A 72,089-nucleotide genomic window follows, 5' to 3' on the forward strand; every position below is an offset into this window, starting at 1 on the left:
TGTTTGCTCAGCTTTCCCTCCAAGTTAGCAACAAACTGTTCCCACTCAGAGACACTAATCTGACATTAATTCTTCTAGCATTCATTTTGCCTTGGGGTTGCTGCTTTTATTAAATGTGAATATTTAGCTTAGAGCAGATGAGCCTGTGATCAGTCCAGCACTCTGCACCACACATTGCCTATCTGTCTCTTCTCCTTTCAATCACAGTCTAATAGATGCCAATGTTTGCTACAAGGGTGCATTTAGGAAGTTTTAATGTGTTTAGGTAAACAGAAGACAGTGTTTGTGATGAGAAGGTCATGAGATTCACAAGTCTTCAGTAGTAGGGGCCCATTACTGTTGCTATTTCCAACCCCAATCTTCCCAAGAACTCCCTGACATAACTGTAATCTGAACCTACTCTAGCATTAAAGTCACCCAGAATTTTAAGCTTGTTCTCTTTGGTACATTTGGTACTCCAGGCTGTCATAAAATTTTTCTTTAACTTCATCATAACTGATGAGGGTTACATGATGTTTTCCTGGAAGTGGCCATCTCATTGCCATGAGCCTATCATTCACTCCTTTTGGTAGGCATTCAAGAATGTTGGCTAGATTAGTTTTTTAAATTTTTTTAGGTTTTTGCAAGGCAATGGAGGTTAAGTGGCTTGCCCAAGGCCACACAGCTAGGTAATTATTAAGTGTCTGAGGCCAGATTTGAACCCAGGTACTCCTGACTCCAGGGCTGGTTCTCTATCCACTGAGCCACCTAGCCACCTAGCCACCCCTACATTAGTTTTGATTGCAAAATCTACTTTTACTTCACTGGGCCCCCCTTCACTGCAGCAACTCCAGAAAAATATGTATCTAGTTCTGACTTCAGGAAACTGGCTTTCATTTGTAAGCCTTGTTTTCCTCAGGGTAGCTACTTCAATATGATACTTGCTGAGTTCTCTTGCAACAAATAACTGCTCATCTTTCAGGTCTACTGGATCTTGTGTTGTCTATGAGCGTGTACATATTCCATGCACTGATGGTGATTGGAATCTTCTTTGAAGAAGCTTTTGTAGATTTTTTTTGTGTCATGACTGCACTATGGGTTTCCAAGCTGCTGTGATAATCAGGTCAGGGTTGGGTAAGCAGATAATTTTTAGGGGCCCTTTTCTATACTCTGTCTCATATTAGGAGGTGAGCAGTGAGTTTGACAATGAGGTTGACATATGCATTGTCAGAACTCGCTCAGTATTTGGGAGACTCTGATAGAAAGTGTGGGTGAGAAGAGATATTAGACTGACTACCAAACTGAAGGTCTACAGAGTTGTTTTGTTGACCTCATTGCTATATGTGAAAGCTGGTCAGTGTCATCTCAGGAAACTGAATCACTTCCATTTAAATTGTCTTATGAAAATTCTGAAGATCACCTGATAGAAGAATATACCAGCCACTGAGATCCTTTCTCAAGCTGAACTACTTAGCATTCCAACATTTCTAAGAGAGTGCAATTGCAATGGGTTGGATATGTTGTTAGAATACCAGATGTATGCTTGCTAAAAAAAAAAAAAAAAGCCATATTATGGAGAACTCACATAGGGCAAGTACTCAGAAGGGGGGGGTCAGAAGAAATGATTCTGAGACAACCTGAAGATCTCATTGAAGAATGTTAGAATTAATGTACATCATGGGAGACACTGGCACAGAGCCACCCAGTATGGCATGCCCTCATCAGTGAGGGTGCTGCATTCTATGAGAAAGGCAGAATTGAAACAACTCAAAGGAAATGTAACATATGTAAATGAAAACCCCAGGTGTTCACATGGACTATTTGTGCCTATCTGTGGTAGAGCATTCTGAGCTCATGTTGGTCTGATCAGTCACAGTTGAACACACTGTAATTTGTCTCAAACTTAGTGATGTCATTTTAGTCTTTTTTTGATAATGAAGGACAAGAACCAACTAACATACACTTTGTCATCACCAGACCTTGCAAGCAGACAATGGCTGGATACAAAAGTGAATAATAGAAAAAGAGCAGGCTGTACTGCACTTGGATATTGGTTGGCTTTTTAATGATTCAACCCTTGACCTTAATTACATAGATAGATAAATGAATAAATAAGCAAATGAATGAAAAAATGAATGACCCCCTTTTTAAATAACTCTCCTGGTAATGTTATATTGGGGAGAATCATAAGGAGGAAAATAGGTTTAGATAGGATGGTTTTTAAAGACCTTTCTCATTCCTAACATTTCTAACTTATGGTTTTGAAAACATAAAAAAAAAACCAATCCATTTCAGATCCCTCCAAAATGCCAATTTATTTTTCTTATTCATTTTAATTTTTTGTTATTTTTCCAATTACATGTAAAGATAGATTTCAATATTAAATTTTTGCAAGATTTTGAATTCCACATTTTTCTCTCTCCCCCATCTCCAAGATATGAAGTAATCAAATATAAACATATTTCCATATTATTCATAACGTGGAAGAAGAATCAGAACAAAAGAGGAAAGCTATTAGAAAGAAAAAAAAACAAACATTTAAAAAGTGAAAATAGTATGCTTTGATCTTTATTCAGATTTCAGATTTCTTTCTCTGGATGTAGATGACATATTCAAAACTTTGCAGGTCATTTGGAATTGTCTTTGATCTCTGTATTGTTGAGAAGAGTTAAATCTATCATTGTTGATAATCACACAACGTTGCTCTTAATGAGTACAAAGATTTCCTGGTTCTGCTAACTTCATTTATCAATTCTTATAATTACTTCAATTTTTTTTCTGAAATCCAAATGCTCATGATTTCTTTCAGAACAATAGTATTACATCATATTCATATACCACAACTTGTTCACCATTTCCCAATTGATGGGCATCTCCCTCAATTTCTAATTTTTTGTCAACACGTAAAGAACCACTGTAAAATTTTTGTGTATGTGGGTCCTTTCTCATTTTGATGATCTCTTTGTGATATATACCTAGTAGTGATATTGCTGGATCAAAGCAATAGTTTCTTAACCTTTTGGGAATAATTCCACATTGCTCTTCAGGATGGTTGTATCAATTCCTTTTTTTTCATATGACTATAGATTGCTTTAATTTCTACATTTGAAAATTGCCTTTACATATCCTTTGACCATTAATCCATTTATCCATATATTCCTATAAATTTAACTGTTTTTTATATAATTTAGAGATGAGCCACATATCAGAGACATTGTAAAAATTATTTTCCAGCATTTTGCATTCCTTCTAATCTATGTTGCACCAATATTAATTAGGCAAATTAGTCTAAACTTTTCTTTCTCTGTTTTGTCTCTTGCTGATTTAAGTAGCACCATATTTATAACATAAAATGAATTTGGAAGAACTGAATTGAACTGAATAAAGAGTTCTTTAAATGTTTGGTAGAATTCACTTGTTAATCTATCTAATCCTGGAAATTTTTTTTTTAGTTTTTTGCAAGGCAAATGGGGTTAAGTGGTTTACCCAAGGCCACACAGCTAGATAATTATTGAGTGTCTGAGGCCAGATTTGAACTCAGGTACTCCTGACTCCAGGGCTAGTGCTCTATCCACTGTGCCACCTAGTCACCCCAAAATTTTTTCTAAGAAATTAAAATGATGACTTGTTCAATTTTTTTTCTGAAATGGGGCTACTTAAGTATTTTATTTCCTTTCTATTAATCTGGGCAATTTATATATTTGTGAATATTTTCCCATTTTACCTAAATTGTGAGATTTATTGCCTATAGTTGGGCAAAATACCAAATTTTGGTTTTAATTTACTCTTCATTGGTGGTGAATTTACATTTTCATTTTTGATATTGATAATTTGATTTTCTTCTCTCATTTTTTAATCAAAATAGCCAAAAATTTATTTTATGTTTTTTAATAACTCAATCTTTTAGTTTTATTAGTTGAATAGTTTTCTAATTTTCTCCTTAGATTTTCAGAATTTAGTTTTTTTATTTAATTGGAGATTTTTCTACTTTTCTTTATAGTTACATGCCCAATTCATTGATCTCCTCCTCTTTCTCTATTTTATTCATCTATGCATAAAGAGACATAAAATTTCCCTTAAGAACTGTTTTGACTGTATCCCATAAATTTTGAACTGTTGTCTCATTATTGTCACTCTCTTGCACGAAGTTATTGATTCTTCCTATGGTTTTTCATATGCCACACTTATTATTTAAAATTAGGTCATTTAGATTCCCATTAATTTTTAGTCTGCCTTTCCATGGCTCTTGATTTAATGCAATATTTTATTGCATCACAATCTGAAAATGATGTGTTTAACATTTCTGACTTTCTGCATTTGATAGTGGGAATTTTATAACATAATACATAGTCAGTTTTTATGTATGTGCCATGTTTTGCTCATTATTGCTAAGAAAAACGTATTTTCCTTTCTAATCCCAATGAAATTTTCTCCAGAAGTTTATCATTTATAAACTCTAAAATTCTGTTTACCTTAAATTCCTTCTTATTTATTTTGTGGTTAGATTTATCTAATTCTGAGAGGGAAGTTGAAGTCCTTACCTAATATAGCTTTGCTCTCTATATCTTCCTATCAGCCATTTAATTTGGCCTCTAAGAATTTGGAACCTATACTATTTTGTACATATGTGTATAGATACACACCTATAAATATATGTGTGTATAATATACACATATAAATATATATGTATATTATACACATACATATACATACAAGCACATACACACATATACATATCTTGCATTGATATTGCTTCATTGTTTATGGTTCTTTTTTAGCAAGATGTATTTTCTTTCCTTACCTCTTTTGATTACATCTCATTTTGCTTTTGTTTTTCTTACCCCTGCTTTTTTTTTTGCTACAGCTGAAACATAATGTATTCTGCTCCAAACTTTTACCTTTACTCTTTTTATCTCTCTACTTCAAATATTTTTTCCTCAAATGTTTTTAATCTACTTTTCTATCTGCTTTTGTTTTACAAGAGTTCATCACACTCACATTCCTAATTATTATTATTACATTCTGTTTTCCCTCCTGTTTATGCTTTTCTCTCTCTTCTTGTATGCTTTCCCTTCTTACCTGTATTTTGCTACTGACCACCACTACCTCCCTCAATCTACATTCCTTTCTATCAGCCCCCTTCCTGTGTTTTCCCCTTTTCCCTTCCTAATTTCCTGTAGGGTAAGATAAATTTATAAATCTGAGTGTGGAGCTAAATCTAATGAGAGTAAGATTTAAGCAGTTCCCTCCTCTTCCTTTCTTTCCTCTATTGTAATAGGTCCAATGTTTCTCTTCTTGTGATATAATTTACCATATTCTTTCTTTCCCTTCCTTTTCCCCCTCCACTTTTGTTATGCCTTAATTTTTATATATCATCACATTAAATCAACTTTTGTCTATACTCTCTGAATAAGTATGATCCTTCCAAAAGAGATACAGTTCTTGTGAGTTATGTGTGTATCATCTTTCCATGAGGGATATAAAGAGTTAAAATTTGTTGAACGCCTTTTTTTTTTTCTCGTTTGCCTTTTTATGCATGTCCCGAGTCTTATATTTGGAAATCCTCCACAAAATGTAGAAGTAGATGAAGTTTGTCTTGGAAGTTACCTTTTCCTTTTTCCATCCTTGAATGTTGTTAGCAGCAACCTTTAAACTATGGCAAATTCTTTTCTCCTCTCCATTATTAAAATCAACCCTTAGGAAAAAATTTTATAAATGAAGATATAATATCTCTGTTTTTTTGCTCTTATTAAACGAGATTTTCAATATGGTTTAGGAACATGTCATCCACATCCAGAAGAAAAAACAAAACTATAGATTCCAGATGCAGAGTAAAGCAATCTATGTTTATTTTTTAGAAGCTTCTTTTATGTTTTTCCTTTCTTTCTCATGGTTCCCCCTCCTCCACCCCAGTTCTAATTCCTCTTTTACAACATGATTACTATGGAAATATGTTAAACACAACTTCTATCAAATTGTTTGCTACCATGGGTGGGTGGGGGAGGCAGGTGGGTAGAAAAATGTGGAACTCAGAAATTTGCAAATGAATGTTGAAAACTACTTTTGCATGAAATTAGAAAAATTAAATAAAAATTTCAACTAAAAAAAGAAAATTCCTTTTTACTACTATAAAAAATAAAGCAAGACTTTCAAATTTTGGGGAGGATTGGAGAGGGGAGGAAGTAAGTTTGATCCTGCCAATAATTCCCCTAGACTCTACTTTCTACTTTCTGACATTCCAGGGTGGTATAACCACATTTGGGGAAAAGGATTGCATACCTTAGAGGTTCTCTGGGTCACTTCTGGGATAGAATATATCCAGGAAAGCTGACTCACATCAAGAAGTTATCATACAGATTCTTTCCAAAAGTAATTATGGAATTTTAGAAAACAAATTTACAGGATAATTTATTTTTTTTTTAGAAAGCAAAAATGTGACTCAGTGTTTCAATTTTGATGAATGCCTCAGAAAATACATAGGCATTGGAATATTTCCCAGACAGCAAAATTCCAAAAGATTTTTAATGACTTTAAAAAAAATGTTATTTCAGCTCTTATAAAGCTGCCTTTCTTTATAAGCCAGGAGAATACATTTATATATTTGGTTTATAAAAACAAGCATTTCTTGATAATTCAGTGTCCTTATGCCAAGTAACAAAAGAATAGACAAAAAATGCAAGTCTGTTGAGTTTTTAATTTTAAATTAAAATTTTTGTTGCTATATTGTAGGTTTCTAGGCATGATACAGTTTTTTTGACTAAAATCTCTAGAACTTTTGGCATTTATCGATACTTTCCAATTAAATTTCTGAGGTATATAATATATATGTGTATATACATATGTATATACACATAAAAATATATACATTTATATAAAATATAAATATATACATACATAGGTAATTTATATATATACCTATACATGTATACATATTTGAGAATTTACAGCTAGAATATATGTACACAAAGACATATTATATATATATTTATATTTGTATCTATATAGGCAGATAAATATATAGAGAGAGATTTATATCTATCTATCTATCTGTCTACATGTGTTTATGTATACAACTGAGGAATGGGGGAAATAGAGATTAAGTTTGATCAGTGACTTCCTTATTAATCAAATATTCAATCCATTTGCTAAAATCTGAAAATTTCAAGCTTTCAGATTTCAAGTGGCAGCCTTGTTTGACAGGAGATATATATGGAGTTAGTAAAAGATAAAAAATGTTTAAGTGTGGCCCATTCAAAAGTTTTCTTCTCATTTAGACTGTGAATGACTCATTTACAAATAAATGTCATCTTTTTTTTTTACAATGAGTTTATCTGGGAGGTTTTGGGAAATAACCCTGGAATTAAACTGGATAGTTGAGTAAATAAAAACTTATTATGTTTCATATTCATTCGCCCAGAGATTCATAAGATAGCTATACATTACCTCCCTCCCCACATCTCATCCTTAATTTCTGTATTTGCTTTGGGAAAGGGAAACTAATTATTCCAGTCATTGCTTTTAAAAAAAAGACTTATTACATCACTTATCATTCTTTTCCAGGCCATCATTCCTTTTGTTATTTTGTCATTTTGTCATATCTTTTCTATCTAGCTTCCTTCCTTCCCTTCCTTCCTTCCTTCCTTCCTTCCTTCCTTCCTTCCTTCCTTCCCTCCTTTCTTCCTATCTTTCTCTCTTTCTCTTTTTTTGTCCTCACACACTAATATGGCACACATATTCACATTAACATATATTCTAAAGAAGAATAAAGACAATTTCTCCTTAACAACCACTCATTTCATTAATATCATTTATTCCTATATTATTATAAGTAAAATGTGATTAGTTATATTTAAGTAGTTTATTTAAAGAAATGGCCCCTTCCTATAGAACATTTGGTTTTAATTAATAATTGTGCTCTCCAGAATATTATTCTATATCCATCTTGCATTTTCATTTCAATCCCAGTATTTTTTTTAAACTTAGATTGTGTAACTGAGAGGAAGATAATAAAATTAAGTATGATGACAGATTATGAACATTGCTTATTAGGGAACATCATGTGACTTTGAACATCATAAAACTGTTCTATCAATATTTAAATTTTAGATATAACATTCTTAATCATTTTTACTCTCTGGAAAATCTACCAAAATATTATGGGATATTCATATTATAATCACATTGACAAGAGGGCATATGACCTCCCTCACAAATATACTTCTTTTATAATAGAGCATAATGAAAGAAACAGAACGGAAGAAGACTCCTTTCCTCATATTTCATATTAAGGAAATGCAACATATATCCTTTATATTTATATATGTATATATATATCATATCTAAAATGTATCAATAGTTAAAAGCTAAGGTGTCATTTTCAAGTTTATTCCTATTTACATGGGGCCACTGGGAGAAACAGGTTAATTATAAATTAGAAGACTGGAAACAAGAAGAATCAAACTGCATTGATGATAGAAACTACCTTAATTAAGTTGAAAAAGAATCAGCAGAAAATGGGCTTTCCATAATTTACGAATCCATAGAACCAATACTTTCCACATTAAAATATGAGTTCTTTGAGGACAGGGACTATAGTTTTGCTTTTCTTTGTAAACTTAGCCCTGGTACTGTGTAGACACTTCATAATACCTATAGATTTGACTTTTTAAATTCCAAGATTGTCATGAACACTCATCAAAAAAAAAGTCACTCCACTGAAAATTATCATGACAATTTACTTAAATTTCAAAATGTCATTTCACAAGATAGTCCAATAGTTTTACTTTTCTCAACTGACAACTTAGAACTTGTCATTTTACATAAGTTTTATAACTCTAAGTCATTACAAGCTCAGTTAAAAAATACCTACCCACACACCTGTGTATTGACTTCTAGAGCAGCAGAATTCTATTAATCAAAGTAAAAGTGTCTACTTTATATGATTTCACTATTATTATAATTTCTGCTAAATGTCTAGAATACATCTAGAGGGGGGAAATTTACTAAAGTTCTTAGCAGTAATTTTTATGATAAATAGTCATAAAATAGAGCAAATTCAGAAATGAACATTTAAGACAAAGAAGGGACTCTTTAACCATGTAACATCATTATGTATTTATGTAACTGGGGAGGTTTAAATAGAAGACAATGAATACATAATTACTATGTGTAGGTATTTAAGAAATTTCTTAAGGGAGAGGAAATAAATTTATTCTGAATTGCTTTAGGAAGTATTACTAACATAAGTAAGTGTAAATTATAGGGAGGGAGGTATAAGTTTTAAACTACAACTAATTAAAATTGATTTTTAGGTTCCTTTCCAACAAATCTGATTAAGGCAAGTTTGAATGGGATAGCACAAGGAGGACCCCTAAATATCTAGGATACATCATGGAAATGTTGATTATCTGAGTGAAGTTGTCATGTTAGAAGACTTGGATGTTGAGTAGGTGAGAGAGAAACTAAGATTTTGCCTAACTCATCATTCTTTCTGTAACGTCACTAACTAAATATATATATTAACTATTATTATCGTTATAATATAATTTTGAGTTATTTGACATTGACATTTGACATATCTCTTAATTGACTAGTTTGGCTAGTCAGTTGAGTTAAATCAATCATCTTATTAGAAAGGAATTGTTCTGTTCAATTCAGCAATCTTATTAATTATCTGATATGCACAAAGCCCTGTACTAGACCTAGACAAAAACAAAAGAGAGCCTTACTCTTAAAGCAGTTTATATTTTTCTAGCAGTTTTTCTAGGTAACTTCACAGAATTTTAAATGAATCAAGTATTCAATAGCTGTGTCATTTTGCTTCCTCTAGGCAATATTTCTATTGGAGACCATGCCTATGTTTAGGTAGAAAATAAAAATATCAAAATGACCAAAATAAACATGTGTGTGCACTGTATACATACATACATATATATATATATATGTATGTATGTATGTATGTATATATATGCATACATCCATTATACATTTGCATTTATTTATATGTGCATACAAATAAGTGTGAGGAGGATTATACATATTTATGGAACAACTTCACCTGTTTGGGTACCTTGAAGCTGTATGGCTGAATATAAATCAGAGGATATGACTCAGGACTGAAGGTACTGACTTGAAATCATTTATGAATGGAGAAGAGATTGACTTCAATTTTATAGGACATAATTCTGAAGGGACTTCATGAAGGGTCAAGAGACAAGTACAGCTTTAACTTTTGAATGTCAGACTGGAAACCCAGAAGCAAAGACTTCTTAGAAGAGCCAGTTCCACAATATTACTTAACTTCCAATGCCTCTGGCACTAGAAAATGCTGGAAATGGACTCCCCTTTCTAGGCATCATGTTCTTTTTCATAGTTTGAATTGAGATCTTATCTTGTGGCACCTAAAGAAGTAATTTACTCTTGTGTATATTCTAATATGTATAATAAAACACATATTTTAATATATAATATAAATAGATAACATGGTGTAGCAGATAAAAAGCCTCAATTATAAGGCCTACCTTTCATATTTCCTGGCAATGGGATTCTGGGCAAATCACTTAACCTTTCAGTGTCAAAGATAACTTTGTAATGTTATAAGCTGCACAGAAGGGATCAAGGTGCATTGGTTGAGAGAGTTGAAATCATTGACTTATTCCCTTTCTATATGTGCATACATGCATGCATACACAATACATACAATGCATATATGCAATATACCCACACACGCATGAATGTAAATATATGCACACATAAAATGCGTGGTGAACACTTGCACATATACATAGCATAATCATGTATATTTTGGTATATATTTATTTATTTATATAACAACTCACAAAGAAACAGAATGTCATGTATATATATAGCCATCATTAATCTATTAGGAAATATGATAATCAGCCAAAAAGTATTTGTTAAGTGATCACTGAACTAATAAAATGTGTTATATCTTTTTTCTCTATCGCTTTCATTTTTATTTCTGTGTTGGTTTTAATTTTATCATGTACAATTATAGAATGTTCCCACTTGTGAAAGTTCTCTGTTTTACTTAATTTTCCTTTGTTTTAAGAGAACTTTCACAAATACTTTGTGTGTGTGTGTGTGTGTGTGTGTGTGTGTATGTGTGAGAGATCCTGCATGATAAATCCATTATGACTATGCAGTGGATCCCAAATTTCATTAGTCGTATGGAATCATGAACTGTCATTTAAATTTGTTTTATTTTACAAAATCATTTTCATTATAAAAATTATTCTCCTAGTTCCATTGATTTAATTCTTTATTAGTCTTTAAAGTTTTGTACAATTATTCATTTATATAATATTGATGTTAAGTATAGATCATTCATCTGGTATTGTTGACCTTTTTGCATCCATTCATGGAAATATTTTAATTTTTCTTTGAAATCATACTATTTTATCTTTTCTTATATCACAATACCATTACATCAATAATCAGTTCTCAGTTTTTAGACATCTCCATTTACAGCTTTTTTGCTATTTAAAAAATTGTACACATATGGATGCACGTGTGTATATACAAATGCACATGTGCACACACATATCTTTACACAGATACACATCTTTACATACGTGTATCTTGTTAAATAAAGATGTTGAAACATATTGGTTAATCTGCATGTTATATATCTTTTAAAAAATGGCATGGTACCTATTTAGGAGTTGAGAAGTTAAAATACATTTAGTGGATAAAAATGAATTGTCATTTTTATTGCTTTCATGCTGGCCCAAATTGATGAAAAAATCACAACATCCGCCTAAGGCAGAAAGGTGAAGAATAGCATATATACTTTAGGAAGCAGGAAATTAAAAAAAAAAGAATTTGTTAATATCTCTAAAGATTTTATGTCTTTTAAAAATTCAAATTGAATAAATACATTAACATCAAAAATAAGGGAAAAGCAGATGGAATGATAAGAGGAGATTATTTTTGTTCTAATATGGTATCTTTACTTCAAAATGAATGAATATTATTCATCTATGTTTTCAAACCACCAAAAAAAAAACCCACTTAGGTTCAACACCCAGAAAGACTTCTTAGCAAGGAGTGTTACCTACAGCTCTTTTTTTTTTTTGGCCAAGGTCACACAGGTAATTATTAAGTGTCTGAGTCTGGATTTGAATTCAGGTCCTCCTAATTTCTTAGTCAGTGCTCTATATAACCTGTGCCACCTAGCTACCCCCTACCTACATCTCCTTTTGCCGAAAGGGAATACTCCACCATTAAAAACTAAGAGTATGCCTCAGGACAGGATTAGTTTATTTTTTAACTTCCTCTCTCTTGCATTAACTCAAAACTCTTGATCTGACACAGAAAATCATAATTTCTAAGAACTTAAACTATTGGTTATGAATGATGAATCTCTATCCACAAAATCTTTTTTGAATTCTCTTACCTTCCCAAACAAAACAAAACAGGATTTTTTTGTGGGATAATGTTTTTTCACTATCTAGGTCCTCTTTTATTGGAATGCAAATAAAGCTAGGAGAATAGTACTTCATGATTGGTGAAGTTGGAAAGGTTTTTTTCCCTGATTAATAGCCCTGATTTTATTATGAATAAATTTTGCTTTTTTATAATAGCAATGAAAACCTTGCTATACTGTATATCTGAGGCAACTTTTTTGCCCTGATCTCTTTGATCCATAATACTCTGAACTCAGTATTCTATGTGTTGACTTTCACAATTGAAACCTATTTCTAGATAAACTTCCTGTTTTTTAATAGTACTTCTATTTAGGTTTGATGATTTGGTTAAAAATAAAGCAATACAAACAAGTAACAATAATAGTAACAATGAACAATCCACTCTGGTTTCCTGATTTCCCCATAAAATATAATGTCCTGTTTTCTATGTGGCAACTAATACTCAGGATGGACATTTCCTCATTAAAGAGAACAATTCAATGATGAAAAGGAAATGTGATACTTCCTACTTTCCACAAGAAAAAAATTCTTCTTTCAATAAATTTAAGATGGCAAAATTTTGCTAATAAAATTTACTTTCAACTTAGGAAGTTTTTATTTTCTTTTTAATTAAGTTTACCATTTCAAAAAAAAGCACCCTTTTTAATGAAATTCAGAAAGATTTAGAATCTGTGAATAAATCAGAATGTGCTTGAATAGACTTTGGCAAGGGAAGAGATTCTAGAAAGTTTCAAATTGTTTTTGAGAGTTCTTGCAGCTATTCAATATATTTTTGGAGATCTTAGTATAGTTAGTGCAGTATTATTTCTTTTCTTTTTAAAATTTTCTGGGGTAAGAGCTTTAGACTTTATTCTTCATTAACTTTTATTCATCATAAAAATTAAAGAGCTTTGGAGATTTTTTTTGCTTGTTTTTTTTCCCCATAAGAATTTCTTTCCTTTTTTTTTATTTTGCCCATTTTTTTTTTTTGCTAGAATTTAACTTGACCTTAATATATTCATTTGTAAAACATCTTAGAATTTCCAGGTAAAACTAAACAAATAATTTCAAAAATATATTTCAAAAGATTTTAAAAATTAAGTGGGTTAACTGTAACTAATATTTTATTTTAATTCTACAATATTTTAAGTAACTATACTAGCAGCAAAATCAGATAAAATATTTTCTGTGTTTAACAAAGGTTTAGTTGCATATTTGTGGCATATTAACATCAATATAAAAGCTGGTACTTGAGAAGTTAGTTTAATGGAGACAGAATTCAAGACACAGAGAAGTCATTAGATTCTACTATCTCAGAAATGAGAATCATTTACATAATTAATATATTAAGAATTTGCCTCTTCCTTAGTTGTTAAATATTTGCTATATTAAATAAGTACCTAGCATAACAAATGATGTTATCAGTAATTAGCAACTTATATGAATTTTGGCTTTCTCACCTGTTAAAAGAGGATTTTGAATATGACTTTCTTTAACATTTATTGCAGAGATAATATTTAGATGAATATGATCAAAGAGGCAGAGTGACACAGTACAGAGAAGATACCTGGGTCAGGAAGACCATGCATGATTCAATATCACATTTGATGCATTATTATTCTTTTGTGATCTTAGGCAAGATTCTTAGGCCCCTAGTTAACGCTTGATGACTTCAAATAATGGATAACTTGCTTATTATTTTTCTATCTATTTATCATCCATTTACCTCTCTATCTCTATCTGTATAGATATAGATGAATAAATATGTCTGTCACATACATATGATATATAAATATACCACATGTAATGTATGTCACATGTATATAAATCAGATAGTTAAAATATACTCTTGTAATATATATATATGTGTGTGTGTGTGTGTGTGTGTGTGTATATGTATACATATATATATATTTCTTTATTCATATATTTATACAGAGTGCCCCAAAAGTCTTAGTCTGCTATGAGGACTTAGAATTAACTAAAAGTTTTGGGAGACCTTTGAGCTACACAGACACATAATACATACTATCTCTCTCACACATAAAATGCATATATAAACACACACATTTGTGTATGTATAATATACATATATGTATGTTGATACCGACACATACATGCATACAGGTATATATGTATAGACATTCATATACCTGCCATCAAAACATTCATTTTTGCAAACAAACTGGCAGAAACTATTGCATTTTTCTAAAGAATCCGCAATAAACAAACGCTGAGTTAAACAAAGTTTAGGATGAAGAAGAAAATACATTCACTTACTTTTACTAGCTATAAGACTCAGGATAGGACAGAATGGGATAGGATTACTTTCTACCTTAGCTTCCTCATCTCTAAAATAGGGATAATGCTAGGACCAACTTCTCAGGATTGTTGAGAGAATGAGATGATTTAAGTAAAGCATTTGATACACCTCAACTTTGAAATTCTAGCTATTCTTATTAGTTAATTCAACAAACAGCATTTATTAAGTACAAAGTATAAGACAATGTTATAGGACAAATAAAATCAACAGATGTGAATTAATCATAGTTTTATATATTTGGTTCACAATGATAGCTTAATGATTCTCTCCACTTCTTGGGTACTCTAAATTTTACTGATATTTATTATCAAATTATTTTCAGTGCTCAAAAAACTTTGCTTTTTTCTGCCATTATCTATTATCAAGTTAAGCAATGAAAAACATAATTGGAAAGTATCTTTTCTTTTGATCCAGAAAGTCTAAGCTTGAATTTCACTTCTTTTTTTGTTTTTTAGGTTTTTTGTTTTTGTTTTGCAAAGCAAATGGGGTTAAGTGGCTTGCCCAAGGCCACACAGCTAGGTAATTATTAAATGTCTGAGGTCTGAATCTCACTTCTAATAGCTCCTGGATGACTCTGGGCAAATTACTCAACTTATCTGAAGCATAGTTTGCCTCTATGCAAAATGGATCTCAAAGAATTGTTAGGAGAAATATTCTGTAAAACTAGCTGAAATATAGGGTTATGTAGGTTGGTTTACTATTCTTCTCAACTTTCCTGTTTATGATGTCAAGAGATCCCATTAAAAAAATAAAAGCTAAAACCCTACTAAGATTTGTTTTTATCTTCAAGTTACCAAATTACAAATCTAATTGATTTCTTCTACTTCTTATGTTATTCCCATTGATCTAACTGGTGACTTTGGAGTTCTAGGTTGTCACAGGAAAATCATTTTCATTTTATGTAGGAAATGGTCATCAAAGGTTTTCTGTATTTAATCCAGAAGCAGCTGATAATTACTACTTGCCTATTTAAATAGAAAATAGAAAAAGAAAACACAAATGTACTTTTATCATAATCTTACAATGTAGGTGAATTTCATGGGTCAAATAATAGCTAGATTGTTCTTTTCTAATGTCACACTCTTCACTCTTTGCAGCCACTGCCTAAATAACATGACAGTCAATCTATGCATTCTGAGGATGATACATTCAGGTCCCACATTTGCACTTAACTTTGGAAAAAAACCTTCACAGCTGGTAATGCATTTCCCCCCATTCCTTTCAATGTCTGTACCATATCTTTGTTATTCTCTTCATTCATGTTGATGAATTTTGGAAGAACAAAATAAAATATAAGACTCCTGGAGAGCTCTTGTTTTCTGTGAGTTATTTTACCCATTTTGTCACTTTATAAATTTCTAAAAAGGCAGTATCTACATAAATATATGTTCATAAAGATGAATACTCTGAAATTAACTAAAACATGTATACATGTATATACACACATGTATCTGTACATGTATATGTATATACACATTTATGCGTATTTATGAGTTTTTATGTCCATGCATATATAAACACACAAAAATCTATATACACGTGCATTCACACATACATACATAAAATCACCTAGTTATTTTGATCATGTTCTGCTGAAATCTAGCATTATTGCTCTATTTCACAACTTATGTTTTAGCATTATAAATATAATCATGTGTGTCTAATCTAATTAATATACAGTTCTGAGTAACTTAAATACACATATTAATGATTTCAAGGGTTGATTATTCTTGAGATATAATCATCTCAAATACAGAACCCTGAACACATTTAAATATATACTTTATTTTGGGGTTTTCTTTTAAAGTCATTAAATTTAAAAGGAATCACAAGACCATGGATTTAGAGCTAGATGGATTTTTAGAGGTCATGAAGTTCCACCCTTGATTTTAAAGATAGAGAAATTGAGCCTCCAAGTTGTAATGTTATTTGACCAAGATCACATGTTGGAATTCCAATCCAAGATCCTCTGCTTTCAAATTCAATGTTCTTGCCTTCTAGTTTTTATATCATATAATGCATATTTCTTTTTGTTTTCTTTTGTTTTTTTGTAGGGTAATGGGGTTAAATGACTTGGCCAAGGCCATACAGCTAGGTCATTATTAAGTGTCTAAGGCCAGATTTGAACTCAGGTCATCCTGATTCCAGGGCCGGTGCTCTATCCACTATGCTATCTAACTTCCCCAATAATGCATATTTATGATGGAGAAAACTTTAAAAAAATTTTAATCATAGAACAGTAATTTTTTGTTCAGTATTATATATAGGACTTTTCAATGTTAAAAATCTCTTAATTTCTCATAGGAATAAATAATCCAATTTCTTTCACAGGAAAAGATATTACCTACTTGATCAACGATGCTGTCCTTTCATCTTTTGCATCTTTGAAAAAAAATCATATGTGTTTATATATGTATATGTATGCATACATGTTTCTGTCCAGACTCCAATAAGAAGTAGTCAGTATAAAAAATGTCAGATGATCCTTTTACTTCTTTCACATTTCACTCTTATAAATTGACTTCTAATTAAATAAACTCGTACTCTCAAATATTCACATGCTTATAGACACCACATGTATTCATTCATAATCATATTTACAAGCATAAAGAAAAATTTGTCCCTGATGAATGTAATTTTTAATATTTATAGTTACAAAAAAGGTCTGGGCAAAGTGACAGATAACCCTGGTGACTATAAGGCTGAAGTAATCAAACAGCAGGCTTCAGCAATATGATCTACAAAGATGCTAGTGAGGTGCAAAGGAAAGGGACTGATAAATCTGTTTGTGTGAAATATCTCAGCCTCAGAAAACTCTTGGGCCTAGTGTCACAGTTTTCTAGTTCCCTTTTTTGTAGGAAAAAGGAAAAAAAAAAGAGGTCTTGCAGTCATGGAATTCGATTCTGCTCTTCTTTGAAAATGAAATTTTACATATGCTCAGTATTGGATATCTTCTTTTGCAATTAGGTTGATAAAGAGAGTCTTGATTCATCACTTTTTAGTAGTAAGAATACCTGTGGCACAAAATATATCTGCAAAGTTGTATTCATAAGCACATATTTTATCATGATTTAAAGATTGTGATGAAAAATATATTGAATATAGATTTAGATTTGAGATCAGGAAGACCTGGATTTGAATTTCATCTCTAACATTTAACTAAGCTGTGTGATCATGATGAAAGTCATTACAACACTGAGTCTTAGGTTCTTCTCATGTAAAAATGACATCAATAACAGTTAAAAATACCTACCTTTTACAATTATGAGATTCAAATGAGTTAAAGAAGAAAAGCATTTTTACAGCCTTTTATTAGTAAAGATAGGGTTCTAATTCTGTGATTCTGAAAGAAACTTTTTTACAGAAAGCAATTTGAATATTGTATCCTCAATAGATAATACGGTCAAATTAAGTTATCCTTTTTTAGGGGCAGCTAGGTGGCGCAGTGGATAGAGCACTGGCCCTAGAGTCATGAGCATGGGAGCTTGAATTCAGCCTCAACATTTGACAGTACTAGCTTTGTGACCTTGGACAAGTCACTTAACCCTGACTGCTTCACATCCAGAGCTAGCTCCAGTCATCCTGATTCATATCTCTGGACCCAGATGATTCTGGAAGAGAAAATGAGGCTTAGTGACTTAGCACTGTACCCCCTTATTCTAATCCAATTCACACACATGTCATGGCCTCACCTACCTGATGTCATGGGCTTCTTTGGGAACAAAAGACAAACATCATCATCCTTTCTTAAACATTGTCTACACATTGTTTACCTCCATTGTTTCTCCTGTTGTTTACTTCTCAGCCCCTTGCAATCTGGTTTGCGATCTCATCATTCAGTAAAATTTTTACTCCAAATCTACTAATGATTAATCTTGCCTCTTTGGCTATTCTAATTCCTTCTATTTCTTTTTCTTCTCTTTTAGCTAAAACTCACACTTCTAATATAATACTAAATAATAATGGGGATAATAGATATCTTTGTTTCACCCCGATCTTATTGGGAATGTTTCTAAATTACCCCCCCCCCCCCATTACATATAATGCTTGCTGATGGTTTTAGATTAGATACTACTTATTTTAAGGAAAACCCCATTTATTCCTAAGGGTGTTTTATTTTGTCAAAAACTTTTCCAGCATCTATTGACATAATCATATGATTTCTGTTAGTTTTGTTACTGGTATGTTCAATTATGCTGTTAATTTCCCTGATTTTGAACCAACACAGCATTCCTGGTATAAATCTAACCTGATCCTAGAGTATTATCCTGGTGATAACTTGCAATAATCTCTTTGATCATATATATTTTTTTTAGTTTTTGCAAGGCATTGGGGTTAAGTGGCTTGCCCAAGGCCACATAGCTAGGTAATTATTAAGTGTCTGAGGCTGGATTTGAACTCAGGTACTCCTGACTCCAGGGCTGATGCTCTATCCACTGCGCCACCTAGCCACCCCTTCTTTGATAATATTTTATTTAAAATTTTTGCATCAATATTCATTAGGGATATTGGTCTGTAATTTTCTTTGTCAGCTCTTTGGTTTTCATATCAGTAGCATGTTGGTATCATAAAAGGAATTTGGTAATACACCGATTTTTAATGATTAAACTAAATTAATATTTTTCCTCCTTAACTGTTCTTTTTGACTTAATGTCAAATTACTACTCTATGACATTTGTCACACTTCTCTGTCTCCTCCTGGAAACTATCCCCTCAGTTTTCATGAAAATATTATCTCTTTAATCTCCTTTTGCCTTCTTGATTACTCCTCTTTATTTCCTGGATTCTTATGTTTCTGATTACCTAACTGGGACCCCACCCAAAGGTTTTGTCTTGAACCTAGTTTGACTTTCTCTCAAGACTTTCTTTTTCCTGGGTGTAAATATTTATTAGGGAAGACCCCATATCACACATTTACCATACTCACCCCAAATTTGGTTTAAAAATGGCAGAGAAGTTTTGGATTGCCTAGAATGAAAGGGCAGGAGACACAAGTACTCTCACTTGAGTAGGGGGAATTGGCTTAAGAAATAAAAGAAAAAGACGTCTGCATCCCTACACAACACCTCAGAAAGTCTGAGGCCAAAATACACTCCCATTCCATACACACACACGGCCAGCTCCCAATGGGCAACCTTTGTTCTTAGTAGGGTGACACATTAGAGGGTTGTCTTTGGTGAGGAAGAAGAGTGTCTTATTCTCTCTTGCTGCTCCTCTGATTCTCTTTGCTGTTGCTGACAGGGTTGGAGGAGGTGCCTGCTAGGCCAGCAGGTGTATGGCTAGGCTGACTTCGAGTAATCCAAGCGCTGATGGGGAGAGGGGGAGCAGAGGGTGCATGGGAGCTACTGCGGGTTCCGGGAGGGTTGGTTAGGCCGTTTCCATTTTGAATTTCAGAAGCTGAAGATATGGCAGGAGGGCCAGTAGGAGCCTGGAAGTGGCAGAGGTACAGTCACTCTATACCATTTTGTTGGGGAGTTGCTGGGCACTGAACTGAAGTTGGGGACTTCAGAATAAACTAGACAGAATTCTCCGGTCTTCTGAAGATCTCCACCATGACCAGTATAGATCATCAAACAGCTTTTAAATACTGAAGCATACCCCTTGGTGAATCAAATAATGTCCCCAGGCTGGCAGGTTGCCAACATCATCCCAGACATACTGATGCTGCCTGTTTTGTCTGCCACTTTGCAGGTCTTCACCTAGTGTCATCTTTTGTCTTGGTCACTCACTCTGTCTCTAGCACAATGAAGATGAGGTTCAGATTCCTGAACCCTAGCTTGATGTCTTTCACAAAGGTCTCTGTTATCATGCTGGCCTGCTGGTGGGAAAAAAGGGGTGATGAGGGGGGAATGTCCAGTTCTTCCAGAACATTCATCAGCCTCCCAACATTGTGAAACTACTGTTGCTGATTTTGACACTTTCCCTGGCCCCCCCAGGAGCAAGGGTCCCAGAGCGTCTGCCCCCCACCCCAGCATAGAGGCTGGGTGCCCAGGGACCTGGTCTGGGACTGGAGCTGAGTGTGGGGAAGGGGGAGGGGGTTCAAGGGCCTTCCCATTCCAAGGATGCAGAGGAATCTCAAGACTTTTACCCTTGGTGATCTGATTAGTTCCCATGGGATAATGTGTCATCTCTTATGTGCATGAATATTAGATCTATGAATTCAACCCTGATTTCTCTCTAAACTAGTCTTATAGCTTCATTCCCAATTGCCTGATATTTTATCCTTGATATCCTATAGATATCTTTAATTTAACATGTCAAAAAAGCCATAACTAACCTTTTCCTCTTAATAATTTCACTATTTTTATAGGGAACATCACCATCCTACTAGTGACAAAGTTCACAACTTTGATATCATTAGACCCCCACTCATCTCTCTTCTCTTAAGCAATAAGTCAAGAAATCTATTTGTTTCTATTTCCATGATATCTTTCAAACCAGTTTTCTCTCCATTCACATGAGAATCACTCTAATACAGGCTCTTATCATTATTCACTCAAGACTATTGCAATAACCTTCTAATTATTTTCTCCTATCTCCTGAACCCAACCTCCCCACAGTAAAGTTCTCAGCAAGCATTCTTTAAGTGATTATTTTCCCAATTAAGCTATTTTTTCATTTCTTGCATTAATATGCTTGGCTAAATATTGGTGAGACAAAGAATGTAATAAAAAAATATCCAACAATAACAATAGCAACAAATAAAATCCAAAAACCAAAAAGAAGAGTGTCCATCTGAAGAGTTAACTTTTAAAAGGAGGAATCAAAATGTAAACTGCTATTCAAAAATCCAGATAAGACATTGGTCAGAAACCTCAATATAATGGACAGTGTGCCCCCAAGATAAATGTTTTTATTTTTGATTCTGTTGTATCTGAATTTCACTTCAGAAACTAATTTTTGTTTATTTGTTAATGATTCTGAGACTAATGACTAGTGAATGATATCGATAACACATGCCAACAACACTGAAAAATTATCCCATCTTCCAAGGTTACACCCTAGAATTCCAACTGGAATTCCTTGCTAGCCTTCCTCTGGGAATGTGAGCTTCTAGGTCAAATATGAACCAGGACAGTAAAAGCCTTATTGCATATACTTAAATCTATGGAGAACCCCCAGAAGACAGATGCTGTATACAACTTTAGTATCTAGCACAATTCCAATAATATAGCATACACTTAAGAAATGCATCTTTCTAGATTGATGCTGATGACCCCTCTCTTTGGAACTATTTGGTAAGCTGTATCTTTTCTCTCCTTTGGCAGTTACATAATCTATGTATGCAAGTGAAAGAGATCTGTTAAGCTCTGTATTCAATATTGTAATACTTTAGATGTTTAAGGGTCATAACATCAAAAGTTTAGAGTTCAAAGGGACCTTATAAATGATGACCTACAAGTCACAGATGAGAAAGTTGAATCTCAGATAAATACATTTATTTGCTAACAGACATCAGATGGTAAATAGCCAAACTAGGATTTGAGCAAAGTCTTTGATTTTAGATGCAACTTTTATTCGTGCTGGTCTTAGGTATACTATCTGTTTAGTACTGATTTTACCCCCTTAGAACTCAGTGGGCATTTTGATGTTTTGACAATCTAATACACTTATGGTGCAGTGGATAGAAAATTAAACTTAGAATCAGAAGGACTCATCTTCATGAGTTAAAATTCAGCCTCAGACACTTAACTAGCTGTGTGACCACGGGCAAATCACTTAAACCTTGCTTAGTCCAGTTATTAATTTATAAAATGAGCTCAAAAAGAAAATGGGAAGTCACTCCTGTATCTTTTCCCAAGAAAACCCCAAAAGAGATCATGTAGAGTAAAACAGAGCTGAAATAAGTGAACAAGAATGCATTTGCTTTGTGCTATTGTCTGATTCTATGTATTTGCATCTTTTTCACAACAAGACTAGGCATCTAGACATTTCTGGCTTTTCATAATTCATGTTATTTTTCTAAATTTATTTGCATTTCTTTTGCATATATTGTGTATTTTTTATTTTTATACAAGGTCTTCTGTCCCTCCCATAATGCATATATTTTAAAAATATGTAAATAGAAATATATAGATGAGTATGATAGAAGGGTTTATATGTACAATGCAAAATAAATACAAAGAACACATACACATGTGCTCTAAGAGCAAGGCAGAATTGAAGTTTCTCAAAGGAAACATAAAATATGTAAGCTTAGAGTATCCACCACAGTATTTATATGGACTATTTGTGCCTGAGCCAGCTACAATTATAAATAATTTAGCTGGTCTCTAGCATAGTGATGTTGCTTTGGTCTTCTTCAATAATGAAGAACCAGAACATAATATGTGTATACAAACTCATGTGCATACATATGCCTACTTGTGCATACATGCATAGACTTGTTACATTTATTTTTTACTCTTTACAAGCCTTTCTGCCTGAATGCTGTCCTGTTATTTCCTGAAATTTCTTTTGGTTCTTCTTCTGCTTTGACAGATGTAGATAAATGTAGATACAGAGAAACATAGGCATAGATATAGATTGCACAGATATAGATATGATATACACATGCATTATATACATATATACATGCATGTGCTTACTATGTTAAATATACATGCATGCATAAGTGGATATAATTGAATATTATACCTAGAAGACACCTAAAGGTCATTTAATGTTAACTTGCTCTTTCTCTTAAAAGTAGAATAAAATCTGACTTTTTCTTGACATTATCTACCGCCCCCTTCTTATAAAAGACTTAAAACAAATCATAAATTATGGGTTCCAAAGGGAAATTTGACACTTTAAAAATTCACTTAAATAAGGCAATTTTATCTTCTCCTTTTTCTTTGTTTTATGTTTTGTGATAATTTCTCCTTCCCTTACCCATACTCCTCCTCATTCTGCTCCCACACTCTAAAGATTAGATGGATCAATTATTTTGGCAAATAAAATAAGCCTAGGGCTAATATGAGATTCAAATATTCCTATCTTGATAGTTGGTAGGAAGGAAAAATGGAATATAAAGCAGGAACTCAAGACATTTTATATACATATACATACACTTACAAAGATGAAGACTCTCCCTCTCTGTGTATGTGTGTATACTATGCATGTCTAGACACATACATGTATGCACATATATACATACTTACATAAACATAGATGTTTGTGTGTATTTCCCCCTTGTGACTAGGAACTTTGAGACCCCTGAGAGCTCAAAGTTGGTTTATTCTAGACTTCTGGGTCCTTGAGTCATATCTTAAATTCTAGTTCCTTAGGAAAATCATAACTCCCATCTATAATCTTTACATATGGTTTGTTTTCCTCTGTGAATTTTAATATTTTTTTAAAGTTTATTAAGGTTTTTGATTAGTGTGTTGTAGTAGAAAAGGTCAGTATTTGGGTCAGAAGATCTGACTGTGAGTATTTTTAACATTTAACTGAGTGACTCTGGGAAAATAAGAATCTCTCAGTTTCAATATCTTCAATATCCTGATAATGTATTTTATGCTACTTATAGGACTATTGTGAAAAAAGCAAGTTACAAAGTGTAAAATCATATCTAAAATTAGTAAATGAAAGGATGTTTTGTTTACAAGAATTACAGAATATGAAAATCAGAATGAACTTCAACAGCTGTCAGATTCAATATACACCCCAAAGAAATCCTCACTAGAATAACATATCCAAAAATTGGTCATCTAGTCACTGATTGAAAAACTATGCAGATGGCAAACCCACCTTATCTCAAGGCAGCTGCTTATTTCACTTTTAGGTCTAATTTTTCAGATACTTTTTCTCCCTTGACATCAAACCTAGAATTATATCTCTTTAGATATTTTATCCATTGCTCCTGATTCTGTCATCTAGGAGCAAACAAAAAGTCTATCTAAATCCTGGACAGTCCACTAAATGCTTGAAACCACCTATCATATTTTCCTGAGTCTTCTTTTCTATATGCTATATGCTTTTCTATATCCTAAACCCTTAGGATTTTCATTTGATTTTTCTATTCTCACATGGTAACTTTTTTTTTTACTGTAGAGATAACTCTGGATCAGACTTGGATTCCTGTCTTTCCCTGGGTGACTTTGGTTAAGTGATTTAATTTTTCTTTTCTCAGTTTTTTCATCTGTAAAAAATAAAAGGGAGTGGACTAGACCTTATAAAGTTTCTTCTAGCTTAAATAATTTCAAAGGACAGAATTTTAGGTTTATTAGAGAATATGGAGACATCTTGGTGGCAACTACATCTCCCCCTTTTTCCAAAAACAGATGGTCATTATGTGATTTCTCATTTCATGGCAATTAGGGTCAGAGCCATTTGATGAAGAAGGAAAGGAAAACATTAGTGTCAGCTTGAATCTGAGACAAGATCTGGGTTATCACAAGGGTAGGAAAATTGGTCGATATCAGGAGACATATATTTGGGTTTAAGGTCTGAGGTGGCTAATGTGCAAGCTTTCTTGTTCTTGTCTTACCTGCTTACTCTCAGTTAATGTTAACTAATGAACTTATACTTCATAACCTTAAGGATTTATAATTTCTTCAATATGGATGCAATTTTCATTGAGTGGTGCAGGAAAAGTCTTTGGATTTGGAGTCAGAATCCAAATCTGGATTCAGGTCCTGCCTCTGATAGTAATTTTTGACCTGGGGAAGTCATTGAGCCTCAGTCCCTGAACCTCAGTGTACTCATTTGCAGAACTTGATGATATATATGTATATATATATATATATATATATATATATATATATATATATATATATATATACATATACATATTATAGATATTGGATGTCCAACCTCTTTTGGACTACATTGCCCAACAAAAACGTCAAGGGCTGCATAAAGAATATAACCCACATTACCAATGAGTATAATAATAATAATATGTAATAATGATGTATAAATGGACTTTGAGGGTTACATACAGCCCATAAGAGGGTCACACCTGACCAGGCTTTCAGTTCTAAACCTATAACTTTATGATTGACCATGGACAAGAAGTGTCAGAGATGACAGTCAAAAACTGAATAATATTCAAAACATAATTTAAATCCTCTGTAAACAGTACTGATGGCAGCTAACTTTGTTTGCCTTAGTTTTCTGAATTGTAAAAATGGGGATAATAGTAGTACTTACCTCATAGAGTTATGGTGAAGCTCAAAAGAAGCAATATTTGGAAGGTACCTTGCATAGTATCTGAGTCATAACTTGTTTTCTTCTCATTTGAAGAAAATATTTTAACTAAATATGAAAACATAAGTCTCTAGCATGGGACTAGGTTTCACAGTTCTCTAAGAGTATAAGGAGGCAAGAAACAATATCCACTGTTTTCAGGTGGAAGAAAAATTTTTGCTTATAAGACCACTGAATATTATATTTGGAAGAAATCTTAGAGGTAATTTAGTGCAAAGCTCACCTTTCACAGGTGAGAAAGTTTGAGTTACTTGGTCACTCTCAAGGAGCTAATTAAAGTTCAGGTCTCCAAAAGACCAAACAAGGATTTCCTTCCCATATTCCTCTTTGATACTGATTTTCTTCCCATCCATAAACAAATTAAAAGGCTTTTGAATGGCATAGTGGTCCTTTGTTTGTGTGTGTGTGTGTGTGTGTGTGTGTGTGTGTGTGTGTGTGTGTCTGTGTGTAGGGGTGTGTGCATGCACAGTCACTTGGATGAGTAGTATTTGTGGGGTTACCATTTTTTAATAATTACCCTCTTTAATAAGTATGAATTATAAATTGTTTTAATCTTTTGATAGATTCTAGTGAAATATGCTACCTTTCATTTACCTTAACTTTCCCATATCCAGGTTGCTAAATACCCTCTAGCAGGATGGGATAGTTAGAACTATACCAATTTTGTCATTTGTTTTGCTTGCATGAAAATTTTAATCAAAGGTCTAATGGAAAGAACAAATGAACTCTATTTCAATGGATTCTAAAATCTGCAACTATAAATTTAAAAATGATAACATTCCTTCACAATGTTGAACAAAATGAGAATAAAGGCATTTTAAAAATGGACATAATTATCTATGTTATTCTAGAAGGACAAAAGAATGAGGGAGCCAAATCATTAATCTTTTCCCAACTATGAGAATATTTCTTTTTTTTTTGTTTGTTTTTTGGCAAAGCAAACTGGGTTAAGTGGTTTGCCCAAGGCCACAGGGCTAGGTAATTATTAAGTGTCTGAGACCAGATTTGAACCCAGGTACTACTGACTCCAGGGCCGGTGCTTTATCCACTACACCACCTAACCACCCCTATGAGATTATTTCTAGACTTGGTGTTAACTAGACATGAAGAAATGGAAAGTTTATTGGATATAGATCCAAATGCTGGACCTGATACATGTGAGATATGTATCCACAGGAAAGATACTTAAACTTTCAGGGTCTCAATTTTCCCATCTTCAAAACTGGAATTATATTATTTTATGGAATTGATAACTCATATGATTACTGCCCTTTGAAGTGTCAGATAAATGCAGCTATCATCCTGCAAGAATCAACTTTTATGAGAAACAATAACTGGTCTAAGATTTTTAGAATCTTATATATATATATATATATATATATATATATATATATATATATATGTATTTGGTTTAGTTCTTGGAGGTTTAGTTTTTTAATTACCTTTTGATTTGTTCTTAAAGTCTCACTATGAATTAGATTTCATAGACTCTGTCCTGAATATATAAATATATATCTATATGCATAATATATTTTTTCATTGCTCATCTTTCTCAGTATCAATTGTAGAAATTCAGATCTTGACTTTCTTTACATAAATAAATTATTTTATGTAGCTCAAACTAACTTTGTTTTAAAAAATCAGATAACCAGAACCAAGATACATGAGCTGTGGTTTCCCCTCCAAAATTTATCTGACTTTAAAATTTTAATGGTTACAAAACAAATATTCAAGAATTTTTATGCTTGATCTCTTTTATTTTCCCCCTACTTTTACTTATTTCAATGTCACACTATAGTAAACAGCTGACTTCAGACTCTCAAAGGTTAAACCATAGGGTGTTCCTCCCTTGGAAATTCTAGCTCTAATGCTACTTACCTTTTGATCTAAAACAAATCACTGGAAAACAAATCACTATTTCTTCATCTCTGAAACTAGGATAATAACACTGTTTCTATCTTACCTCCAAGGGCTATGGTAGAGATGAAAGGAAAATAGATATAAAATGTTTAATTAATCTTAAAGTGATTTAAAATTGAGACATTTTATGATTATTGTGAACTATTTAGAGGACTTTTGAGTGTATGCCTGGTGACATATAGTTTTTGTCTATCTACTCCCTCAACTCATCATCACATGAGTGCTCTTCAACTGATCATAATTTAATAATAATCATTATTATTATTATTATTATTATTATTATTATTATTATTATTATTACTAGCTCTGGCAACTCACATGGTCTTTATACTAAGTCAAATGAGTTACTGTCCATGGTTGGAGAATTTCCATACTGATGGAAACATATCCCAAAAGTACTGATATAAATAGTACAAAATCCAGTTATAATATAATTGCACATTCTTATTACTTACACTTGAATTGGCAAGTGAAGAAGGGACAGAGAGCAAATGAAGAGTCAAGTTAACTATTAAAGTGACAAGTATATGGCAAATTGATGTCAGTCTCAGCTTCCTGGCTTGGATTATTTTTGGGGGGTGACCCCACTACCCTGGGGGAATATATCAGAATCAAAATTATGTGGAAAGAAAGAGCAGATTCCTTAAAAGGCAGAGCAGACTGAGTGGTTGGGTGACGCAATGGATAGAGCACTGACCCTGGAGTCAGGAGTACCTAAGTTCAAATCTGGCCTCAGTCACTTAATAATTATCTAGCTATGTGGTCTTGGGCAAGCCACTTAACCCCATTGCCTTGCAAAAATCTTTAAAAATAAAAAAAAGGCAGAGCAGAAGACTCCTAAAAAGTATGTAATAATTTTCATCCATGACATTTTTTACTAATAATCTAAAAGTTTATATTCAGCCGAACATTTATGTAAATGCTTCCCAGCAGCCTCTCCTCTGATGGAAAACTGCCAGAGGAAGAATTCTTCTCCATGAGGCACCATAATATGTGGAAATCAGGGTGCACAGGTTCCGAACAAGTTCTGTAATATTTAATGTAATCTCAGTAGCTGTGCAATGTCGTGCAAGTCATATTACCACTCTGGAATTCTGTTTCCTTATCTGCAAAATTCTGTTCTGCTTCTACTATACTAACAATTTGTTTATTTTGTAATTTACAAGTAATAATAATAATAGCATTTATATAGCACTTCAAGGTATCTAAATTTTTTTAGTATGTTATCTCAGTTGAACACAGAAAGAAAAAAGATAGTGTTTCAACAATTCATGCTTAGGTATGTGAATAAATGTTGGAGAATTTAGTAGGAGCAAGAGAAGGATAATGTACTTGTTTTGAAGACATAACATAGTCTTACTTTTCTATGAAGAAATAGGAAATATTTTTCAGATTCCTAAATCTGTTCACACACACACACACACACACACACACACACACACACACACACATATATACATACACACATATATACATACATATATTTATAAATTTATCAGCATCATTACTTTTTTTCTTTTTCTTCTACAGTGACAAAAATGTCTCATTCTTAAGATTCCTTGTTCATTTATGTAACTATTAACAGTAAGAAATAGTTTCCTCTTTCCTCTGCACCTTTTACTTGTCATTCTTATCTTCATGTGAAGTGGATGCCAGCTGAGAGCCTTCTTTTTCCCCTTTCAGATTCAACATTATAAATCCTGGCCAATGAAAGAAAGCTTCAAATTCTGTCAAAGAGCAGAAATGTTTCTGGCAACAACGTAACAATTTTACATATGCCTAATCATAATACAGAGTTAGATAAAAATCTTACTTTGGAGTAAATTTTTTCAAGATCAATTCAATGACTGTTTAACCTGGTTAAAAAATAATTTTTACTTAGTTTGACATTTTCTTGGGCAAATTTTTAGAAAAGTAGAGAATCATCTCCTGTTCACTTTTTCTCTAATCAAAGAAAAACTTCACTCAAGTTAAGTTGATCTGGAATGCAACATATCAACAGTTTTATCACTCTGGAGGCACATTTTGACATAATAACAAATGACTAAGAAAAACCACTTTTATCTAGGTCAGAAGTGTTGCAAGGTTTGGGAGAAACCACAGATTTAAACATCAGGAAAGGGACTACAATCTGTACAGAGATTCTCATCAAAGTCTTGACATTGCCTAATGGTTTCATCCAGTACACTGTAATTACTCCACCAGCATATTATAATGGTACAATATCCTGACTTCAAATCCTACAAAAATAAAATGAACCATATTTCATGACAAGTACATTTGTAATAAAATGCACATGGCAAAAGAAACAGATGTTCCTGACATCATCTCCAATTTCATTTGCACATCTGGAGACATTTACGTTATGTACACATGTTCAAAAAATTCTGAGTAAGATAAGTTAGGCAGTTTTGAAATGATCTTTCTCTTAGAAAGACACACTGGCAAAATATCACTGTGTATCAAAGGGAAAAAACAATTATTATGAATCAAATTACTCATGTTCTATCAACCCACAAAATTTGATTCTAAATCTAAATTAGACTCATGCAAAAATGGCCATTGAAAGACAAAATGATAGTATTTCAAATTAGTGTTAATTATCTGGATCCATGGAATCAGAGAAGGATGGAAGGATATAACAAGGAATGTTTATGACTTTCAGGAGGCAAAGAAAATTACAAGGGTATTTTGATTCAATAGCTATTTTAAAAAGTAACAATCAGAAGGTCAGTCATCATATATATTGTTCAAATGTTAATGATTCCTTATTAATTTAGGAATAAAGAAGTCTAAGGGAACATTTCTGGTGACTACTTTCACATCTTTCCAAAACATGTTATTTTGTACCTTTATACTACTTGGGAATAACATCTAATCAAATCTAATATTAGCTTTCACTACCTCCCTACTCATTAAATCTTAAGAGGGAGTAAGAGAAAAGTAAGCTCTATTGTGTATTATAAACACATTGGGGGCCTTTTGAAAGAAGGTGAGAATATATTTTTTTCCTAGCCCATCTTGAAAGTAAGTAAAGTTTGGGTAAAGCAGCAATAACAAGGATTCTAGGAGTTTCTGAGGCCCAGGCTTAGAGGGGACTCTATTAGAACTGAAGAAATTCTTTTGAATCCTCCCATTTTCCTCTGCCCTAGCATTGCCCTACCCCTAACCCAATCACCCCTTCAAAACAAAACACATCATTTTTTTTTTAAAGAAACATTTAGCTGGTCAAGTTCCTGACAGAAAGGCAGCAAAAGTTGTTTTAAAGTAAAAATAAATCCTGTGAGGCCAAATATGGTATTTGTTTTTAAAATAATCTCTTTGTGCAAGTAAAAGACTACACACACACATACACACATACATACACACACATTTTACAAGAATAAACAAATTCTTCCAATTCTTATCCACAAATTGGGTTGGAAATCATTAGTGCAAATGACTGCCGACCTGCAGCATTCAGTCCGTAAACTTTGGATATCCTAGAAGATCCATTACTGTCCAGCAGATGTCCTCAATCAGCTTAATTTCTCCAGTAGGCATGTTTTGTTTCCAAACATTAATATTAATTGGTGATATTTCCCCTTCATAAGGAAGATAGAAAAGATTTGTGGAAGTAGCAAACAATATTTGGTTTAAACTAGCAGGAGATAAAGGAACACCAAGAAAGCCAAAAATCCTTTCAGTTGTCTTCTGTGGAAAATTCACAATATCTTCAAACCTGACCAGCTGATAGTTTGTCGTCAGCAAATTCTTATTTATTCTCAGTGCTGCTGCTGTGTTTGCTAGCCATAGATGAGCCAGTAAGGACACTGGACTTGATCTGGGATCTGATAACTCTTTCCTCAATGACTCATATTCAAAAGCATAGCCTGAATTCAAGTTGCATTTATCTTTATGTCTTTGTACCTTAAATAGCATAGCTAAGTGTTCAGGTACATTCTTTAAGGAATAAAGGCTTGGTTTGCTATTGTACAGCATTGAATGGATCCATGCCCGAGGGTCTCTCACAATATACAGTGCCCTCATGGAAGGCCCTATAACTTCTTGAAAGAATTGAAGCTTTAATGTCCAGCTTCCACTGCTTAAACTGAGTACAGGACGTGCACTTGGGTAAAAGACAAGGTGTCTCCTCAGATCTCTAATGTATTCAGCATCTCTGTCTAAAGTGCCTTTGATTCTACTTCTTTGTTCCAGCAAAGACTCTCTCTTTTTTAATTTTCTCTTTTTATCTTTGTTAGCTGTGGAATATTGAGTGAGTTTACTCCTACTGGGTTCATGAAGATGAATGTTTTGCAAATGAAGTTTTGTGTCCTGGACTAAAGATTGCAGCCAGCCTCTGAGCAAACGGAAACGACCACCTTGGATATCTGACACCCTCCATTCACAGGCATCTACAAAGGAGTCTATTTCAAATTCAGTTTCAGGGATATCAAGGTATGTTGTAGGAACTCTAATGTACAGAAAGTCAGTGCTGTTGAAAAAGAGCTGTTTTAGGATTTCAGCTCCTGAACTGGGGAGTGAGGTAATGACAACATCTGGCAGAGCAACGGGGTGTCCTTCAGAGTGCTTGGCTCTTATACTTGTCTTGGTCTCTGTGCTCATCATGTCACTGCTCCATTTGGCACAGATAGGCTGTGTACAAGTACTCCACACATCCAACAATTCGATGAACCACAATGTTATAACCATGATCAGGATCCAACGCATTAGTTTGCTAAACGAAAGGTAAAATCTCCACTGAAAAGCCAAAATCATCAAACCCACACCCAAAATCAACCCCACTATCATATTGATTTTAAAACCAAAGGGGAAAGCAACACTATTATTCTTTACCGGTTTTTCTCTGATCTCAGTACCTAAACCAAAATGGGTAATTTGGTTTCGATCTGCTACATTAGCAAAGCCCCCAAATCCCAGGTAATTGAACCGGGTCTTGAGATTTCGGTAATCTGTTACAATGGAAATAACATGGTCACTGTTATTGACATTTAGTGAAATCTGAAGCCCAGATTTAGAATTATCAATAAATCTACAGTTAGAAACATTGACATAGGGTCCATGAAACATATAAGCAATTCTGCTTACAGTAGTTTCCATCTGAAATGTCACATTCACATACTGAGTCCACCGTTTCTTGAACTCAGCAGCTTGTTCAGCTTCCTGTATTGTCGCTATGGGGCTATTGCCATGATCATCAAACCAAAACATTTTATAATGGGCATCCCAGACATCCATCATGGCTCCATTATACTGGTTCATAAACTTGTATGGAACATATTTAAAATCAATATCCAGATTGTGAAAAAAGGCACTGACGGAATTAATTGGAGAGTCCTCGTCCTTCTCAATGTGATCCACAACGAGTAAGGTTTGAGAATTTAAGAGAAGCAAAGCACGGTACACACTTTTCAGTTTCATTGCAGAAGAATAAGCAGTCACAGCTTCCCCACTCACAAACATCATTTCCCCTTGCTGGGAAGCTGTTATAATTTCTCCAGCAGCATCACCAACCTCATCACCTGCCCACCTGAGCCACTGGGCACATTCCCCAAGTTGGCCCTCCCAAGGCTGATTGCACTGGCTTGAGGGTGAAGGGGCAAACACAAGAACATTATTGAGGTGGCTTAACTTGGGCCCATAGAGGGCTTCAGAAACAAACACCTGCCCATTTGGAGCAAATGTAAAAGAGTTTTGGTCAGGGTGTTCATGACCTGGGTTGAAGCTTCGCCAGCCATCAATCCAGGAATATGGCTGAAAGTGAACTATGTCATAGACTGCTCGGCCACCCAATTTCCCAGATTTAAAAGACACAAAAGTGTTGGTTTGTGTGTTTGGCAAGCCAGCCCCATAAGTGACAACACCCCAGTTTGGGAACACATGCAATTTAGCAGTATCATAATCAGCAGGAGGTTGTGGAGTGAGATCTGGATCATACCAGATATATTCAGTGTGAAGAGTACTCCACCGCTGGGCAGTAGAAGGCACCATTGGACCATCCTTGGGTCGGTGCTTTCTAATCTGCTGAGCTAGCCAATTGCCAGCTCCACTCTTTAACACAAACTTATCCAAGAACACCAGCTGACTCTCTGGCCCATAAAACCAGTTATAGTTGGAATCTGCTATACCCACTGTTCTTTGAAAACCTGGTAAGAGTGTAGCAAAATAAAACCAAAAGTGCATTTTTAACCAATTGTTCTCAAGGTTATTGATATTAAAGTGACGCTGGGCCAGGAAAACATACTGTGTGACAGACTTGGCAGTGTAACTTCCATAAGCAACTCCTTCATCCAAAGAGCCATCCACAATATGATTGAGCAGAAACATGGTCTTTTCCATCACATCCACTACCACCTGTTTCCATATATTTGTTTGAGATCCTTTATCCACTCCAGTCACCAGGGCACCAGTGAGTAATGCCAACATATTTGTGGCTTGGTGGTTGTGGAGAAGTTGTTTTCCCCATGCACGAACCTTAGAATATTCATACATTTCCTCAGTGACAGCCCATATCTTGTCCAGGTACTTTTGTCTCCTGTGATTATCAATTAAATTGTATAAGAAGTCAAAGGCAGTGGCAAAACCTGTTAAGGAGTGCCCAAGCGGCACTTCATCCCCTGGAGCGTTCTCAACTAGCCAGTCCTTGTAGCCAGCCATCCTATCCATATATTCTAAGACAAATTCAAAGGCAGCTTTGTCATCTGGGCACAACAAACAATAAAATGCTAAGGGAGGGAGATTATTACCATAAATTTCATTCCACTTTGCAGCAAAATCGGCATGCTTGGGTGGAGGTAGGTAGTATGTTGGGTTAGACAGCATCACTGTAACTGCACTTCTGATAACTCTAAAAAGATGCAAATGGCTTGTGTGAGACTTTTGTCTCAGTGCTTGGATGTCTCTAGCATCAAAATATAAACTTGGATGGAAACTCCCTTTTTTCAGTTTTTGGTTGTGGTTGAAATCTTGAACTTGTTGTGTCTTATATTGATCAATATCATCTGCAAAATCAGCCCATTCAGAATAATTGCTTATAGATTCTTCAAAACTGGAGTGAACAAACATCACTAATACTAACAGAAATAAGAAATGTCTTGTAAACATTAGCGCCATGATCCATTAGGCAGTTCCTTTCCTTTAGGCATACATGTCAAACATATTGCTCATTACATCTACTCATCTGCTGACTTTAAAAAAAATGTACATTTAAGGCCTTGATAAAAAAAAAAGTAAAACTTCTATTGTGAGATTCAACAGATGTACAACTCATTCAAAATCAGTGGTCAGGAAAAATGAGAACTTACATCCTCTGTGTGTCCAACAAACTTATACCACCTCTAAAACTCAAGGAACCTTAAAGCCAATAAATTTTGTTACACACCATATGTAAAGAATTAATTGTTTCCTCTATACCACAAAAATTGAGTTTTTATCATTTGCTGAAAGCCCACTTCTTTGAAGAAGAAAATAATAAAAGTGTTTCAAAATACAATTATGAAGTCATTTTTACACTAGTGATGAGGCCACCACACATGCTAATTGAAATTTTTCCCCCTTTTTCACAGATTCAAGTAAAATATTGAATTTTCCACAGTAAACTTGGTGGTTAGAACTACAGCTCATTTCCCTCCTTTGAAATTTATCTTCTTTCACTTTTGGAGAAACAAACAGCACTGAACAATTTTCACAAGTCCTTCTTAGTTGGCATAACTGCAGGTTTTCAAGCCTCTGTTGACTGCTGCCTGAAGGTTTGTTGTCATCAATATATTATGACAAATATCATGCATTTTTCATGTCTTCTTTTAATAAAGTCATCGGTATTAGTGCATTACAACCTGTGAAACCTGACATTTTTTTTTCTCTTCAGTCACCTGGGTATGTCTCCTCTGCCCATCATGAAGCCAACCAGCCAAATGAGAAAGAAAAACTCTCTTTCAACAAGGTAGTTATTTTTCTTTTCTTTCTGTTCTCTTCCTTGTACATGGCAATCCTTTCTGGGGGAAGAAACAAAACAAAAATATTTTCTGCAGCTACAGATACATTGAAAATATGCTTAATTTTATTTTGAAAAAAATTACAATTTTCAGTGAATTCATTTTAGGGAATAGCTTCAGAGAAATTTAAGAGTAATTTTAACATGTCTGCTTTAAATCGTTTCTAATGTAATTTCCAACACTATCCCCCTTTTCATTGTAATTCATCAGCCTATAAAAACCCTCTAACCACACACACACACACACACACACATACACAAAAGGTGTGCAGTAATTGTTAACTGATATCAAATCTGATCTAGATTAATATTGTAATTGAATTTGTCAATTTCCTTTGTCATTTGTTCTTCTTTAAACTCTCAGGGGTACAAAACTCCCAACACAATGCTCAAATGGATTAGGTTCTCAAGTACTAGATACTTGCTAAAATGTGTATCAAATTAAGTAGAAAGTAAAATAAAAGTTTTATCAGGCCACTAAATATTGGCCTCTTTTTTTGGCCCCAAACAATTCCAAAGCTGCCCTGTTTACTTGAATAGCACTACCATACAATTATTTTTTTTTCTCTCAAAAGAAACAATACAGCAAGCCGAGACAGAGGAACATTCCAGTCCCCTCACCTGTAGGCATACCATGTATACTTCTGTACGACCGCGAGAGGGTACTACAAACCAGTGTGAAAAAGAATCATCTGTTTTTTTGCCTTTCTTTAGGGCTGGAGAACTTAACCAAGTTTCAGTCGCAAACAAGTCTCTACATTGCAAAAGTCATTTACAGGAGGAGTTTCCCGAACCATCCCTGTCTCTTGCATTTAAAAATTCTTCCCGGGAAAAATAAGGTTCTTTTGTTATCTTTTCCGGGGATGGGAGTGGAGATAGGGAGGGGTGATTCTTCCTCCAAGTCATCTTACCTTTGGCAGGTCAGGATGGGAGTGTCCCAGGCTGCACGGAGTTCCTGGGGGTTGGGGGAAGGGAAGTCAAAGCAAACTCATTCCAGAGGAACTGAAGGGCATCATCAATTTTCCCAGACTTTCCCCAGGGGGCTGGAGTGACCAGTCCAGCCTTCGGCGCCACAGATGCGAAGAGGGTTCGGGAGACTGGGACCAGGACGCCCCACTAGGCTTTTTTCCAACCGGCTGGGCTTCTTTTCTGTCCCATACGTCATGCTATCCCTTCCCCCTTAGCCCATACGGATGCTAAAACTGCTTCCAGAGAGAGGGTGGGAAAGACGGCAAGAAGCCAGGACAACTCCAAATAGAGACCCTCAGAAGACAGCCGTCGCACTCTGGAGAAATCCAACAAATCCCTTGCGTTCCGCTCCGGTATTTGGAGAAGGCAGGTCCTGGGAGATGCCCCCTGGCCGCCGCCGCCGCCGCCGTCGCTTGGCAGCTCCTCCTGACTCTTGGCTCCAGATCGCGGTTTCCAGCCCAGGGAACGAGGTTTTCCCCGAAGGCAAGCGCTGCCCTCCACGCCGCTCGCTTTGGCCGCCACCGTCTCTCCGGCTCAGCCTGTGGCTCACTCGGCCGAGCTCAGAGCAGAGGGAAGGAAAGAAAGGCTGGGAGGGAAGGCTAGAGGGACTGGGAAAAGGGGCGAGGGCGACTGAAGAGAAAGCACCGGCGCTGCCAAGGCGGACCGAGGGGCGGGGCCGGCCAGGCTGCTCCCCGGGATCCTAAAGCTCCGAGGCTTCTCTCGGCTCCAGCTGTCGCCCAGCTGCTGCTCCCCTCACAGGACGCTTTCCCGCGGGGAATCGCAGGCTGCCACCGCAGCAGCGCTTCTTCTGGGCGGAGTGGAAAAGGAGGAGGGAAGTTTGGTTGGGAGAGAATATTTGGGGAGTGTCATCCTCCGGAGAGGCGGTCGGGAGAAGCGGACCAGGGGTTACAGCACCGAAAATCCCCTGCATTCCTAAGTTCGTCCTCACCGAATTTTGTTCTTATTTTATGGAGAAAGAGCGTCATTTATAAAGGAAAGGGGGGGGGGTGTAAAAAAGGGGAGGCTGTCTCTGGGCTGGGGGGAGGGGAGGCGTTCTGGGCAGTTATAAAATAGGAAAGGAGAGAAAACAGGAAAAACTGATGTTATGGGAGGGAAAGAGGGTTAGAACGGGGAGGGATTTTAGGGTTATGACTAAAAGGAGGAAGAAATTTCTTAGCAAGGTTAGACCTTAGGGATCTGCTTTGCAGCAAATAGTGCTTGAACTGTTCTTTCTTAGGGGTCAGCGGTCGTTGCCCCCCAAAGCTGAGTCATTAGAAGAGCATGAGATGTTCAGGTTTTTATCCTCCTTTTTAATTATTTTCCCTTTAGAAATCATAGATCTAGAGGCCAGTATGTCTGTGTATGTCTGTGTAGGTGTGGGTGTGGGTGTGGGTATGTGTGTAAAGATTTTGCCAGCTAAAACTGATGAAAAATATTTTCCAAGCTGGGATTAAAAATAAAAATATGGAGTGAATACAGTCCCTCAACCTCAACCTTTCCTCCCCCTAATTTTTTTTTGGGGGGGAAAAAAGGTATTCCAAAATTAGAAAAAAAATAATTTGCTTCATCTGTTGAGGCTTATACATCAAACTGAGGAGGGAAATGGGGGGTTGGGGGGTGGAATGAGCAAACAGTATGATACTGATTCTGTTAAAGGTCCATAGAAAAAGTAAAGAAATCTCTGAGTCCACTGAAGGTCCTGGTGGATTCCTCCTCCCTTAGATCTCTTGGAATATTATACCATTCACAGCAGGAGCTGTTAAGGATGAACTGCCTTTTAAATGAATTAAAGGTCACTTTCCTAACTGGTAATTTATTCAATAGTGAATGTATTGAATTATGATAGAATGATGACACTAAAGCATATGGCTTCACTAAGACACATCTCTTAAATAAGTATTTTGTAATTGCACTTTATTTAAAGGTAAATGTCTTTTATGTCATCCAAGTAGGAATAACATGCAGGTATTCATTAACATAGGAATTGCTTGCAATAGTCTCCTAACTGCTCTCCTAACTATAATCTATCCTCCATGTGTGAGCCAAGATGAACATCCTAAAATATACCATTCAATCATTGGGCAAACATTCATTAAGACTTCTTATGTGAAATGTGCTTTGATCATGTTAAAGTCTCCAGTAGCTCCCCAGTGCTTATAAAATAAAATTCAGGCAAAATATTCTATTATGTTAGTTCCTCTATAATGCATGTCCTTTTCTCTATCCTTATCTCTTATTATAATTTTTATTATTGTAATTATAATAAGATATATCATGTCTTATGATTATTCTATCTCTATCTCTTATTAATTAATTCCCTGTACAAATTTTCCACTCAGATTTAATCTAATCTACTCATTGTCTCCCTGGACACACTTTAAGCTTTCTATCTTTTTGCCTGCCTGTGCATTTTCCTCCTCCAGGATTACAGGATTCAAGACCAGAAAGAACCTTAAAGATCATTCCAGTCCAAGCCTAACATTTTGCACTTAGACAGAAGTTCTGGAAAAAAAATCTGAGTTTTTGAGGACTACAAAATCAATATGAGAAGTGTGATGTGGCAACCCCAAAAAGCTAATGTGATCTTCCAGAAACAAGGGAATGATAGTCCCACTGTCTTCTTTCAGACCTGATATAAATTTTCTATTCAGCATGATTACTAGGGTAGCTAGAGAATACCTAGAGATAGGATGAAAAAGAGACTTGAATTCTTGTCACATGAGGTACAGTGGAAAGAAATGGGAATGTTTAGCTTAGAGAAGAATAGATGGGGTAGGATGGGAATGCAAGATGACTGCTATGTTCAGATATTTGAAGGACTGTTCTATGGGCAATGTATTAAATTTATTCTTTCTGACTTCAAATTACATCAATCAGCAATTTATTAAGGACTTACTGTGTGCCTATCACACCACTGGAACAACAAGAAAGAAAACACAAAACAAAAATATAAAATTTAAGCAATCCTTGCTTTCAAGGAGCTCAAAGTTTAATATGGGAAGACAATATGCAACTATGTATAAGCTAAATATATGTATTCTGTCTTGGGAGATAACCTCTGAGAGAAGGCATTTGTAATGAAGGAGCATGGGAAAAGACTTTTTGTATAAGTTTGTTCTTTAGTTGATAACTTGAAGGAAGTCAGGAACATCTGGAAGCAGAGAGGAGGAAGAGAGAGCCAGGAAAATACTTGGAGTTAAGGATAGAGTGATTTGTGTAAGAAGACCACTGTTACTGTATTGAAGTCTACAAGAAAATGAATAAAGTTTAGGAAGATTAAAAAAAATGAGAAAACTTCAGACTATGATGAGCTTTAATAGTCCAAGAGAAGATTTTATATTTGATCCTGGGGATGATAGGAAGCCACTGTAGAAAGATGCCATAGACTGATGGTATAGGAAAACTGATTTTACATCTATTTAGAAGACTGCTATTGGAAGAGTTGAGATACAGAGACTGATGAGCAGGCTATTAGATACATAGGTTCAATATTGAAGGTATATACCAGGAAGGTGGCAGGAGGGATCATATGTTAGAAATGTTATGAAGATAGAAATGACAATACCAGACCAATGATTGAATATATGAAAGAATGAGATAGATAAGTATTGGTTTCAAGGTAGTAACTCCAACAGAATTGGGAGGTAATGTTAATGAGTTCAATTTTGATCATGTTAATTTTAAAAGATCCATATGACATTCAGTTTGAAATGTTCAGTAGGTAGTTTGAAATGTGAGACTGGAAGTCAAGAAGTAGGTTGGGACTGAAGAAATGCATCTGAGCATAATCTCCAGAAAAGAAAATTAAATACATGGGAACTAATTAAATCACCAGGTGAAATAGTATGGAAGAAGATGAGAAGACCAAGGTCAGATTCTATGGGAAACAGAAAATTAGCAGTTATGACCAGAGTAAAGATACAGAAAAAGAAGGTTAATGGTCAGATAGGTAAAACAAGGACCAGCAACGATGTCATGCAATAGAGAGAAGAGAGTATCAAAGAGAACAAGACTGTTAAACTTGCCAAAGGTTGGAGAGGTCAAGAAGAATGAAGATGTAGCATAGGCCAATTTTGAATTTTCAGACTTATTGATAATTTTGGAAAGAATAGTTTTAATTGAATGATGAGGACAGAAGCCAAAAATGCTGAAAGCCGAAAGAAGAATAAGAGAAGTGGAAGCACCTATTCTAGATGACCTCCTTAAGGAGTTTAGCAACAAAAGAGAGGAGAGATATAGGATAATTGCAAGGAGTGATGGATGAATAGACTAAGCATTTTTGAGGCTAAAGGAGATATGAGCATATCTTTAGAGGCAGTATGGAAACAGTAGATAGGAATGATCAAAGATAAGAAAATGATAACAAAGGGGACAATCTATTGGAGAATATAGAATGAAGTAGGATAACTTGTTCACAACTTGCTTTAGCAAGGGGAAGGACCAGCTTTTCATGTGAAAAAAATAATAAAGAAGGATATAGTAGCAGAAGGCATCTGAATGATATGAAATGATGAAGGTGAAAGAGGGACCTTTCACTGAATAAAATGGTTTTTTTTTTCAGTGAAATATAAACCAAGGTTCTCAGCTGAAAGTTTGGGGTGCATTAAGAGGGGGTATTGTGAAAGTTTTGAGTTAGTTGTATAAACTTTTGTACTGAGCTGGTTGTAAATCTAATATGAAGTATGGAAAAATTGTCTTGCTGCAGTGAGGGCCCAGTTGAGATTATATTATATAAATTTGTAGTGGGTCTAGAAAAACTCTTAGGTTCCTTTTTTGTCTAGCTGGTTTTGAATAGTCATTGTCTTATGAGAAATATCGACATTATTATATCATCATAAGTTTCTAGATGAAAGTCTTGGAGAAAGTGAGTCAATAGTGGAGATGCAACTGTATAACCAAAATCTTGTTGTCATTATCCAAGACTTTTCCAAGATAATGGACTTTGAACCAGCATCTATGCAAGTTTGAGGAGTATTGAGGCAAGTTAGCCTATATATTAAACCATAACTTAGAAAGTTAGCTATTGATAGAAAACAAAAAAAATTATATTGAAATGTGTAGAACAAAGGAATTATTCTTTCATGTGTGTTTCTCAAAGTATTCTCAACTCCAATTATTCCTTCCTGCTCTCACCTGGAAAAAAAAACTGTAAACAAAAACTATAGTTAGTTAATTATAAATTATGCATCCAACCATAAAAGTGATGATCTATGTGCCAAGTTTGTGGGCATGAAAAATCTTTATGTGGGGGAGAAAGAGAACATATATAGTAATCTAGAAATAGAAGGCTATTTTACTGTAAGGTGTTTTACCAATATAATCTATGACTGAGGATTTCTCTATATAAAAATAAAAAGATCTTAAATCTATATAGTACTTTTCTTTCTATGAATTTAAAACACTTTACAAAGCCTCTTTCATATATCTTCACAGTATCCTTCTAACATAAGGGAGAAACAAACATTATCCCATTTTATTGTTGAAGAAACCAAGTTATGAAGAAGTAAAGTAATTTGCTAAAAGGTCACAGTGCTACAACTCTCCTGAATAGAGACCGAAAGAAATCCTTTTATTTTAACCATGCCACCAGAGAAAACGTTACCAGCCATTCCAGAGGTGGAGATATATCTAGGAGAAAAGTTAATCCCAATGACATCCAGGGCTGGGATGCTTGCCAAAAACAGAATTTAAAGGAGTTTCTGCAACAAGTTTGTGTCTTAAATTAATTAAATTTTAGTTCTAAGCCTTGGAGCATAAGGTAAGTACCCTAGTACTTTATACCAAGACAAAATGCCAGCAATAAAACATGTTCTGACAATATATAAAGTCACTGGACTGAGATCTTACTTTCTGGTAATCTATTATTATGATGGATTCTTAATGAATTTACCAACTATTGCAGATGCTGAGTCAATGAACAGTTCTGATGTGAGCACTTACCCCAACAGGACAACATACTTTTTTGCTTCTAAATCTTGGAATTTTTGTTGTTGTTCAGTTTTTTTTCAGTCATCTCTGACTCTTTGTGATCCCATTGGAAGTTTTCTTGGAAAAGATACTAGAGTGGTTTTCCATTTCTTTTTCTCTCTCATTTTGCAGATGAAGAGGTTAAATGATTTTTCCAGAATGACAAAGTCAGTAAGTGTGTGAGACCAGGTTTGAATTCAGGAAGCACTGTGCCTAACCATCTCTAAATCTGGTAATGGGTTCTGTTATTCTCTCCTCAAGCAAATACTAAAGGGACTTTGGAAGGAAGGAGAACTAACATATGAATGAACTGAACTGTTTTCCAAGGCCAGATTAATTATATAGTGATTCACTCAATAGCACAGTCAGAATTAATGTTTGAAAGAGATTTTAGGAATATTGCAGATAGAAAAAAAAAGTTGCAAAGCTTAAGGTGCATTTCTTTTTTTCACAATTTAATGACATGGAAGTGTCATTAAGATGATAACAAAGCAGGGAGTGGATTCCGGAAATATTCCTTTTCATGCTATTTATTTGAATTTAACACCTCTCATCATGACAAGAATATTGCCTGCAGGGTTTTTAATGAAAATTTTGGCAGATTGCTTTCCTTAATTTGTTTATCCAGATGTAGAAGAGAAGGTGTAACAGGTAGAGAACTTGAGAAATTTTAACCATTCCACTGACAAACCCTTTAGGATGTCTGTGTCTTTATAAGATAAATAAATAACATTTTCAAACAGTGAATAGAAATCCTTATTTGTGCTATTTTGAATAAAAAATAAATCTTTGAATAAAATGCAACATGCAACAATATATGGATGACTTCTTAAAATCCTATCTAGTTTTGTGAACATGGGAAAATCATTTAACTTCCATCTTCTGAGGAAAATCCTTAAGGTTTAGAGTTTTCCTTAGCACATGGCAGAGATTGGGGTAACCCCCCCCACTCCCATAAAAATTTTTGACCCTTCTTCCATATCACTGGAGAAATCTGAATTAGTATGCTATTAAAAGATAAAATATGTTGATAATACATAGTACAATATGTCTGTTTTATGCATTTCTGAATTTCTAAACTTTTTCTGGGTCATTTGCAAATCTTTGAAAGTTGTATGCAACTTCTGCAAAACTCCCCCAAAATTTCCATTTAAATTCTAATGCCAACCTTCAGTATATCAAAACAGCAATGGAGAAAGTTGTGATGTGGAAGGGATAACTGTATTTACTAGGTTACAAACAATTTGAGATCTGCTGAGAAAATCATAGATATCTCCAGTAACATAGTGGTCTTGATTCAGTTCTTTGTTTCTTAGATGTCTCTCTAGCTAGTGTCAGAGCCTCTTTATTTACTTAATTTGTTCTTTCTCTGGCTTCCTGTCTAGACACTTCAGTTCAAGGTTAATTTTCTGTGTCTGCTCACCATGCTCCTTGAAGCAGTTTCCTCACTTCTCAGCAAGGCTCAGAAATTTTATTGAAACTGGACCAGCAATAGCCAATAAAAGTCAAGTGATATGTATGTCATAGATATAAATCATGTTTTGGAATTGGGATGAATTGTAGAGGTCATCAAGTCTAATCTCATTTTGTGTGGAAGGGGAGATAGACACTCTTATGATAACAATGAGATTTGACCTCCCCCTCCCCCAAATGAATTTGATGTAATTACAACATCTGATATTCTGTTAATCTTTTGTCTAATAGAAAATTCTGAGTCAAATCTATTGCTGTTACAAGATGTGGAGTCATAGTGTGGAAGTACTTAATAAAAAAACTACAAATGATAGGCAGATTGAGGATCAGCTTTCCCTCCCAATGAAAAAAACAGCTGTTATATGCTCTGAGGACTTTTTTTCTGTGACTTTTCCTTTGACCTTACAAAGTACTGTTAGGAGAGGGGAAGTAATTTACTTTCATCCACCTATTCTCAAGAAACAATAAAGTTAATTTACCAAGAAGAAAAAAAAAAGAAAAAATATGCCCAGTAGAAGACAAATATTTTACTTGCTTGAATATTAAGGACAAGATCATTAGTGTGATGCTGAAATATAGTGTTCTACCCAAGATTGAAGAATTCCTAGGAAATACAGCTTTATGAATTGCTCCATAAGTAATTCCAGATTCTGAAATCATGAAATTCTATTCAAGAATTCAGAGATTTTTCTGATACATTTAGCTCCTTTTAGAGAGAAAAGAACATTTTAACAGTCTGTATGATACCTGGATTACTCTATTTGGAGAGCAAAGCCAATGTATTCCTGGACTAAATTCAGATGGTTGCAAAGAAGTGAAAGAACAAAAATTGACTCTTGTGTTTAGGCTTACAGGATTGGAAACTATGATCTCATAGCTTTTGAAAAGCCTTGAGCCATAAGCAAACAATTTAGAACCATAGAGATTAAATAACTTGTCCCATTTGTACTATTAGAACTAAGAATGGAACCTAGGTTATCAGGAGACACTTCTGTTCTCCATCTTTAAAAGTCTCTCACACACACACTGACACACACAAATGCATGCATAAACAGATATCCCTTTCCCACTAATTTTGGTAATTCTAGCATAGGCGGTTATTCCTTTACTTCAAGGCTTTGAATCCTTTTAAAATATGTTTTCCAACAAGAAGATTCTCTAAGTTCTCCAAACCAATTTAAAGTAAAAAGTGAAAGAGTTTTAGTTTATAAACCCATTGCTGTAGACTGGACATGTTGATTGCTGGGAAATCTGAGGACTTTTACTGGTAGATCACTTAAGTTTAGGACTTCTGATCTGATGGAAGGCAAAAACCAAGCAGATGTCCACACTAAATCTGGCATCAATATGGCAATCCCTTGTAAGCAGATGACCATCAGGTTTCCTATGGAGGGGGGAAATCTGCCCAGGCTAGAAAAATAAAGCAGGCCAGATATTCTATTCTTCTATGTGAATTAATGTTGGGCTTCATCATGTGAGTGGTCATTATGCTTCCAAACAGTCTTAAAATGATAATAATCATTATGATGATGGTGGTGGTAATCATAGAGGCAGAGCTGAATAATCCTTTGGAATTTTTAAATCAAGTTTTCCTTTTCTATAGGAGCACTGCTTGCAAGATACCAGGAGTTTGGAGATAAGGCTGGAGATGGATAATTGCTAGTTGGGATAAAACAATTTCAGCATTCCCTGATCCAGCGACTGCATGAATACATGAAGACCAGAGGGGAAAAGGCACAGAGATAAATAATTGACAGTAGAGTTGATCTCAAGTGCTAAGACTAAATTGACTATTCATTCTTCAGAGTTTAGAGTATGTTTTGCTTAGGACACATCTCAAAGATATTCTGCCTGTAAGAAAGCACATAACCAAGGAAAAGAAAAGGCTGTCTCATGAGGGAAGGTGAGGAAGCCAAGACAAATGTGTCTAAATAGTAATTATGTCTAAACTTGACCATGATCCCAAGAAACTGACTTTATTAGATAAGTATAAATCTAGGTTTTCTATCATTATTTATTTCTTTTATATACTTTCTATTAGAATTAAAAGTGAAATATTATTTTCTGTGGTATATTATTAACTAACTACCATTATTGTCCTTATATATTAAAATAATTACATGGGTATAGATGGTCTCTTCCAATGGATCTAAAGCTCCTTGAGAATAGATGAGATTTCATTTTTTGTATTTACACCACCAATGCTTGGCACAATGCTTGCTGCATAGTATTGTTAGTTAGTCATTGAAGTCTAACACTTCATGGAAGAGGTTTGCCATTCTCCTTCTCCAGCTCATTGTTCAACCTGATGCAGAAAGTTGAGTGACTTGTCCAAAGTTACACAGCTAATAAGTGTGTGAGGCATGTGTGAATTCAGGTCCTCTTGACTCAAGAGCCAGTGCTGTATCCACTGTGCCTGGTACATAGTAGATGCTTAATAAATGTTTGTTAATTACTTAGTTATGGTAGAAATAACCTTCATTTATAGCACATCACAGTTGTTCAACACATATTTGTTGAATTATTTCTTATTTCTTTTTATTTTAGGCAATAGGGTTTAGTGACTTGCCCAAGGTCACACAGCTATGCAATTATTAAGTGTCTGAGGCTGGATTTGAACTCAGGTCCTCCTGACTCCAAGACTGGTGCTCTAACCACTGTGCCACCTAGCTGCCCCAAATTATTATATTTCTTGAGCAATTTATGTTATTAGTTCCTTATTTTGGATATTAATCTATTGACTCTATTGAAATGATTTTTACATTTAAAAATTTTTTTTTTATTAAGGCAAAAGGGTTGAGTGACCTGCCCAGGGTTGCACAGCTAGGCAATTATTAAGTATCTGAGATCAAATTTGAACTCAGGTCCTCCTGACTTCAGGGCCAATGCTCTATCCACAGTGCCACATTAGCTGCTCTATTAAAATTATTTTAATTAATTGTTATGTACTATATTATTTTTATAACTGATTTCTTTAACAAAAGTCATCAGTGCTTATCAGGACTTTTTAAAAATCATCAATTGGCTGATGAAATTTAAAATACTTATTTGCACTAGATTACTAAAATCTTTCTGTTTTTATTCTACCATTCCTCATCTCTCTGTCTTTGCACCAATTTCTATGCCTGCTACAGACTTCACCTCCTTCAAAATCTTTCCCTTTACCAACTATTTCAGGCAACACTTGTGCAATGAATTGTTCCACAACCGGGCCTATAGAATTAATCCCTCCCTCTTTGAATTTCTCAGTATGTTCTGACCTCCTCTATGGGTGCCCTTAATTATCTTCTAGGTTACATTATATTTATCTGTGAGCATGATTCATTTACTAAATTTCTCAGATTAGATTCATAATTTAAAGATATTGAAAATAATAGCTGGAGGATTTCTTTAGTATTTATGTTCAGAAACTTAAGTCTGAGTGACAATCATAACAGAGCAAAACTCACCAAAAATTTCCTGTGTTTATAAGAAAGAAACATTGAGATAAAATATGAATTTTGTTCCTCTTCTGGGTCTCCCAGCAGAGTGCAAACTCCCTGAGGATAAAGAAGTTTGTTGTTTGTCTTTGTATTCCTAGTACAGAACACATTGTATGGCACATATTTTTATTAGAAAAGAACTGTGTGACTACCACAAAAGCAATTAAAAAAATCTAATGTCTAGCTTTCTTTCCTGTTTCCAGCATTTTTTTTGTACTATGAATTAGAAGTCCTATCTATATGCACAGTAGAAAATTGAAAAATGAAGAAATCTATAGTTCTGCTACTATAAATAGGCAATGTTTAGTAACCACTAATGTAATGAATCTGAATAGTTTCACAATGAGATTCTAGAGTATTCAAGATTGAGCACTGTTGGAATTAGTACAATATAATGTAGTTCATGTAGGGTCAGGATATGTGAGTTCAAATTCTATTTCATATGCTCCCTGTGAGATCATGTGCAAATTGCTTAATGTCTCAGTTTTCTTATCAGTAAAATGGGAATAGTTATACTTTAACAATCTCAAAAGATTTGTGCAGAAAGTACACTGTAAGGGGCAGCTAGGTGGCAGCTAGGTGGTGCAATGGATAGAGTACTTGCCTTGGAGCCAGGAGGACCTGAGTTCAAACCTGACCTCAAACACTTAGTGATTGCCTAACTATGTGACCTTGGGCTAGTCACTTAACCCTATTGCCTTAAATAAATAAAATTAAAAGAAAAGAATACACTGCAAACCTTAAGCTTGGTGTGAATATAAAATGTTAATATTTTTTCATATATATGTGTTTTATTATTCTCTCATATAAATTAATACCTTCCTTTTGCCATGGAACAAATTCTTTGAGAGGATGATTTTCCTAGTCTTCAGTTTTGCTTCTATAAATCAAATCTATTTTCCATATTTGTAAATTAGTCTAACTTTTAGAAATAATCATTTCATTGCTACCTAACAATTTATAATAATGATAACAAATTTGTTTATTAATTTTAATGAATTAACTTTTCCAAATACAAATACATACTCATAAGGACCAAGAAATAATAGAAAAGGTATTATTATTATCTGCATTTTATAACCAGTAGCTCATATTTGCATAGGACTTACCAATTTATAAAACATTTTCCTTACAGCTTATAGTGGGAAGTAAAGTATAGCCATCATTATTATTTTAATTTCTCAGATGAAAAAAATGAGTCTCAGAAAAGTTAGTGCATGTTGGAGTAAGAAGAAGTCAAATATTCCAGCTAGAAGTATTTTTCATTCTACTCTTCAGTGTCAGTTAGCAGATGATACAAGATAACAAATACCAACATTACAATTTTTCACAAACTATTCTTTCTTATACACCCCATCTTCAATGTATTTCTTCTGCTGTGTGAAAATAATTGGTTAGAGACAGAAAGGCATGGCAGTCCCTGATTTCAAGAAGTTCATATTCTAATAGGGGTAATAAAACACAGAAAGTTTCATCTACAACTCAAATGTCAAAGTCCTTCTTGGGATGCAAGGACAAAGTAGGTGAGAACTTATCTTCTTTAATGTAATTTCTATTGATAAAATCAAACCTTTTTCTAATGAACCATTTGACAATTCCAAGCATTTTAATGTTGAGATTTTTTTTCTCTCAGGTCTTTACTTAAAGAAATATTTTTTAAAATGTAGATTGAATTTTATTTATCTTAAGAGGTAGTTTTCTGATGCCAGTAACTGAAGATTGGAGTTGTTATTTAATCATTTATTTAATCTTCAGGTAGAGACAGTCTTAGATATTCCTCGGTGCTTAACATTGTGCAATGTCCTATTGTGTACACAATAGGCGATTAAAGCTTTGTTGAATTGACTTTGGTGATGAATAATCAGTTTTATTAATAACCAATTAATTATTTTAGAAGAGCAATATAAAAAGGATTGATTCCTCCCCAGTGTTATACCTGACTATTACAAAATCATTCTCAATGATTTTATTTTTCTTGATTATCTGACAGCATTCAGATTTTCTGGATATAACAACTTTTTCTGATATAAAAAGAATTTGCATTCAAGTAGTTACTAAACTCCTTTAAATGGAATTTATAAAACATCTTAAGGACAGATGTCATGTCTTAATGGGTATTTTTTTATTTGTTTATGTCAACATTATAATGCTTGACAGAAAACAACTAACTTAGCCTTGTGAGTCAACCTCTGAGTTAAGAAGAGCTGGATTCAAGTCCTACCTCTAGCATGTAACCATTATATGACCTTTCAATTCTCCAGGCAATTCTCAATCACTATAAGCTGCTAAGAAAGACTATATTGTTTTTGGTAGGATAATTCTTACTTGAGGGTTCATATTCCAATGGAATCACAAGCTTGGTGAACACATACTTGAGCTATAAAGAAGGACTGCATATAATAGGTGACCATAAAATGCTTGTTTAATCAAATTCAAAAGCTAAATACAACAACCATATGATTAGTGTCCTTTATATACAAAAAAATTATGCTAAACTCTGGTAACCTAAAGACCAAAAATAGTCACTTTTTCAATAAACTTTATCTAATTGCCCAAGGTCACATAGCTAGGCAATTATTAAGTGTCTGAGGCTGGAATTGAACTCAGGTACTTCTTACTCCAGGGCCAGTGCTCTATCCACTGTACCACCTAGCTGCCCCTAACCAACTATTTTTGAGATTAGATACTTCTATCTCCCTCAGGCTGAAAGTATAGCCCTCATGGGACTAATCCCTATACTGATCAGAGAAGAAAATTAACCTATTGAATTAATTTTTGACCCAGGATAGGTTGACCAAGATGATAATAGCTTCCTGGGATGTAGAATTTGAAAATAAATGTAAAATGTATACAAATGGATGTCAAGTGGAAAAGAGAGATAACATGTAGGTGATAATCTGGGAATAATTTCAGAAGAATTGACAGTAAGATTAATGAAAACTGGAAATGACTTCTTGCAGAAGGTAGGACTTGAAGGAAATATTGAATCTTCAAGATAAAGGTAAGGTTAAAAAGCAATCCAGTTCAGAATAGTCAGTGAAAATATTCTAATTCAGAACATGCTGTGTCCTGTACCAAAAAACATCAAGGAAGCTGTTATCATTGAATCACAAAATACCTGCAAGTTATAAGAAGAATGTAAGGTAGGGGATGGGAACCAGGTTGAAGGGCTTAAAATCCAAACAGTGGATTTTGTATTTGATCTAGGAGATAGGAGGAGCCCTCTGAATTTATTAAAATAGAAATGGTGATAAGATCAGATGGGTTTTAATAACAATTTGATGGTGAATTGGAGAATAAACTGGAATGAGGAAAGAACTGAGGGAGATAAACCAGCAATTTAATGGTACAGGTGTGAGATAAGGAAGGCACATAATAGGGAATAGTAGTGTCAGAGAAGAGAAAGATACATATATAAAAATATTTTGAAGGCTAAAACAACATGACTTGACAAGTTGTACAGAGGAGATCAGAGGGACTGATGAACCAAGGTAGATAAGCCTGACTGACAGAAATAAAAGTTAACAAGTGAGGCAAGGGTTAGGGGTAAAAACAGTGAGTTAAAAATGTTGATTTTAGCAAGTCTATGGAACATTTTGTTGGGTATGTCTAAAAAAAAGGAGTTGGAGATATAAGACTGGAAGTATGGATAATGGTTAGTACTGAGGTCAAGTAGATCTGAGAGATCTCTATGTAAAATTAACAATTGAAACCATAGAACTGATGAGGGAGAAGAGAAGGCCCAGGATGGGCTTTTAGCAACTCAATTAGTAGTAGGTATGAGCTGGCTGAAAATATGGCAAAGGAGAAAGAAAAAGAGTAGTCAGATGAATCAGGATACCACACTTATGAACATTTAAAGAAAACAGACTATTAAGAAGAGGTTGAGTGACAGAGTTGAAAAATTGCAGGAGATCAAAAATGATTAGTTTTTAGAAAAAAAATAATTTGACTAGGTAAATAAGAAAGCATTAGTAACATTGGAAAGAGCAATTTCAGTTTAATGACTTCATGGTCTGAATTCACATTGCAATGAGCTAAGAAGATAGTGAGATGAAAAGAAGTGAAGGAATCTAAACTCATTAAGAGTTTAACTATGAAAGGGAAGAGAGATACTGACTATAGCTTCTAGTAGGGATAGACATATTAAAAGGATATTTTTTTTAAGCATGGGAATAGATAAAGACATGGAACATCCTATTATGTAAGAGAAGAATGAAGAATAGATATATAGTGCCCATAAAAAACTAGCTAGGCATCAGGCTATAGTTTTTCCTCTAGCTGAAATAATAGCCAAACAATTCTGTACAATTTTTTGTTCCATATTTTGGGAAAAAAAATGACAAACTGCAGTAAATTCAGAGGAGGGTGACCAAATGTACTCCTCTGGAGGATGCATGTGGATTCCTTATCACCAAAAGGCCTTATATGGAGACTTGTTTTCTGTATCACAGAGAGGATTCCTATCCAGGAACAGATTAGAAAAGATGACTGGAGGTCCTACTTAACTCAGAGATGCTCTGAATTTTAAGGGTTATATTATAAACTCCTTATATCTTTCATGGGTTTCCCTTGTATGAGTCACATCATTTCTCTTGGCCTGTATTTTCTCATCTATAAATAGATGAAGTCAGACCAAATTTTGAAAATTTCCTTCCAATCCTAAAATTCTATGATTCTTGCCAGACTCCCTTATTTTATATATTGAAAAGGTGAGGACTAGATATGTGAAGTGAATTGTACAATGTCATTCAGCTAGTATGCATTCCTGGAACTAGAAAAATCTTATTCCCAGTCTGATATTCTTCAGTGACATTATCTATAGGCACAGATATTATATAGCTTCATATAAAATATAAGAGAAGAGAGGGTAAAATTGGCCTAGAATTGGGTTGAAGAAGTTATGGTATGTGAATGTTTTAGAATATTATTGTAAGAAATCATGGATGGTTGAACTTTAGAAAACCATGGTAAATCTTGTATGAACTGATGTTGAGTGAAATGAGCAGAATGAGGAGAACATTGTACACATTAATGGCAACATTGTGAGATGGATCAACTTTGATGGAGGCACTTCCTCTCCACAGTTCAGTGACCAAAGGCAATCCTGAGAGACCTATTATGCAAAATGATATCCAGGAAAAATATATTAAGGAGTCTGAATGCAGAGAAAAGCATATTACATTCATTTCTTAAAATCTTTTTATGTTTTTTCTTTCTATCTCATGGTTCCCCCCTACTCCCTTAGTCCTAATTCCTCTTTCCCATCATGACTAATAGGGAAATATGTAAAACATGATTGTACATGTACAATTTTTACCAGATTGTTTGCTGCCATGGAGAGGGAAAAGGTAAGGGAGGGTGGTTGAAAATTGTCAAACCTATAAATTTGCAAATGGATTGATGTTGAAAACTATCTTTGCATGTAATTGAAAAAATATAAAATAAAGTGCAAAAAAAATGAGAACTAAGTAGAATAATACAAATCCAAATATAAAAAGCAAAGAAACATTTGTTTTGACTGCTTGTTGTTACTTAAATTATATCCTGGAATTAGAACATTAGCTGAGTACAAAAAGAGCTAAGTAAGAGATGTTAATTTTCTTTAATATCACTGATTTTAAAATATAAATTTGGGAAATATATTTATTCTTTTTATAGTTTTAGTTTCTTCTTAAATTTAAATGAAATATCTAGTGAGAATTTAAGATTTCAACCACTCCTGACCTTCCCCCCTGCCAAAAAAGACTCACTCCATTGTTTCAAGAAAATATTTAGATTTAGTGAACTCCTATTTTCAATATAACATTAAATTTTTTTGATCATTCCCAAATCATCTCTCTCTCTCTCTCTCTCCAAATCATCTCTCTCTCTCTCTCTCTTTGCCTCTCTCTTTTTCTCTCTTTAAACTTTTCATTCTTCCTTATCTATTCGTTCCTCTGTTTCCTATGAAAATAGTTTAGTCTCCCTATCTTTTTTTGGTGGGGGGGGGTCAAGGCAATGGGGTTAAATGGCTTGCCCAAGGCCACACAGCTAGGTAATTATTAAATGACTGAGGCCAGATTTGAATTCAGGTATTCCTGACTCCAGGGTCGGTGTTGTATCCACTGTGCCACCCAGTTGCCCCACAGTCTCCCTATCTTTCAAACAAAATTAATATATTATTTTTTTCCTGCTAACTGTAACTCTTTATTTTTTTCTTCCTTTTTGCAAAACTTCTCTAGAAACTTGCCTTTTCTCAGCACTTCTAGTTTTACTCCTCTCAACTTCTAAATCCTGAAATCTGGCTTCCAATATCATCATTAAAAAAAAAAAAACATGACCAAAGATTCTATTCATTGTCAAAGTCAATATCCTTTCCATCATCCTTCTAGTCCTCCAAACCTACAGTCTTGGCATGATACCTGCATCCTCACAATCATATACCTTGCAATATCATATTATTGCTACTTTCTCAACATCCCTTCAGTATGGTCTCTTCCCTTCACTTAAATGCTCTCCATTCCACTTTAGCCCTCATATATTCTCCCCTCAACAGCTGATAGAGTTTTCTCACATCTCTCTCCAATCTAAACCATTTTCCACTCAGTTGTCTAAAGGATTTTCTTAAAATAGAGGCATACACATTTCATCCCCCACCTATTTCCAAGAGCACATCTAAATTTTCTGTTTGACATTTAAATTGTTACATCCTTGCCCTGGTCTGCTTTTCCTGAAAGTTTATCTTTACTTCCATCCATATACTCTGTGATTTAGCTACTCCAGCATACTTTTCATGATACTCTATTTACCATCTAGATTTCTTTTTACTTACTATTCTTCATATTTAGATTATTCTCCTTCTTCCCTTTTGCTCTGCCTTCCTTTAATACTCAAATCAAACATTATGTTGGAAGCCTCTGACAGTTTCATATAGTTGCCTACCAATATCCGCCTATCTAACATTAGCTTTTAGCTACTTAATGTACAATGTTTGTGTGTGTGTGTGTGTTTGTGTGTGTATGTTTAGAGAAGAGAGACACAGAGATACTCAGAAAGGCAGAGAGACAGAGAGATAGAGAAAGAGACAGACAGACAGAAAAAGAGAGATAGAGAGAGAGAGAGAGAGGGAGAGAGAGAGAGAGAGAGAGAGAGACAGAGAGAGAGACAGAGAGAGAGACAGAGAGAGAGACAGAGAGAGACAGAGAGACAGAGAGACAGAGAGGGAGAGAAAGAGAGCAAGAGTTTTTAAAAATTTTTCTTTCTTTCTTTTCTCCCCTAGTGTTCAATACTTGAATCTGGTTTTTATTGTTTTAGCTGATAAATATTATTGACAATTTTCCTACCATTGAGTTTTTGAAATTATTTTTTTCCATTCACAAGCAAAGGTAGTTTCCAACATTCATCCTTTTGCAAATGTTTGAGTTCTATATTTTTCTACTACGTTTTCCTTCCCTCCACTAAACCTATGGTAGCAAACAATATGACACAAGTAATACATGTACAATTTTGTTTAACATATTACATATTAATCATGTTGTGAAAGAGGAAATAGAAATAGGGGAAAAACTAGAAAGGAAAAAAATAGAAGAAATTTTGAAAAGTGAACATAAAAAAGTGAGCATAGTATACTTTTCTCTGCATTCAGATTCCTTATTATTGTTCCCCCCATATTTTCACATAAACAGAGGAGAAACTAGTAGATGAGGAAAACTGAAAATTTGAAAGAGAGACAGAAATAGAGAGGTCATCCACATTGTATGTGAATGACATTTTCCATAATAGATGTCTCAGGATTGTCCTTTATCACTGAATTGCTAAGAGGATCTGCCTCTATCATCTCACAATTTTGTTAATGTCTACAATGTTTTCCTGGTTCTTCTCACTTAACTCAACATCTATTCATTTAAATCTTTCTAGGATTTTCTAAAGTCAGGCCACTCTTGATTTCTTACATGATATTAATATTTCTTACATGATAATAAATAATATTTGTACTATTATAATAACAAATTATTTATAACAGTATACATGATAATCTATAATAATAAATAAATAATAAATTTCAATTAATTGGATCTATTTTTACTTTTGCTTTGTCTGAGATCAGAATTACTAGCCCTCCTTTTTAACTTCAGTTGAAGTTTAATATGTTCTGTTCTGACTTTTACCCTGTATATACCCAGCTTCTGATGTATTTCTTGCAACCAACATATTCTAGGATTCTCTTTTTTTAATCTACTCTATTATCCATTTCCATTTTATTGGAGAGTTCATCACTTCTATATTCATATTCATAAGTTATGGTTACTAATTCAGTATTTCCTTCTATTCTATACTCTCTCCTGTAGCTGTAGTTTTCTTGGTCATTTCCTTTTCTTTCTCCTCACCAATGTTTTGCTTCTGACTACTTCCCATATGGCCTCCCTTCTAACATTACCCTTTTTTCACCTCTCTTTCCCCTTTACTTTGACTTTTCCTTTCCTTTTTGCCAGTCCATTCCACTTTCTTTCCCCTTTCCCTTCCTTCTTCTCTTATCCCTGTTAGGATAAATTTTTAAACACAGTTGTAAATGTATATGTTATTCCCTCTTTGAGTCGAAACTATTGGAAAAAAATATTTACCATTTATACTTTCCCTTCTTTATTTTTACTATATTCAGTCATTTTTACCTCTTCATGTGATTTTACTTATCCTCTAGTGTTCTTTTTCTTCCAGAATAATCTCCTTTTTTGTGACTTGTACCCACTGTCAAATTATACTCCTTTCTTCTATCCTGAAAGAAGTCCAATTCTCAAGGGTAGATAGATAGATTGATTAACTTATAAACATCGTCACATCATAATCACTTTATACCCAAATCCTCTGTCCAAGAATATTCCCTACAACTGTCCCAATTGCAGTACAACTTTTATAAACTAAACATCATCAAATTATGATCAATTTATACCCATAGTCCCTCCAAGTACACAGCCTCTAACTGTCCTATTAGAAATTAAAAGCTCATTAGCTAAAGTATTTTCACATCACAGTTAATTTATATTTGTCCCTCTAATTATGATCCTTCCAACTGTTCTAAGAGAAATATAGTTCTCAAGAATTACAAGCATTTTCCTGTGTACTTGGACAGGCTGGGTATAAATTGATCATAATTCAATTGCATGACTCTTGTATCTTTTCTCAATTTTCTTCCTCCTCTTTTCTTTGGTTTTTAAATTCCTTTTTGAGTTCTACCAATTTGGGATTGGAACCCTCTTTGCTGGCCAGTTGATTTTTTTTTTTTTTGCCTATACTAGGCTCCACTATCCTTTTACCTACATGAGAGCTTTCAAAGAGCTCATACTTTCAGGAGACAACATGAAAAAATCAATAGATTTCATGTTGTGGCACTTTGTTGATATTTCCTGATTCTAATCAAATTCTAATGGACCCTTTTGTTGGTGTGATTGATTGGATGAAAGAAAGTACCATTACTTTAATCTGAACATGGGATCATTTTTTTGACAAATATTTGAACTGAAAGCCCAAAAAATCATAATCTCATCCAATGCCTTCATTTCACAGGAAAAAAAAATATTTCCAAAAGAGAAGGGTGAATTGATTTATCCAGAATTTTAGAGGTAATGGTATAGAGTCAGGGAACCAAAGTGTCCTTGGTCCAAATCCAGTGTATTTTCCATTAAACTATTTTGCCTCCCTATGCCTTATTTATATTCTTTTTTTCTGCAATGATTAAATATTCTTTTCATATTTAGGAGGAAATAAAACATATCTATATGTAAATTTAAATTTCTTAGGAGTATTTTTAACTATATTACTAACTTTTATAAGGCTATATATACGTTTTTATACACAGACTATACATTATATTCATTTATAGGCCTCATCAAAGGCTTTGCACTTCCACTTGAAATAAATATATATCTAAATTCTTTTACTGATTGAGCCAAACTCTTTCTTGGTTTTCCAGTTTTATTTTTTTGAGAGATTCAGAATTATTTAAGTTATCCATTTTGAAAAGATCTTGAATGTAATTTCCTACATTGTTTTCATCATCAAAAAATATATGATTTCATCTGTTCATTCCATTTTGGATAATGTGCGTATATATATATATATATATATATTATGTGCATGTATATTTACATAAGCACATATATGCTATACAAAATGCATTTGTGTATATAGAACTTAGATGTACTATAATTCTCAGATATATACACAATATAAATATATACACATTTTCATACTTTACACATGTGTATCCTTATATATCGGGACAACTATTTACATGCTACAATAGAATATTTAAGTGTTTATGTGGGAAGCATTCTATATGATTCTATCAAATCAAATTCTCATTTTCTAGCACCATGGAATGGAAAGCATTGACATTTGGAAACTTATGGAGGAAATTGCAATAATGTGAGGACATATTGACTGACATCTGCTATTGAAGATGTCCTGAAGATGACTTCAAGGAGCTTCTAGAAGTCTCACTGTATACTAATGCTTCTTTATAAAGATTATAAATCATCATTTTATCCACCTTTGAAATAATCTGCCAATTATTAAATATAAAAAATAAGATATATTTGTAAACATGTATTTATACAAACATATATGCATATGTAAAATATATGAATATATGTGCATATATATGTATATGAATATACATTTTCCCAGAGTTAACTTTCCCTTACAACTTCTTCCCACTTGTTTGACAGATAGTTGGTTCAGGAAAACAAAATTTAAAAAACTGGAAATAAAGCACATGCTCTTTTATTGATGAGTAATCAAACAAATTGTGGTGTATGAACTCTATATAATGTGATCCCTTATAAAATAATGAATATGAGGATTAAAAAAAAACAGAGTTGTATGAACTGATTCAGAATCAAGTAAGTGAAACTAGGGGGAATAATATCTAAAATATCTATAATTTTGTAAATGAAAACTTGAATAAAAGGCCCAACAATGTCTAATTTTGTCTCTTAAAAAGTCATAAGGAAATCTTATCTTCTTATCTGTCAAAAGATGAACACTGTATGTGTGGTTTACTTTACATTGAGATTGGACCACTCTTGTAGATTGGTTTGGCTTGTGTATGTCTATTTGTTCAAAGAAAAGGCTGAGTGGGGGGGCATTATATATTAAAATGCAGGTCAGTGATAAGTGATGAAAGGAAATAACAGACAGTTTGGAGCCCTAGAAAATGAAAAATAAGTTTCTGAAGAGATATTTTGCTGCTCCAAAAAATCCCCCTGATAATCTCAAATTTCATAATGGCATATCTATTAGATGAAAGTTAGAGCAGGAAAAGAAAACACTTAGATTGATATTATTTCAGTGTATAATTACACTAGAGAGATCTAAAGGTTCTCAGATGAATACAAAATTACAACTAACACAAGGTCCTATAAAAAAATCATGAATTGAGGTCCTGCAATGTGTCAAGATAAAAAGGACTTTCTTAAAAAAACAACAACAAAAACATACTAATGTAAGATGAAGCATATGAAAGAGACAGGGTCACAGCTTATGGGAGTTGGGGCAAATATATCTGACATTGAATAGATCATAGAACTACTCAAAGGATTTTCTTTTTTCTCTATCATCAAATTTAGGAAGAAAAAATGAATTGAATCAATGTGTGTATATAAGGAAATATTTATCTATCCTCCATGCAATTATGTAACTTAGGTCAGAAAATTATATCTTTCAGTATTAAAATAGATCATTCATGAAATTTTAGAGCAATATGGGAACTTAGTGGCCATATTACTTTTTAGATGAAGAAACTGGGGTCCAAAGAGATTAAATTACTTTTCCTGATCATATGATTAATTTTTCACACTTTAGGTCTTTGATCTTTTAATTTATGACTTAGGGATATTATTGTTGAATTTCTAATCTTTGAAGCTTCGTAAAGAATGCAGAAATGTGGGTGGCACAATGATAGAGCACCAACCCTGGAGTCAGGAAGACCTGGGTTTAAATTCAGCCTCAGACACTTAATAATTGCCTAGCTTTGTGACCTTGGGCAAGTCACTTAACCCCATTGCCTTAAATAAATAAAAAAAATTAAATGCAGAAGTGTTATTGTAGTGAAAATGGTTAAATTACCCAAACTTCCAAAGTGAGAGGGAATTTTCATAGGAGAAGATGGAAATAGCAAAGAGGATCCAAAAACAAATTGTATAAGGGTTAGTCAAAGCAGAGAAAAAGAACTCTTAAGAAGTGATTGAAAGTAGTATTTCTTTAGAAGAAGTTATGATAACATTAGCTAGGCATAACTCATATTTGCTTTGAAAAATTTCCAGGGTTCTATTAATTAAATATCAATAGATACTGCCAGATTATCTGATAAAGTATGGGGAGCTTGTTCTTCCTGCTTCTCCTCCTCTTTCTACTTTTCCTTATCTTTCTCCTTCTATTCCTTATAGTTATACAGTAATACCCCAAATCTGAAACTCTAAGATACTCAAAAAATATAAATTTCAACACCAATCACTGAAAACTGTTCATATTGATTTTAGCAGATCTTATAGATGAAAAAAATAATATTGTGCCATGCAGAGATTGTGCGATATTTTTATTTTTTCTAGGTTTAAGAAGCAGTCATGTGAACACTCAAGTGTGATTTGCCCAGGATCACATAGCTAATAAGTATCTGAAACTGTTTGGCCAAAGTTTTTCTTACTCTAATACCAGCACTTTGTCCACTATATTACAGAAGCTACCTTAAATTCAGGAAGGCTTGGATTCAAGTGTGACTTGAGATATATACCTAGTGTATGCTCAAGAACTAGTCAATTAATATAATAGTGAATCCAGGTAACTCAATGAGAATATAATAGAGGTTTTGTTGACTTGTACCAGGAGAAGGAATTGTGTCACCTAGGAGTTCCTTTACCTATGAAATCACAAGTCATCTTCCCCCCCCCCCCCCATTACCATTATGAATTCTGATCACTTCTGCCGAGGAAGAAGGTATTAGAGGAATTTCTCTATAAAGTCTTATTATTACAATGAAGAAAGTTTTCATTGAAAGAATGGAATAATGCTTCCTTCAAAAGGAAGAGACAAAAGGAGTTCTAGAGTTGGAACCAATATGGCAGTGCAAAGTTAGAAAGCTCTTGATGCTTTTTCTGAAACAACTTTAAATGAAGCCTCCAAACAGACCCTAAAGGAATAGAATCACAAAAGAACCGAGTCAAACAAGTTCTCAACTCTAGATATCATGGAGGAACTTCAGAAAATCTCTATCTCATGTAGTGTAGCCAGCATAGGAAGGAAAGGTGGGAAGTCAGCAGGATGCTCTTAGTCACAATGTAACTAATGTCTTGGCTTAGCAGACCAGTGGTACAGCAAGAAGCAGTGAGGGTCTCAACCCTAACATGGAATAGAAAGTTCAGGATCAGAAATGTTGGTGTAAAAGGCAGGACCAAATTCAGCTACACTAATGGAGGGAACAAGCCCCTAGCACCCAAAATACCAAAGAAGAAAGTCAAGGACCTGTGCACAAAAAGCTTCAGACTATTACTCCTTAGCCCCAAGAGAAGAACTCAGCTATTAAAATGAGCAAAAAACCCCAAGAGTACTAAACATAGAAAGTTACTGTTTTGACAGGAATGATAACAATTCTATTTCAGAAGAGGAAAGCAGACACGAAAGGCCTATAAGTTAAGACTAAAATGGGGTTTGTAAATTGGACTCAAATCCAAAAGACCTCTTAGAAGAGTTCAAAAAAAGATTTTAAAAATTAAAGAAGAGAAGAAAAATTGAGAAAAGAAAAGTCATTCAAGAGGATTATGAAAAATAGACTGAAGAAAACTACTTTGGAAAATAAAATAGGAAAATGGTAAAAGAAACTATCTCCTTGAAAAGTAAACTTGAGCAACTGAAAAAGGATAATCTTTCAAAAGTAAAATTGGTCAACAGGAGAAGGAAAGAAACTCATCTAAAAGTAAAATTAGCCAATTAGAAAAGGAAATACAAAAACTAAATGAAGAAAATAAAATCCTAAAAAGTAGAAGGGGACAAATGGAAACTATTAACTCTATGAAACACCAAGGTTCAACTAAACAAACCCAAAAGGCTGAAAAATAGAAGAAAATGAAAAGTATCTCTTGGGAAAAATGACAGACACCAGAAAAGAGTTCCAGGAGAGATAATTTAAAATCTTTTAACCGATCTGGAACACGGTCAGAAAAAAAAGAGCCTGGACAACTTCTTTCAAGAAATTATTGTAGAAAATTGTATTAATATCCTAGAACAGAAAAATAAAATAGACCTTGGAAAAAAAAAAAACATTGATCACTCTGAAAAAGAGATTGCAAAATAAAATCTTCAAGGAATATTTCAGACCAATTTCAGAATTCTCAGTCAAAGGGGAAAATGTTTTAAGTAGCCAAAAAGGAGCAACTTTAATACTAGAAACTCATAGTCAGGATTACAGAGGACTTATCAGATCCAATATTAAAGGAGCAGAGGATCTGAAATAAAATATTTAAGAGGGCAAAGAGCTTGAATTATAACCAAGAATCAACTACAATGCAAAATTCAGCATATGTTTTTAAGGTAAAAGATGAATTTTCAATGAAATTGAGGACTTTTAACCTTACCTCATGAAAAGATCAGAAATGAACACAAAATTGGAACTTGAAATAAAAAACTCAAGAGATACATGAAACAATAATGAGAAAGATCAAAAAAGTTAGTTAATAAGACCAAATGTACCAAAATATATATGAAATGGTATAACATTCAAGTTCATAGAGAAGAAACTAAAGGAGGTACAGGAAGAATAAGACAGCAAAACTATCTAAGTGAAGGACTTCAACCTCCCTCTACCAAAATTAGATAAATCTTACAGCAAAATTAACAAGGAGAAAGTTAAGAAGGTAAATAAAATTTTAGAAAAGTTAGATATGATAGGACTCTGGAGGAAACTGAATGAGGTTAGGAAAGAATATATCTTTTCCTTTCTAGGACATGACACTTTTACCAAAATTGACCATGGACTAGAGCATGAAAAACCTTACAATCAAATGCAGAAAGGCAAAAATATTAAGTGCTTCATGATACAATAAAATTATATCATGACAATAAAAATTACTTGTAATAAAGGATTATAAAAGATGAACTAAAATTAATTGTAAATGCAATAACCTAAATTTAAAGAATAAGTGTCTCAAACAAAAAAATCTTTGAAATAATCAAACAATTTCATCCAAAGCAATGACAACAATGAAACACCATACCAAACCATGTGGGATGCAGGCAACCAGTTATTAGGGAAAATTTTAAATCTCAAATTCTTATATGAATAAAATAGTAAAAAAGAGATCAATGAATTAGGTATGTAGCTAAAAAGGAAGGGAAACAACCCCAAATAAATACCAATTTAGAAATTCTGATAATCAAAGGAAAAATTACTAAAATTGAAAGCAAGAAAACTAGTGTGCTGATATAATACCTAATTAGTTTTATGAATAAAACTGATAAGTTTGATAAACTTTTGATTATCTGATAAAAAAAGAAGAAAACTAACTTAGTAATATCAAAAGTTAGAGGATGAACTTACTACCAATGAGGAGGAAAAATTATAATTTTGAGCTATTTTGCCTAACTGTATGCCAACAAACATGGCAATATAAGCAAAATGAATGAATATTTACAAAAAAATTTAAATTGCCATGATTAACAGAAGAAGAAATAAAATATTTAAATAGCCTCATTTCAGAAAAATAAATTTAGCAAGCCCACAATAAGCTAATTAAGAAAAAATTTTGGGGCAGGTAGGTGGCACAATGGATAGATAGAGCACCTGCCCTGGAGTCAGTAGGACCTGAGTTCAAATCCGACCTCAGACACTTAATAATTACCTAGTTGTGTGGCCTCAGGCAAGCCACTTAACCCCATTGTCTTTCAAAAACCTAAAAAAAAATCTCCAGGACTAGATAGATTTACAAGTGAATCTTACCAAACATTTAAAGAACAATTAATTCCAAGTCTATATAAAGTATTTCAAAAAAAAAAAGATGGAGTTCTACTAAATTCCTATTATTGCATCAACATTGTACTAATATTTAACAAGGAAGAGTCAAAAAAAAAGAAAATTATAGACCAGTCTCTCCAATTCTCACCAGAATAATCAACCATTGATCAGGTAGGATTTATATCAGATATGCAGGAATGGTTCACTCTTCTGAAAACAATTAGCATCATTGACCATACCAATAACAGAATTAAGGGAAATGATATGATTATCTCAGTAGATGCTGAAAAAGCTTTTGACAAAATACTATTAACAACACTAGAGAACAAAGAAATAAATGTACTTTTTCTTAAAATGATATGGAGTAACTATCTAAAACCATCAGTAAGCATTATATGTAATAGGGGATAAACTAGAAGCATTCCCAATAAGAGGAGGGGCAAAACAAGGACACTCATTATCACCATTATTATATAATATTGTATTAAAAATTTTAGTTTTAGCAATATGAGAAGAAAAAGAAATTGAACATTATGAGACTAGTCAATGAGGAAGCAAGAATCTTACTCTTTGTAGTTAAATGATGTCATTCTTAGAGACCCCTAGAAAAATCAATTGAAAAAATACTACTTTTCAAAACCACACTAAATCACCAGCATTTCTAAATATTAGCCATAAAGTCAAATAGCAAGAGATAGAGAAATTCCATTTAAAGTAATTGTAGATAACAAAATACCTGGGAGCTTATCTCCCAAGACAAATCCAGAAACACAAATGAACACAAAATAATTTATACTCAAATAAAGTCATATTTAAATAATTGTAAAATGTCAACTGCTCATGGATAGAGAGACCTAAAATAATGAAAATTGCAATTCTATCTAAATTAAATTACTTATTCAATGTCATATCAATCAAACTATCAAAAATTACAGAGTTAAAAAATAAGATTCATCTGTGAGAACAAAAGTTCAAGATTATCAAGGGAATTAATGAAGAACTGCAAAGGGAGGTGGCTTAACTATAGCATGTCTAAAATTATATTATAAATTTGTAGTCATTAAAACTGGTACTAACTTAGAAATAGAGAAATGGATTAGTGGAATAGATTAGATCAAATGAATTGGTAGCAAATGTGTATAGTAATCCATTGTTTGATAAATGTAAAATCTCTAGGTTCTGGGATAAGAATTCACTATTTGACAAATGTTTGAGAAAACTGGAAAATAGTTTGGCAAAAATAGGTATAGACACAACTTCTCACACTCTATACCAAGGTAAAGTCAAAATAGTTATTGGATTTAGACATGAAGGGTGATACATAAATCAATTAGAAGAAAATGGAGCAGTCTCTCCATCAGACCTAATGAGAAGAGAGGAAGTTATAACCAAAGCAGAGATAGAGAACATTATAGATTACAAAATGGATAATTTTGACCATTTTAAATTAAAAAGGGTTTACACAAATAAAAAGCAATGCAACCAAGATTAGAAGTATTATAGAAGATGGAAAACAATTTTCACAGCTACTGTTTCTGATCAGATTCATTCCTAAAATATGTAGAGAATTGAATCAAATTTATAAGAATTCAAGTCATTCTCCTATTGATAAATGTAAAAATTAAAGATTTCTACAATCATGATAAAATGTTACAAGTCATGTTGATTAGAGAAATGCAAATTAAAATAGTTCTGGGATAAGAATTCACTATTTCACAAAAATGACTGAGAATACTGGAAAATAGTTTGGCTTAAAGACTACATTTATCAAGCACCTTTCAGATTGGCTAAAATGACAGAAAATGGAACGGATAAATTTTGAGAGGATGTGTGAAAAACTGGTACAGTTGTGTTGGTATGGTTGTAAACTGATCCAACCATTGTGAAGAGAAATTTGGAATTATGCCTAAAGGCATAATTTGATCCAATTATACCACCACCAGGTCTATGTTCCAAAGAGATTATTAATAATTGGAAAAGCCCCATATGTACAAAAATATTTATAGAAGTTCTTTTTTGTAATTACAAAGAATTGGAGATTGAGGGGCTATATATCAATTGGGCAATGATTGAACTTATGTTATACAAATCTTTTTGAATACTATTATTCTGTAAGAATATGAGTGATTAAATTTTAGAAAATCCTGGGAAGACTTTCATAAACTGATGCTAAGTGAAATGAGCAGAACCAGGAAAATATTTTATCCATTAATTGCAAAACTGTGATATGATCAATATGATAGACACATTTCCTCTCAGTGATCAAGGATAATACAGAGAGATTGTTATGGAAATTGTCATCCACATTCAGAAAAAAAAAAAAGACCAAGGTATCTGAATGCAGAACAAAGCCTGTTAGGTTTACTTTTTAAAACTTCTTTAATGGTTTTCTTTCTTTCTGATGCTTTTTTTTCTCCTGAGTTCTAATTCTTCTTTTACAATATGATTAATACAGACAAATGTTGAACATGCATGCACATTTACAATCTATATTAGGTTGCTCACTTCCTTGAGTGAAGGGGAAGGGAATATGGTAAAAAAAAAATATGGAATTCAAAAGCTTACAAAAGAATGAATGTTGAAATCCATTTTTGCATGTAGTTGAAAAATATAAGATAAATGCTTTGTTAAAAAAAGACAAAGCAGAATAATAATTCAAAGAATCGGAAAAAATTCAAATCTATGTTAAAAGTTTGAATGTATCTCTTTCTTTTCTCTGGCAATAACTTCACAAGATCCAGAAACAAACATATTAAAGCTTTCTGCAGTATTTGCAAGTGGTGATCCTATTGTTACTGAAGTATATAGAAGCTATTTAAATATTGCTTCTTAGTTACTCCAAGAAAATGTTCCCTACTTCTGAAAGTTCATGCTATGGAGTAAAATATGCACTCAGGGTCTTAAAGATATTCTGTTTGACCACGGGGTTATACTTACTCTAATACTTTTTTGTTTGTTTGTTTTGCAAGGCAGTAGGGTTAAGTGACTTGTCCATGGTGACATACTTTAAAGACTTTGCATATTAAAAAAAATTCCAATTCATTAACTAACATGAATTAAGAGGCAAATAGGACCTAATGTCTTGAAATTTCTTACCATATCTTTCATAAAAATGCTGAAATGTAAACTAGGAAACACTTCCAGGATATGAATCTAGGATCATATATGGCCTGACTCAATTTACCACAGAAATCTTTGAGAATGTAACATCTTGTTCAATTGGAGATTTCCACTTAGACAGAGTTTAAGTTATTTAGACTTAGACATCAACTATGAATTGTTGTACAAATGAAGTTGTTTAAATGTTTAAATAATGTTAGAAGGTAGGATTGATATGACACAAAAGGAAAAAAAAATGCTATCTGGACAATTTGAGTAGCATAATAGTTTTAAGTTTCTGGAAAAGAGGGAAGTAGTAGCAGTTTCCATTATGCCCAGTGAAAATTACTAGATGAATACATAGATAATTTTATATTATTTAAATTCTCACTAAAAGGAGACTCATTACAAGACTGACTGCTTACTGAGAAAGGTTGATATGGGAAGTAAACAAATTTTTTAAGTATAATGCCCAAGAATAGGATATGGATATTTCAAATAGGGTTTAAGATTTAGTTATAATATCCTTTAGAAAGAATGTAACAAGAGTCCATAAAAGTAACTGATGAAAAGATCTTTAAACTCAAACCAGAGGAGAAACACAATTGAATGCAAACTACAACTAATTCAATTACTGCAAAAACTCAGATATGACATAGGAAGAAAAGTAAAGATAGAATTTCATAAGAGGTAGTAGACAGGAAATTGGTTGGTAGTAATAGCAATTTCCTCAGTTAGCATATTGTATCTACATAAATGCCCACAATGTGGCTAAAAAAGTCAACTAGAGAGCTTAAGTTAAGGTGATAAATTGTCCTCAAAGATGTAATATGAAATTAATGAAATGTGATCTATACCTAGAATATGAAAAGGGAAAAGCATCCCTTCCCAAAAGAAAACATTAGATAAATGTGTGATGAAATATTATTTATCATAAAATTATATATATATATGTGTGTATATATATATATATATGTATATATATATCTGGGATAATTAACATGCCAGGTGTCACTGAAAATATTCAAGGAGAAGTTGATTAATTATTTATTAAGAATGTTTTAGAGATAACTTGATTCAGCTTAGAGATCAGGATGGGTGTTGTTGAATAGCCTCTAAGTTCCCTTTGAGACAGAGATTCTATAAGCCTCTGAACTAAATATAATCACTACTTGGTTTCTTTTTTTCCTAGTAGTTAAGATTAATATAACAATAGATGACATTTTTACAGGTTGGCACAGTTCTTGATATACATTAACTCAATTGTCTTACCACAGCCCCCAAAAACTGGTATTAATACTCAATGGACCTGTGATCTTACCAGTTTCCTAAAACTATGTAGATCTAATGTTTATCATGAAAACAAAACATCTGACTGACTAAATTGTTTTAGCATTGTGGGATATATACTTTCTTAATTATAGAAGATATAATAAAAAGTTATGTAATTTACAATAACCATGAATATTTAAGTTCATAGTTAAAAATGCTCTTACTAAAATATCAGAAGAATGCAAGAGTTTTATGGTTCAGAAATATAACTGTGGTAAATAATAGATTTAGCATTAATTCTAAAAGGACAGATAGTGGAACTTTCCAATTCCAAGAAGTGAAAACTCTTCTTAAAGAATAGGATGTGAAATAAGGGGGGGAGATATTTCAATTTATTAAATGAGTTGATGAAAATGAAGTCTTTTTCAGATCCAAAATATGTAACAATGAACTAATCAATGGTGCCAATCAACATTATAAAAAATCTTAAGGTACTGACAAAGAAAGTCAAAACAATACTGTATTTGACTATTTTGTACAATTTTACTATCTTTCAAAAAGACAATGATTCAACTAATATAATGGGTGAAGTTTGTGAAAAGACACATTTCAGTTTAATACCAAGAAAATTTGCATTAACATTATGGCTATTTCAAAGTCAAATAGGTAGCCTTGTGGAACTGGAAGTATTCTATGAAAATTCAGATGAATTCATCTTAGGAAATTTGGAAACATTTTTCCATTTCTGAAATTTTGTGTTTTATGCATACACATTTTTAATGTATATGCATGTGCCCATACATGTAAATATTTGTACATGCATATACTGTATGAGTACATGAATTTCATGTATGTTTATATATGTACACACATACACACATGCAAGTATATAGAGACATTTATATATACACATATTACTTATATATATGTACAGATATACATCAATAGTAATATAAACCACTTCAGCTATTGGCAGACATAAATCTTAAAGAGAGAATGTCTGTGATATGGGCTGCAGAAAATGGTTAGTTTGAGCAATTATTTAAAAGATGAAAATTTTATCAAAAAGATTAAACTAAAGCAATCAAACAAGAAGTGGTCAATTGTGCATGAGTCCCCCACTATGATTTAGGAAGTGAAGTCTTGTCATAGCAGTCCAGTAGATCCAGGAACAAAGGGTGAATGGAGTTACCAAAAAAATACCAGACGAAGGGAAATTAATTCATTATGATATACTATGAAAGCAGAAATAGTGCAAACATAAGTTGTATCAAAATTACTTGAACTTTGATGAACATTGGATCTGGAGTCAGATAATCTAGGTTCAATAACTGCCTCTGATACTTTGTGATCTTGGACAAGTCATTTGATATCCCTGGGGCTCAATTTCTTTTCTTTGCTTTTGTTATGTTAAAGAAATAATGGTGTAATTAATAAATGGATATATATATATATATATATATATATATATATGAACTATGAATGAAAAGAACATTCAGGATGTAGAAGACACTTAAGAAGTACATGAAACTAAAACAGTCATGGAGAAGATTAAGTTGTCATCCTATAAAGAAAACTTATTCATGACTTTCTTTTGATGAAGAGATTTAGCATCATAAAGATATGTCCTGATAGGACCCCAAAATCAGTTAAATTCAGTTAAACTTGATGCACAAAAACAGTGAATTTGTCAGTTTTAAATTTCAAGTGGCATACAGTTGCAGCTGTGGAGAATAATGTTTTGCCTTGCATAAATACCTAGCTTAATGAATGGAAAGTCATATGAATTTATATCTGAATTATAGGGTGAAGGTGAAGGAAAAAAATATATTTCTCTATCTTCTCTTCAATCTTTTTAAGTCTTCCCTCCCCACATGCTCCCTGAAAAGTAACCAGAAAGTGTTTATTCCAATACTTTTCCATATCATCTAATAGGTAACAAAGAAGTACTAAGTTGATTGCAACCCAATTAAAATAGCATCCAAAAGCTCCAAGTTTATGGCCAGTTATAGAATTGAATATCCAGTTATTCTATGGAGGAGGCAAATGTCTATCACTCCAAAGATCACAAGTTTGATCACTATATTAAAGAAAATGAAACCACTAATTTATCAGACATTTATTGATTATTTATTATATTAAATGCTAAGGAAGGAAAGCAAAGGGAATTAGCACAATTCTTTTCTTAAAAAACTTACTCAAGGTAAAGGGAAATGCACAGAATATTTGTAATAGAGCTAACATTTGAGAAATTACTTGAGAGATTCATTATTAATAGAAGTAAAATGTCCCTTATTACTGCTAAATCAAAGTTCTTGAAGGCATTGATATTAACGATTGACTTTGAAGAAATGATAATTTGTATAAAAAAATGAGGGTAGAACAAAGAATTCTTGACAGAAGGAAATATGTGAATAAAATATGCATAGTTAGGGTGGGGGCAATCAGAGAAGTCCTCAACTACCAGGCAAAAGAATATGGATTTTATTTAATAAACAACAGGGAACTGTTGAACATTTGTTAGCATGGAAGTAATTACTATTTATACTTTAGGGAGATGATTGAGCATTCTATAGAATGCCTTAGAAAGAAATGATAATTTAGTTTCTGTGACAAATGAGAAGGTAATTTTAATCATTCAAGCAGGAAGTAGAATACGACTGGACCAAATAATGACAATGGGAATGGAAAGGAAGGGATGATTCTGAGAGTTATTATTGAGGTAGAATTAATGACTAAGATTGAGTGTGGAAGAATTAGGAAAAACTGACTGAAGACATCAACACTTTTAAAAGTAAAAATGACTACCGGGGAGAAGAATGTAAATCATTAAAAAATAAAATTGACTCACTGCAAAAGGAAAATAGTTCAACAAAAAGTAAAACCAACTAACTGGAAAAAGAAAACAATTCATTTAAAAAAAATTTATTGAGAATTTTTGTGATCCTTGATTTCTCCCCTAAGAAGGTAAGTCAATGTGAAATTTACAGATGGGAGTATTATTTTAAAAGTGCATTCTTTTTTCTTGAAGTATGTCATATACATATCTCACATCTCTGAAGTTGAATTGAAAGCATATTAACAAAGACAATATACACAATGATTTCAACAATGCACATGTAAAGATTGATATCAACAAAACAATCAAAACTAAATAAAGTAAAATTATAACAACCCAAATGTGTTCCAAAGAAAAGATTTGAGAAAATAATCTCTTCCTTCTTTTTAAATATTTTATTTGTATTCCCAACTGCATGAAACAATAGTTTTTACTAATAATTTTTTTGTGATTCTGAGTTTTACATTTTTCTCCTTCCCTTCCCTCCTTTTTTCTCCCTTCCCTCTACCCTTCCCCTGACAGAAGGTAATCTAATAATAGGCTCTTCATTTATAACCATGCTAAATATAAATCCATATTGATCATGTTGTGAGAGAAGAATCAAATCCAGATGAAAGAAAGAAAACATTAGAAAAGGAAAAAAGATATAATACCTATGACAACTTTTAAAAATTGAAGGCAATAGGTATTTGTCTTACTTTAAACTCCACAGTTCCTTCTCTGCATATGGATGCTATTTCCATCTTAAGCCTTTTTTTTTTTTTTGGAATTTTATTTTTACAAACACATGTCACGAAAGTTTTTCAACATTCATCCATATGTATATGTGTACTTTTAAGTTAAAAGATTTCCTTCCACTTTCCCTTGCCACCTCCCCTCAGCGACAGTCAGGTTAACATTGTTCACACATACTTATGATAAACATGTTTACAGAATAGTCATTTCAGTATGAGGAATTAGTATTAAGGGAAACAGAAACGTAAGAGATACTTTTTATAAAGTGTTCATCAGATTCCAAAGGGTTTTTTTTTTTTTTTTGGTTTGGTTTGTTTTTCTTTCTCTGGATGGGGATAGCATTGTCCATAGCCAGTCTAATAATGTTTTTTAGCTCTCTGAACTGCTGAGAGGAGCTGCATCCATCAAGGCTGGTTATTTCACAATGTTGTTGTT

At 33.5% G+C, this 72,089-nt stretch overlaps 1 protein-coding gene, 1 long non-coding RNA gene and 1 pseudogene across 3 annotated transcripts; 1 reads left to right on the forward strand and 2 right to left on the reverse strand.

The window, feature by feature from the left end:
- Positions 1 to 7,608: 7,608 nt before the first annotated feature.
- LOC141502607 (SOSS complex subunit B1-like) lies at positions 7,609 to 24,838 on the reverse strand (annotated as a pseudogene).
- A 3,282-nt stretch (positions 24,839 to 28,120) lies between these two features.
- DSEL (dermatan sulfate epimerase like) lies at positions 28,121 to 37,561 on the reverse strand. Of its 2 annotated transcripts, none has more exons than XM_074207414.1 (2): positions 36,748 to 37,561; positions 28,121 to 35,837 (listed from the first exon to the last, which is right to left on the reverse strand). In XM_074207414.1, the coding sequence occupies exon 2, from the start codon at positions 34,954 to 34,956 to the stop codon at positions 31,303 to 31,305; it is 3,654 nt and encodes a 1,217-aa protein (XP_074063515.1). In that variant the 5' UTR covers positions 34,957 to 35,837; positions 36,748 to 37,561; the 3' UTR covers positions 28,121 to 31,302. The 2 variants fall into 2 exon arrangements, with proteins under 2 accessions (XP_074063515.1, XP_074063517.1); XM_074207416.1 differs by having other exon boundaries at positions 36,458 to 37,561.
- On the forward strand, positions 37,511 to 46,352 carry LOC141502608 (uncharacterized). Its single transcript, XR_012472601.1, has 3 exons — positions 37,511 to 37,742; positions 44,158 to 44,288; positions 45,849 to 46,352. It is a non-coding gene; the product is annotated as an uncharacterized LOC141502608 (long non-coding RNA).
- The last annotated feature ends 25,737 nt before the right edge of the window (positions 46,353 to 72,089 follow it).

The sequence above is a fragment of the Macrotis lagotis genome, chromosome X, assembly GCF_037893015.1.
Source record: "Macrotis lagotis isolate mMagLag1 chromosome X, bilby.v1.9.chrom.fasta, whole genome shotgun sequence".
Taxonomy (NCBI): Eukaryota; Metazoa; Chordata; class Mammalia; order Peramelemorphia; family Peramelidae; genus Macrotis; species Macrotis lagotis.

What these genes read in the sequence shown, in the direction of transcription:
- DSEL (XM_074207414.1), bottom strand. Translation starts at nt 34,956, where the DNA reads ATGGCGCTAATGTTTACAAGACATTTCTTATTTCTGTTAGTATTAGTG.